Source organism: Prorops nasuta, unplaced genomic scaffold, assembly GCF_024137725.1.
Source record: "Prorops nasuta isolate Cenicafe-Biocafe unplaced genomic scaffold, Cenicafe_Pnas_1.2 PNAS00011, whole genome shotgun sequence".
Taxonomy (NCBI): Eukaryota; Metazoa; Arthropoda; class Insecta; order Hymenoptera; family Bethylidae; genus Prorops; species Prorops nasuta.
Genome location: NW_027116808.1, coordinates 7,608,447 through 7,680,535, shown reverse-complemented (window position 1 = coordinate 7,680,535; position 72,089 = coordinate 7,608,447). Strand labels below are relative to the sequence as shown.

Here is a 72,089-nt window from a genome sequence, read left to right as displayed (position 1 = left end):
CGTATCCTCATATACATATTTTTTTATAATATCTTTATATTTATAATATGGTGAAAAACCATCCATCCAATTTAAGCCATGATGATTGAAAAAGATTGAACTGAAAAAGAAATTCCTTATTCATTGAAAATAATAATTCGTTGTTTTTTATAAAATATACTTACTCTGTTTTCTTTCTCTCCTCTTCACTTAACCAAGTATGTGGAAAGGGGGGTGAAAATAAAATATGATGCACTTTTAGTTCTTGTAAAACTGCAAATTCTTTAACTATAAATGTCTTATCCATTAAATGGAATCCTTGAAAATCGACGAACGTTGGGATCATCATGTTAGCGTTTTTAATACTAAATTTATTACACTTTGCCGTTATTTTAAATATATTCTTTTTTTGTTTCTCTAAAGTTTTCCCCTTCTCTTCAAACCAAGTATTTCAATTCTCCCACTATCCTTAACTATTCACTCTTTGGACCAATGGTGTATCTAAGAGTGTCTGGTTAGTCACCTCCCACCACAGATCAAATTTTTCACATCCCTTACAGCATTTAAAAAATCTTGAGAAGCGTGTAGGGTAGTCTTCAGTTCAGTTTAAGCCACAGAATCTTCAGCTCAGTTTTAGTCACAGAATCTTCAGGTACTCTGACATTATGCATCATTTAAGAGATATCACGCACATAATAGATGTGGATGGATTTATCGTTAATAAGAAGATAGTGTACAAAGAAGTGGCTATTAAAAATATATACTCTAACTTAACACATTATGGTGCGTTTAAAGTTTGTGGATCAATGAACACTTTAAGTATTGCTGACCGGAAAACTGCATCTTTTGTGTTTAATAATGTGCACGGAATTGCATATGGAAATACGGGAAATGAAAGATATTCACAAAATGAAATATATGATTTTCTAAAAATCATTGAATGTGACAGTGTGCAACCAGTGGTTGCATATAAAGGTGGACACTTCGAACGTGACTTATTAAATATAATGAATATTAATAATGTCAATTTAGAAAATTTTAATTGTCCAAAATTCGATTGCTTAATTGAATATATAAAAACAGACATTATTCCTTGTGAGCTGCATAAAATTAAAATTACGCGAAAAACACAAAAGCCTATCCACTGTGTGAAACAGGAGGTAGATGTTTTCGCAAAGTGGGTGCGGAAACAAATAAAAGGTAAATATTAAAAATTAAGTTCGCAATTTACTTGATATTAATAAATTTTTTTATGTTTCAGAAGCTGTTATTAGCTGAATGGGCTAAATATTATTGTATATTCGTTTTTATATAAGTTTCAATTGTATTAGTTTTTTATATAAGTTTCATGTTCGTTTTTAATTATATGATAAATGTTATTTAATAGTCTCTTTCTTTTCCCCTACTCCTATTTCCCTTAATTTAATCCGTAAAAGAAAAAAGAAAAAAGAAAAAAATGAAAAAAGCACTTTATAATTGTTACTAACTCATAAAAGAAAAAAATCTACCTAGTGCTCATTGTTTAAGGAAAAATGTGAAATCAAGTTAAATGGCGGGTCTATAGTAGGAAAATAGTGGGAGGGTCTAAGATAAGTATGTGGGGGGAGAAAAGAGCCTCCGAGGGCAGGTCTAAGAAAAAAAATGGCAGTCCGTAAGATGCTGAGGACCCCCCTAGCGGTGTAGCTGTTCCCCGTAATTTTCGTGATCGCCACCTAGTGGAGAAAATTGGAACTTTTTCCTCCACTAACTAAAATACAAAAAAAAGTTATCTGGGTAACTGTCAGGATAACTAACCATCCGGGCCCTAGGGTGATGGGAGAGGGGTAACCCTTAGGGAACTAGTGGACCCGTAGGATAACTAACCATCCGGACCCTAGTGACATGGGAGAGGGGGTAAGCCTTAGAGAACTAGTGGACCCGTAGGATAATTAACCATCCGGGCCCTAGGCTGATGGGAGAGGGGCGAGAGACTCTAAGAGAGAAAGAGAGGGTGAGAGGGATCTCTCTCTCTCTCTCTCACTCCCCATAGCCAAAGCATTTCCTCCGCACACCCGCACCCTCCTCATCACCCAATAAACCCTAGCTCTTAAGAAGACACTTCCCCCCGCACACCCGCACTCCCCTCACCACCGTGTCACAGGAACCCAAGACACTTCCCCCGCACACCCGCACTCCCCTCACCACCGTGTCACAGGAAAACCCAAGACACTTCCCCCCGCACACCCGCACTCCCCTCACCACCGTGTCACAGGAACCCCCTAGCTACCACTACTTAGGAACGTTTTTATTCACCATGATGTGATCTACAAAAGTCTCTATTGGATCTATCGTCTATCTCGTAGCGATTCGAATATACATAGATGGATACCTGAAAATCGATTATGTCACCAGCTATGTATAATCGAATCGCGACGATATAACCATAGAGTCAATAGGCCCTTTTTTATTCACCATATTGTGATCTGTAAAAGTCTCCATTGGATCTATTGTCTATCTCGTCGCGATTCGATTATACATAGCTGATGTCATAATCGATTTTCAGGTATCCAGCTTTGTATAATCGAATTGCGACCAGATAACCATAGAGTCAATAGGAACGTTTTTATTCACCATGATGTGATCTACAAAAGTCTCTATTGGATCTATCGTCTATCTCGTAGCGATTCGATTATACATAGCTGATGACATAATCGATTTTCAGGTATCCAGCAGGGTATAATTGAATCGCGACAAGATATCCATAGAGTCAATAGGAACGTTTTTATTCACCATGATGTGATCTACAAAAGTCTCCATTGGATCTATCTTCTATCTCGTCGCGATTCGATTATACATAGCTGATGTCATAATCGTTTTTCAGGTATCCAGCTTTGTATAATCGAATTGCGACCAGATAACCATAGAGTCAATACGAACTTTTTTCTTCACCATGGTGTGATCTACAAAAGTCTCCATTGGATCTCGTCTATCTCGTCGCGATTCGATTATACACGGCTGGATACCTGAAAATCGATTATGTCACCAGCTATGTATAATCGAATCGCGACGATATAACCATAGAGTCAATAGGCCCTTTTTTATTCACCATATTGTGATCTGTAAAAATCTCCATTGGATCTATTGTCTATCTCGTCGCGATTCGATTATACATAGCTGATGACATAATCGATTTTCAGGTATCCAGCTTTGTATAATCGAATTGCGACCAGATAACCATAGAGTCAATAGGAACGTTTTTATTCACCATGATGTGATCTATAAAAGTCTCTATTGGATCTATCGTCTATCTCGTAGCGATTCGATTATACATAGCTGATGACATAATCGATTTTCAGGTATCCAGCAGGGTATAATTGAATCGCGACAAGATATCCATAGAGTCAATAGGAACGTTTTTATTCACCATGATGTGATCTACAAAAGTCTCCATTGGAAATATCGTTTATCTTGTCGCGATTCGATTATACATAGCTGGATACCTGAAAATCGATTATGTCTCCAGCTATGTAAAATCGAATCGCGACGATATAACCATAGAGTCAATAGGCCCTTTTTTATTCACCATATTGTGATCTACAAAAGTCTCCATTGGATCTATTGTCTATCTCGTCGCGATTCGATTATACATAGCTGATGACATAATCGATTTTCAGGTATCCAGCAGGGTATAATTGAATCGCGACAAGATATCCATAGAGTCAATAGGAACGTTTTTATTCACCATGATGTGATCTACAAAAGTCTCCATTGGATCTATCTTCTATCTCGTCGCGATTCGATTATACATAGCTGATGTCATATCGATTTTCAGGTATCCAGCTTTGTATAATCGAATTGCGACCAGATAACCATAGAGTCAATAGGAACGTTTTTATTCACCATGAAGTGATCTACAAAAGTCTCCATTGGAAATATCGTTTATCTTGTCGCGATTCGATTATACATAGCTGGATACCTGAAAATCGATTATGTCTCCAGCTATGTAAAATCGAATCGCGACGATATAACCATAGAGTCAATAGGCCCTTTTTTATTCACCATATTGTGATCTACAAAAGTCTCCATTGGATCTATTGTCTATCTCGTCGCGATTCGATTATACATAGCTGATGACATAATCGATTTTCAGGTATCCAGCAGGGTATAATTGAATCGCGACAAGATATCCATAGAGTCAATAGGAACGTTTTTATTCACCATGATGTGATCTACAAAAGTCTCCATTGGATCTATCTTCTATCTCGTCGCGATTCGATTATACATAGCTGATGTCATATCGATTTTCAGGTATCCAGCTTTGTATAATCGAATTGCGACCAGATAACCATAGAGTCAATAGGAACGTTTTTATTCACCATGAAGTGATCCACAAAAGTCTCCATTGGATATATCTTCTATCTCGTAGCGATTCGATTATACATAGATGGATACCTGAAAATCGATTATGTCATCAACTATGTATAATCGAATCGCGGCGAAATAGAGGATAGATCCAATGGAGACTTTTGTAGATCACCTAATGGTGAATAAAAAAGTTCCTATTGACTCTACGGCTATCTAGTCATGATTCGATTATACATAGCTGATGACATAATTGATTTTCAGGTATCCAGCTATGTATAATTGAATCGCGACGAGATAACTTTAGCGTCAATAGGAACTTTTTTATTCACCATGGTGAGATCTACAAAATTCTCCATAGGATCTATCGTTTATCTCGTCGCGATTCGATTATACATAGATGGATACCTGAAAATCGATTATGTCACCAGCTATGTATAATCGAATCGCGACGATATAACCATAGAGTCAATAGGCCTTTATTTATTCACCATATTGTGATCTGTAAAAGTCTCCATTGGATCTATTGTCTATCTCGTCGCGATTCGATTATACATAGCTGATGACATAATCGATTTTCAGGTATCCAGCTTTGTATAATCTAATTGCGACCAGGTAACCATAGAGTCAATAGGATCGTTTTTATTCACCATGATGTGATCTACAAAAGTCTCCATTGGATCTATCGTCTATCTCGTAGCGATTGGATTATACGTAGCTGATGACATAATCGATTTACAGGTATCCAGCTTTGTATAATCGAATCGCGACGAGATTACCATAGAGTCAATAGGAACTTTTTTATTCACCATGATGTGATCTACAAAAGTCTCCATTAGATCTATCGTTTATCTCGTCGCGATTCGATTATACACCGCTGGATACCTGAAAATCGATTATGTCACCAACTATGTATATACGAATCACGGCGATATAACCATAGAGTCAATAGGCCCTTTTTTATTCACCATATTGTGATCTACAAAAGTCTCCATTGGATCTATCGTCTATCTTGTCGCGATTGGATTATACATAGCTGATGACAAAATCGATTTTCAGGTATCCAGCTTTGTATAATCGAATTGCGACTAGATTACCATAAAGTCAATAGGAACGTTTTTATTCACCATGATGTGATCTATAAAAGTCTCCATTGGATAATCTTCTATCTCGTAGCGATTCGATTATACATAGATGGATACCTGAAAATCGATTATGTCACCAACTATGTATATACGAATCACGACGATATAACCATAGAGTCAATAGGCCCTTTTTATTCACCATATTGTGACCTACAAAAGTCTCCATTGGATTTATCGTCTATCACGTCGCGATTCGATTATACATAGCTGGATCCCTGAAAATCGATTATGTCACCAGCTATGTATAATCGAATCGCGACGATATAACCATAGAGTCAATAGACCCTTTTTTATTCACCATATTGTGATCTATAAAAGTCTCCATTGGATCTATCGTCTATCTCGTAGCGATTGGATTATACATAGCTGATGACATAATCGATTTTCAGGTATCCAGCTTTGTCTAATCGAATTGCGACCAGATAACCATAGAGTCAATAGGAACGTTTTTATTCACCATATTGTGATATACAAAAGTCTCCATTGGATCTATCGTCTATCTCGTCGCGATTCGATTATACATAGCTGATGACATAATCGATTTTCAGGTATCCAGCAGGGTATAATTGAATCGCGACAATATATCCATAGAGTCAATAGGAATGTTTTTATTCACCATGATGTGATCTACAAAAGTCTCCATTGGATCTATCGTCTACCTCGTCGCGATTCGATTATACATAGCTGATGACATAATCGATTTTCAGGTATCCAGCTTTGTATAATCGAATTGCGACCAGATAACCATAGAGTCAATAGGAACGTTTTTATTCACCATGATGTGATCTACAAAAGTCTCTATTGGATCTATCGTCTATCTCGTAGCGATTCAATTATACATAGCTGATGACATAATCGATTTTCAGGTATCCAGCAGGGTATAATTGAATCGCGACAAGATATCCATAGAGTCAATAGGAACGTTTTTATTCACCATGATGTGATCTACAAAAGTCTCCATTGGATCTATCTTCTATCTCGTCGCGATTCGATTATACATAGCTGATGTCATAATCGTTTTTCAGGTATCCAGCTTTGTATAATCGAATTGCGACCAGATAACCATAGAGTCAATACGAACTTTTTTCTTCACCATGGTGTGATCTACAAAAGTCTCCATTGGATCTCGTCTATCTCGTCGCGATTCGATTATACACGGCTGGATACCTGAAAATCGATTATGTCACCAGCTATGTATAATCGAATCGCGACGATATAACCATAGAGTCAATAGGCCCTTTTTTATTCACCATATTGTGATCTGTAAAAATCTCCATTGGATCTATTGTCTATCTCGTCGCGATTCGATTATACATAGCTGATGACATAATCGATTTTCAGGTATCCAGCTTTGTATAATCGAATTGCGACCAGATAACCATAGAGTCAATAGGAACGTTTTTATTCACCATGATGTGATCTATAAAAGTCTCCATTGGATAATCTTCTATCTCGTAGCGATTCGATTATACATAGATGGATACCTGAAAATCGATTATGTCACCAACTATGTATATACGAATCACGACGATATAACCATAGAGTCAATAGGCCCTTTTTATTCACCATATTGTGACCTACAAAAGTCTCCATTGGATATATCGTCTATCACGTCGCGATTCGATTATACATAGCTGGATCCCTGAAAATCGATTATGTCACCAGCTATGTATAATCGAATCGCGACGATATAACCATAGAGTCAATAGACCCTTTTTTATTCACCATATTGTGATCTATAAAAGTCTCCATTGGATCTATCGTCTATCTCGTAGCGATTGGATTATACATAGCTGATGACATAATCGATTTTCAGGTATCCAGCTTTGTCTAATCGAATTGCGACCAGATAACCATAGAGTCAATAGGAACGTTTTTATTCACCATATTGTGATATACAAAAGTCTCCATTGGATCTATCGTCTATCTCGTCGCGATTCGATTATACATAGCTGATGACATAATCGATTTTCAGGTATCCAGCAGGGTATAATTGAATCGCGACAATATATCCATAGAGTCAATAGGAATGTTTTTATTCACCATGATGTGATCTACAAAAGTCTCCATTGGATCTATCGTCTACCTCGTCGCGATTCGATTATACATAGCTGATGACATAATCGATTTTCAGGTATCCAGCTTTGTATAATCGAATTGCGACCAGATAACCATAGAGTCAATAGGAACGTTTTTATTCACCATGATGTGATCTACAAAAGTCTCTATTGGATCTATCGTCTATCTCGTAGCGATTCAATTATACATAGCTGATGACATAATCGATTTTCAGGTATCCAGCAGGGTATAATTGAATCGCGACAAGATATCCATAGAGTCAATAGGAACGTTTTTATTCACCATGATGTGATCTACAAAAGTCTCCATTGGATCTATCTTCTATCTCGTCGCGATTCGATTATACATAGCTGATGTCATAATCGTTTTTGAGGTATCCAGCTTTGTATAATCGAATTGCGACGATATAACCATAGAGTCAATAGGCCCTTTTTTATTCACCATATTGTGATCTGTAAAAATCTCCATTGGATCTATTGTTTATCTCGTCGCGATTCGATTATACATAGCTGATGACATAATCGATTTTCAGGTATCCAGCTTTGTATAATCGAATTGCGACCAGATAACCATAGAGTCAATAGGAACGTTTTTATTCACCATGATGTGATCTATAAAAGTCTCTATTGGATCTATCGTCTATCTCGTAGCGATTCGATTATACATAGCTGATGACATAATCGATTTTCAGGTATCCAGCAGGGTATAATTGAATCGCGACAAGATATCCATAGAGTCAATAGGAACGTTTTTATTCACCATGATGTGATCTACAAAAGTCTCCATTGGAAATATCAGTAGAGTAGCTAAGGGGATTCTATGACCGGGTGACGAGGGGGTCGGGGTCCCGCGGGGGCAAGGGAAGTAGGGGAATTGCCCCCTCTCCTCGAGCGGTTGTGCGCATGCGCATCCTCCTCCCCCGACGTTAAACTCGTAGGGTACACACGTGGGCCCACTCTTACGTTAAGCAGTGGACGCAGAGAAAGAGAGAAAGAGAGAAAGAGAGAGAGAGAGAGAGAGAGAGAGAGATTCCATCGATGATTGTCGGTATCGCTAACTACCGATAGTTGTCGCGTGTATCCCCCCTCTGACTCCTTTGGTGGGGGGGGGGGGGGGGGGTACAAATGTGGCCTCCCCCTTTTACCTTAAATTCCTTAAAGAGCGGTGCCCAAGCGAATCTTGACGCTCCTGGGATGAGAGTTGGGGGGGGTGCCCAACCGAGTCTTTACGCTCCTGGGTGCCCGCGCGACCGACTTCTTTTAAGGCGAATAGTGTAGACGCTTTGGAGAAAGAGAGAGAGAGAGAGAGAATACTCGTAGAGAGCGATCCAGTGATCGCTCCCCCATATTTTTTTTTTTTTTTTTTTTTTTTTTTCGTAAGTTAGAAAAAAGGGAATCTTTTTTTTTTTTTTTAATTATAATTTATTGAAGTATTAAGGAACGCAGAATATTATTTTGTAAAGTGGATGGATGGAAAGGTATTGAAGAAACACAAATTTAAGTAAAAATATATTTATTGGTTTTATTTACAATTTTTAAAAGTTTTTCATACATTCGATAGTATGATGAATGTATTGTTTACAAATGGAACACCACTCTGGAAGTGTACAATTAATTTTTAGGTGACCATACTTTTCACAATTAGTACACCAATAATGTGGTGTTAAATCCATTTCAGGTTCCATTTGTGTAGCCTCTGTTTTTGCGAAAATAGGTTCCGTCTGCGTGCTACTATTTTTCACCTAGGACATATTTGAAAACTTTTTTTAATATTGTAATAACTACTTTACAAATCAAGTATACTTACAAAAATCACCTCCTCCTCCTCCTCCTCCTCCTTCTCTAAATCAATAGCTGCTAAAAAATAAAAGGAAAAAAAATTAAATTTTTTTTTTTTTTTTTCGTATGTGTGTTGTAAGATTATTTCATGATTCTATGTATGGGTGGGTTTTCTTCTTTTAAAAATTAATAAAATAAGTACTTACAATGCATATTTCGCTGAAGCATCGCTTCATATTCTCGAAAATAGCGTTCATGAGAATCGTTAATTCTCCTAATATAATCCTGCATAGATTCTGCTGCAGTTTCCTCCTCTTCTGCACGATTTATCGTCACAGAACACTTTTCACTTTCCATTTTTAATATTTTGCTCTTTCAACGTGTACTGCTGTAGGTTCGAGGACTGAATGAATCCTCTGAAGAAATCCCGTCGAGAGAGAGAGAGAGAGAGAGAGAGAGAGAGAGAGAGTCTTTATCGTTTGTTTTCAATATGAAATTACATTAGAAGTCCATTCTTTCTTTCTTAAAGGATACACTATACCCTCCCCGTATATAGAGATATCCATAGATATTTTTCCCTATTGTGTTATACTGTGATAAACCTATAGGTCAATCACAATGGAAATTTATCGCAAGTAAGAAAGAAAAAAAACAAAAATTACCCCTTCCAAACATTGCATACGCTTAATATATGATAATATCGTTCATATAAAAAGTCAGTCTGTTAAACGAGAGCTGCATAGTCGTACCACGCGTGCTTGAACTATTCAGAAAAAATAAGTTTGTGTGTGTTTGAACGCATTAAAAATAAACTTGATTCTTACATAAATAAAAAAAAAGGTAAGGATTTTCTTTTTCATTCGATTAGTAAATGCATTATTTAATTGATTCTTTTTTTTACTCTAATGAGACTAATTTTTTCATAGAGATAAAAATGAACTTCAATAAGATCAATGAATTGGGAAGTGTCATTCCAAAAAAATTCGTTAAATTAGATAGCTTAACGGAAAATGACGAATACGAAATATCTGAAGTTGAAATAATTAAGACAAAATATGGCATAAAAATTATTGTAAAGCTGCCAACAGCCGATTGGGTATTCCTGCCAGGGAGAATGGCAAAATTGGCGGAGGATACGGAGCAGTTGCAGCAGCTGCAAAAGGCTGCAACAGCCAAAAATTTAATAATGCTATACAAAGGAGGAAAATACCACAACGTGGAATTTAAGTGTAAAGTTTGATAGATATTTTGTATTAAAAATAAAAAATTAATTGATGCTTATAATTATTAATATTTATTTATTCCCTACGTTTAATCTCCCATAATGTAGAATTTAGGAATAAAACATTAAGAACTTTAAGAAAGTATTTTATTTTTTTTTTATAAACTTATATTTCTAACAATAATTTTTTAACTTACATTTCTAACAATATTCGTAAGAGGATTATATTGTACAATTTTATCGTGTATGATTAAACAATAGGCTGTAGTATTATCCGGAATGATTTCCATACACTCGATCTCGAGTTTAACGTCGACCGTGCCGGTTTTTATGGACTCGTTCTGATGCGAGCAGTCGATGACGAAGAGCGGCCCGTACGTCAAAAAGTCCGTATAGTCGAGCATGGGTCTCCCGAGTTTCTCACCAGCGTAATAGGAGGTGAAAAACTTTACATACATGTCGTAGAGGACGGAGTAGCGGGATTTCGTGAAATCAGTGTCGAGACGATCGTACGGATAGGATTCGGAATTCAGATAGAGTTTGACATCGAGGACTTTGCAATGATTAAATCTCAGCACATCCTCGTGTTGATTACTCTTCTTGTTCGTTCTGAACGCCAGAATGACGTATCGCGGCTTCTCCAATTGCGTGGACGCTTTCACGGACCACGTGTGTCGCTGCGACTTGGGCAGAAGGGGATACTCGTAAAGTTCCCAGGCGCGAAAAGCGAGTGACAGACTCTTGTCCTGCTCGACGATACCGAGAAATTGGAGTTTCGTAATTTCGTTCAGGGTCACATGGGGTATTCTCCATTGCACTCGTAGCAGCTTGATCGACGAATCGGTGATTTTCACCGCCGAGTAAATGGCGTTTGTATCGTCGCGCGCGCGAATGAGAACGAGCTCGTGACGCGCGTTAACGACGACTCGCCGATAATCCTCGCAGAATCCCAACAGCATTTTCAGGGGCACGCAAAAGCTGAAATTCTTAACAGCCTCCTCCTTTTTGAGCCGGTCTCTGGCCGTAGCGACGAACCATCCGGAATGACGTAGACTGGCGCTCTCCTCGGTGCTCAGGGAAACGAGATTCTTCAGAGTGCTGGTAATACCGACGTTTCTGCATCGGTCGATCTCGATACCGTTCAATTCATAACGAATCTCGTCGAAGAGGAAAGCCGCGGAATTGCAGTCGAGCGTAACTGTATCATCGTTGGTGGCGCTCGCGTCACGCGTACCCTCCACCAGCTGGCCCTCGACGTAGAGATAACTCTCGCACGGCAGAAGTATCAAATCTTGCTGCTGTATGGGAATGCGAATCTCGTCGCTGTTCGCCAACGAGGCGTTCGCATACGGATTGTAGGCATGCATCTCCATTTTCGTGATGCGATTGTCGTAGGTCAGCGGTGCGGTGACGTTCAAGGGATCTGCCATTGTTCCACTATGTACTACCTTCGCCCAATCTCTTCACGGTGAATCCCAATGATTGTAAAAATTCGATATTTCTTCTCGTTAGCAGGAAGCTCCTCTTGTCGCGATTTTCACTCCGAGCCGGTGTATTCGACTCCACGTAGGACGAACGACTAGCGAACGTTTCATCCAGTTTCACCGCTTTATAATCCTCGCTACTACTACTTTTGTAAATTAACATTTCTTAATGTGTAATCTTATGGTAATTTCTTCACGTCCAAAGTCTACGAGACGATCGTCCTGATCGAGGATACGTAACGTGAGACGGTCGATTACTCTGACGATGACCGGTAGATAAATGACGGTTTTCGGTGCCTCCGAGATTTTATAGCCCGGTGGTACGCTGGGAAAGAACTCGTGAATAATGTGTCGTGGTCTACCGTTGGTGTACGCACCACCCGCAATGTTGCACTCGATGCGTAGAATATTTGTTTTCACAATGTCCACGGTATCGTCGGATTCAGCCTGGACGTTCGGCTCGATCACGCGATTCGACGAGAAGCCCAGTAGCGAGCCAATGTTATTCGGTTTTCCAAAGTCAATCGAATATTTGCAGAATATTTCACTCTTCAGTGTATTGTTATTCGCTCGTAGAAGAATAACGCTGTCAATGTCGTCTTGAATTTCGTGTCTCGCAGAAATTTGAGACTGCAAATACTCATTTATCGCACTCAATTCGTAACAGCCTCTGGGTATCGTCAGTACCTTATCGTTGTCGTAGTAGAACTTATTATTCGTCTCGTCCACATTGGCTATCGAGTTGTACGTTTGCATGTCCACGAGACCGATCTCGTACCGATCGTCTTGCAGATTGATGGGGGGAAAGAAATCTGAATTTAATACTGATTTACGATCCGATAATGTCACGGTGAAAGACATTTTTTTTTTTTCCAAAGTATCTGTTCTCGCAGGAATTTCACGCACAACTGACCGCAATTGCTTTTATCGTACGATTGATATCGATCATGATTGTAGTAGATTGTAACGTTAGGGCCAAAGTAACGCACACATTCTTTCGGCGGTTTCAAATTTCCGAAGGAATCAAAGTATAGGACGATGTCGTTACGCTTGACGTAGGCTACCCAGTGGGTACCAGGACCGCATTGATCGTCGAGATTCACGATCGCGCACTCGTTGCACCGCGGCCCGTCTAGCGGCAGAGATGTGCGCATAAAGACTCCACGGAAGTATGGTATGCGTCGGCAGATGAGTGCCAATTGTACGTTACTAGTAGGACCTGAATCCGGGAGAGCATCGCGACGACGACGACGAAATTTTCCCTCATTCATTTTCTTCCTCGACCGTTTTTTTGTTTTTTTTTCCACGGATACCCGCTCCGACGACTCGCTTGTACGGTTTCAGATAAAGACCTCGGCCTCTCTCGCGCGATGCTTCCATCGCGCGATTGTGACGTTGCATTTCCCGCAATCGTTCTCTCTCAGCTTTTGCACGGTTTACAGCACTCGCTATACCCGATGCTCCACCTGCCAATGCTCCGACTGCACCTAGTAGTGGAAGTATAGGTATTATACCACCCCGTTTCCTCGGCATTCGAATTCTTCTCTTCCTCGTAATACCAATTTTTTTCTTGTTGTTGTTCTTTTTTTTAGCCGCTACTGCTTTCTTCATCGCAACAATATCATTATTATTATTATGTAATCCCAAGCCAAGTTTACGCTTAGCATTCATCGATGCCCATACGGCTGCGGCGACCGCGCGTTCACCCAAGGTCGCGTCTCTTGCGTTAATACGTTCACGCGCTCTCCTCGCTAGCACTTTATCGGCCTGATGACGCTCCGGTAGATCCTCGTTGTGCCAATATGCTAAGTCGTGATCGAGGCAGGCCTCGTCCAGCGGATTTATACCACGATCGCCGCGCTCCAATCTTTCGCGAAGTCGAGTGCCGGGTCCGCAATAATTGTAACCGGGCACGTGCAGCTCAAATGGCAATTTTTTCAAGACTTTATTGAAGAACGATCCAGACATTTAGAGCAACTGCTTCTCTTGCTGACAAACGTAACAGTCTTTTATCCGTCTCGGTGGTCCGTCGTGGTGAGTGGTATCAGGTAGATTGTAGTGTTGCAAACAATATTGATATTGCTGCACATCCGAGTCCGCGCGAATGTGCCGAGGTAATCTTTCCCACACACTCGCGATACTGTCTGGAAAGTACTCGAGCAATACGATCTTCGGTATGTGTTCGAGCTGATGATTCGTCAAGTTATGCAGAGAATCGACGACGACTAGCATGAACGCCATCGTAATGGCAACTGACCGAATAGTTCCGTAATTCGCGAAATATAAATGAACGATACGGCTGTTCCCGAAGGTTAATAGCGAGGATGCATTTCGTGAAGCACGTGCCGACTATTCGCGTGACAAATTTGGATGCTCACAATGCTACCGCGCAAATAAAAAAAAAACGTCACGGATCGCTATTACCATCTACGATACGCTGCATAGTTTGCGGTCCGTCGAATTGCGGTAAGACAAACGTGCTGCTGAGCCTCATAGAGAGTCCGCACGGTGTGAGATTCGAGAACCTGTACGTCTATTCGAAATCGCTGCAGCAACCGAAGTATCGATATCTGGAGCAGCTTCTGCAGGAAACGGAGGAAATTGGTTACTTTCAATTTTCCAACAATTGCGAGGTTGTGAACGTCGCGGATGCAAAGCCGAATTCCATTTTCATATTCGACGATGTGGCCAACGACAAGCAGGACAATATAAGGGACTACTTTTGCATGGGTAGACATTCCAACATCGATTGTTTCTACCTCTGTCAGACTTATGCGAAAATACCGAAGCATCTGATACGAGATAACGCAAACTTGCTAATAATATTTAAGCAGGATGGAACTAATCTGAAGCATATTTTCAACGATCACGTCAACAGTGATATGTCGTATGAGAAATTTCTCACATTGTGTTCGACCTGTTGGAGTCGCGATTACGGTTTCTTAGTAATAGACAAGGATAGCTCTCTGAGGAACGGTCGTTATCGCAAAGGTTTCAACGAGTACGCCACGATCGAGTGAACGGTCTTGTCAGGCCGGTAAGGTTTCGACCTTGCCGGTAAGGTTTCGGCCTTGTGAATGTCGATAATCATGCCGGTAAAGTTTCACGATCACGGCCTTGAGTGTCAGTTTGATACTGGAGCGCAGGCTGTTCGGATCACCGTGTCAGGTCGGTTAAAACCCGTGTCGGTTCGGGGAGAATACAGCATCGCAACAGGTCGGTTAAAAACCGTTCAATTCGGGGGAAAGCTGTTTTATACAGCATCGCGATGGATGAAAAATCGCTTCTGAAGAGGATCGCCAAGACGAGCGAGGTCATTCGCGACAAGCATCGTGCCTTGAAATCGGAGAAGGCGATAATGGAGAGCAGTTTGAACGAGACATTCAAGCCGATAGTCGAACCATTGAAGAAACTCGTTTCGCAAACGGAGGATAACACAAATAATAATAATAGTTCGTTTGTCAAATACAACGATAAATTGAAGAGGGGAGCCTATTTCACAACGACACCGCATAAACGAGCAAAGAATCTTAGTAGTAGTAATATTAGTGAAACTATTACGAATCCATTGGATTTCATGACCGACGACGACGACGACGACGAGTCTTCTATAACCGATCAACCGTCGCCCGATTCAAAAAAAAGTTTGCTAGAAAAATTAAATGTTGATGAAAAACAGGAACCAGACTTGTTTCAACATGTCTTTCAACATATTCAATTACATCCGATCCCTGGCAAGTATATTAAATTACTTCTGACTGATAGGGATAACTTGATTGATCGTGCTTTTGGACCTCGTTATGAAGATGATCTACTGACGCTTGGTAAATGTAAATTTGAAATAAGTCATGAGGGAGATATTATTCTCGATAAGACGTTATACACCGGTACAATGGGTACTTATGAACTAATTTTCATGAGAGAACCCAATCGAGCCTTTATAAAACCCGACGATTTGGAACAATACAAGAGTATTCTCAATCAAACTAAAGCGCATAAACTGTTAAACGATAGTCTAAAACAAATCAAAGGTAATAGAGGTGCAAAATATACAGAAATTATGAAACCATTGCTATTGGGAAAACCTATTTTACCGCCTTATCGGTTACCATCAACATCACGCGCAAGAAAATCGTCAACTTCTGACGCGTCAACATCGGGCGCAAGTAAACCGTCGGGCGCAAGTAAACCGTTGAGCGCAAGTAAACCGTCATCAGCATCATCGAAAAAAAAGGGTAAAGGTCTTATGCGTGTCACCGAGGGACCAATCAACTACGTACATTGGAACGATCCGAATGAATTGATCGAACGTTTGAGACTTTTGATCGCGTCGGTGGCTGCCGGTAATACGAGTCATCACAACGAGATACAGTCGATAATCGAGGAGTTGCGCGACGAGGATCTCATCGTATAAAGAAAGTTGCACGTTACACTCTTACCTCAGTGTAATATCAACGTCTTTCGGTAGTACGAGGTAAATAAATGTCTGACTCCTGCTGCTGTGAAATTTGCATTTGTTTAACATACATCGTAGACTGTATACTCTCGACATTACGAGCCATCAAAAAGAGGAATAATAATAATAACGAGGAACAGGAGACTGATTTTTGAAATGTCGATAAATAAATTTGGAATTGGACTGGATGGTGAGAGTAGGAAACACGAACCAAATTTAGAGCATTTACTGCTTGAATTCAAGCAATATCTGACAATGGCATTGAATAAACATAATGAACAATTTGAGAAAAAGATGGACCAAATTTTTCAAACAATTTGTGAAAAATTGGATGATAAAGTGAGTAAAAGAGATCTGGAAAGAGCAATACTTAGCAACACTTTTCATTAGGAATTTCGAAGAATCTGTCTATTTTTGAAAAAATGAGCAAAGAAAAGATACAGTTGGTGGAGGAGCTCCACGCACCGGCGAGGATAAATTTTCCACGCAGAAGAGTCATCGTGCGCGGCTTCGACGATCTCTGGCAGGCCGATCTTGTTGATATGCGCAATTACGTCGATGCGGGTCACCAGTACATTCTCACTGTAATCGATACCCTCTCGAAATACGCTTGGGCGGTGGCATTGAAGACCAAGAGCGGCGGAGAAGTGACGACGGCAATGACGAGAATCCTACTGAAGAACGGCAGATGTCCGAAAAATTTACAGACCGACAACGGCAAGGAGTTTTACAACAGTGACTTTCGGGCGTTGATGAAGAAACGCGGGATAAATCACTACTCGACCTACAGCGTGATGAAAGCGTCGATAGTCGAGCGCTGGAATCGTACGTTGAAGACGGAAATGTGGAAACGATTTACGTTGAACGGTAATTACAAGTGGCGCGCTATGCTGCAAGAGTTGGTGGACGCGTACAATGCGCGAAAGCATCGTACCACGGGAATGCGTCCCGTGGATGTGAAACCCGAGCATGCAGATAAGCTACTCAAGACAGTATACAGCCACATCAAGGTCGCAGATCGTGCCAAGTTCAAAGTCGGTGATTTCGTACGAATCAGTAAATACAAGCAGATGTTCGCCAAAGGCTACACGCCTAATTGGACTACCGAAATATTCGAGGTGGCGAAAGTGCAGAGGACCAATCCCGCTACGTATCTCCTCAAGGATTCCAGGGGTACGGAACTGTTGGGTGGATTTTACGAATACGAGCTTTCGAAAACCATCAATCCCGATGTGTATCTGGTGGAGAGAGTATTGCGTAGAAAGGGCGATAAAGTGTTCGTTAAGTGGCTGGGATTCGACAGGACGCACAATTCCTGGATAAATAAGAGCAATGTTTTATAATAACTTTTATTAAGATGTATCAAAATATAGAATAAATAAATAAATAAATAAACAAATTATTTTAGACTATAATGTCCCCAGGGTAGAGTCGCCGCGGTGCCGGGTGTAACGAAACGCTTGTCGTCGTACGGACTGAGGGCGACCTTTCTCTGACTGATCGAGAAAACCTGGTGCAGCCTCGATCGAATCAAATTTTGACTGCGAGACTGTACGGTGAAATTATCCAAGCAATCCTTGTAGTCGTCAAATGTTATATTTCTATCGATAACGTAACCTTTGACACCTTTGGCTTTTTTGGTAATTCTCGCACAGTCCTGCACCTTGAAAGTATACATTTTTGCCCTCAGTCCTACGAACTCGGTCATGACACGACCATTGTTCTCGTCCTTCATCAGACCGGGTATCTTTTTGTTGACGCGTGGCAAGTCATACCGATTATCGTCAGGATAATCGCTGGTGTCGAATCGCGCGAGATCGCGTTTCATGACCGAGTAAACGTCGTCGCACTCGACACTGTATATCAGACTGTCCGTGTCGGTATACATCGCTCTACATTTACCGCCGAATGTAGGAAGCATATAGTCATAGTGGAATTCATACAAGCAAATTTTTGAAATATCTAAAATACTCATTCCCACGTAAATGGGTTTATCAAATTTCGCGGACAATTTCGACAATTGAATCGCGACCAAATTCTCGTTGAAAATCGCGAGACTGTGAAAATTCGGTTTGGAAATCAGGCTTTCCGCCCCGTATCTTCCCTCCCACTTGGTTGCGAGCCTCACGTCAACTCTATTCCTCACGTTCTCCATTGTTTTACCGAAAACCGCGTTGTTCATCAACTTGAAGAGATTCCTCTCAAATTCGTTGGTGGACGCGGTGCGCAAACGCGTGTTCAGCTCGATGTAATCGCGTAGCCAGGTGGACTGCTGAAACTTTAAACCGCGATGTATACGCTTCAGTACGAGTCCATTACGCATACATTGTTGCAGAGCGCGATAATGTATTACGTAACGGGTCTTATCGTTTAAAGTGGCCAGCAGCTTCTCCTGGCTCGCGCCCGGCGGCTTCTCGCGCACCATGCAGAACGGTAGGTCCGCGTGTTTGTCGTGAAGCTCGCGCGGATACTCCAAATCGACCTCCAAAATATAACCCTCGGGATGATCCGTGGGTATAGCGGAGACATCGAGATTGGCAGCGTCCTCGATCCTTTGGAATCCATGGGTGGGCAGCGGCTGACACATTGCCCACCCATACAGATTGTTTACGTCGTAATACATGAGATATTTCGACGGTTCCGCCGGATCGTAGTCCCGCATATACCGATTGTTGGCCCTCTCGTAACGATGGGAGCACTGACTCAAACCACCGCGTATACCGCGCTCCACGAACAGCAACATATCCACGTCCGTGAAAAGCTCCAGCCTGATTCCCGTATGCTTCAACATCGCGTCCCAGGTGAAGCCCGGTAGCGTATAATAATGGGCTGGATCCAACTCATAATTTAGCATGCAACTATCGCGAAAACTTTCGAAAACATCGGTCAACAATAGGACATCGGTCTTCAGGTACAGGTCACTGTACTCCCCAAGTGTGCGCATGTGGAATTTGGTCCATACCTCTACGGCATGATTGTATGCTTCCTCGCTGATATCGCTGTCGGTCAGTCTGTTGCGAAACGACTGTCGCGGTGGTAAAGCCGTCTCTTCCAATCTAGCCGCGCTATCTATATAGTCGTAAGGAAAAATACCTTTCCTCGTAAGCAAATTCAACTGTTCGACGCTCAATTCCGAAAATTGTGACCTCAAATTTGTCAGCTGAGATTCCGCCAAGTACGAGCTCAATTTGTCCAAACTGGAGGCCATGAATTTGAACGAATCGATAAATCTCAGCCGTATATTATAATTTCGCAGATATTTGGTGAATGAAATGTATTTTTCCTTATGCACAGGCAGCAGATATACCGATCCCTCGTACAAATTAGCGATCGTCTCGAAAATGAAATGTGAATCATAGCCGGAAAAATTGTGGAAAATGACTGGAATGACATGCGAATCTTTGAAATTTAAATTACAATTATTGTGAGCCGGTCCTCTGTATCTGCCGGTCAGATGATCGTGATCGCGAATTCGTAGTTGATTCGGAAGAAACGGCTTTTTGCATATATGACAATTGGGATCATTATAGTGACGCGATCGTTCGCTAATACTAAGATTATGCATGGGCACGACAGTCCCCAGTTTCTCGCTCGCGATGCGCGCAATGACCTCGAGCTCGCGTACGAACCATTCGATGCAGTCGGCACCCCGATGAGCATCGTATTTCGAGAGTGACGCATCGCGAGCACTTTTTAAATAATAGCCTACACTCATAGGTTCATGCTTCTGATAAATATCACTACTGTTCGATTGTTCAACTTTTGATAATATGCACTCCAGATCCGCGTATACGACGAATGGCACTCGTTCCCCATTTTTGATGTTCTTGAAGGAAACCCAGCGATCCTCGGACTCTCTCGGTAACATCAATCGGAGATTATCGTTGAGCTGCGAGCAATCCTGCTCATGCGACTCCAGCCTCTCCACTGTGCGAAAGTAGTGGAGACATCTAAAAAAAAAAAAAAAAAAAAAAAATAAATAAATAAATAAAACATATGCAGTTATATTTGTATCATTATTAATACATACCGATCGCATATATAATGCGCATTTTTGCTCTTGGTGAATTGACTTCGCACCAATCTCGACAGATTCCTTATGCACATGAAATGTCCTGCCCCCTGTTCATCGTTGACGAGAAGAAGATTAGCATGCCTCGATCTCTTCTTCTTCGTCACCTGAAGCGGTACGATTTTTGCGTCGATATTTGGCTCTTCATTCTCCAAGGTAAAGATGTTAACCGACACGTCATTATCCGTCTCGAATTTCGGAATCTGTTTTAGCGTAGTCGGAAAGGTTAGGCTACCGACGTCTAAAACCGTCCGAAAATGTGGATAAGAGGACGTGCGCTTTGGATTAGCCGTAGGTTTTGCCGGATAGAGTGCCGCCGTCACGGACCACGCGAAACATGCATTATCACTGGTTTCTAAATTTATCAGAGCTTTCCTACTCGTGATAGCGGATGGTATATTAATTCTACAACCCGCGTGCAACGGGTTAAAACGATTAATGTTAACTATTAAATAATGAATTTTGTGCAAAGCCCATCCACTATCACGCTCTTGAAATTCACTTAATTTTTTCATTATAACGTCTAAAATGTTTTTCCTATACCAATCACTAAAATTATCAGTCTTATACAATGTAGCATTAGTCGTACTAATGTTTTTATCATCACTCTGGTCCTTAGAGATGAATTGTCCGTTAAATACACAATTAACCTTAACACTATTTGCACTAACAAATACCTTATCTATACGCGTACGCACTAATACTTCCGCGTCTACTAAAAAATCCTTAGGCTCTATATAATTACTATTAACTACCATGCCGCTGCATATTCGACTTCGAAACGCCGAATCAAGCTCCTCCCAGGTAAGTCCTTGTACGTCATTGCTACAACCAGCCCCTGATTTAATATAATTCAATTCCCTCTGCGCTCGTAGCAACAGACACTTTATACACGCGATTTCGGCAAAATTCTTCTGACGCGTTCCAACGGGTAAAGCTCGATCCGCGTTGCTCAATCGTCGAATATGCTCGCGACATTCCAGTACCCACGCATCGTACTCATTCGCACTATTAATTGTAAAAAATTTTCTTCGCAATTCAGTCGACATTTTATGTTTTTTCTTAAAGAAATGACTCTGTCATACGGTGAACAACAACAACAATAAATTAATAATTGCGAATGCGTCTCTCCCGAAGAGTAACGCTTATATATATCGAATAGAGAATGGAAGTAGGGGTATCTACACATCCCATTGTTTCGTCCGAGATGCATACTGACATTGATATACATTGTTTTTTTTTTTCAGAAGTCTTTTATTCCTTTATATATTGATCATATACAGATTTCATAAAGTAAACATTTTGCAGTGAACATATACCATAATGATTCATACACTTGGGTAACGGTGGTTCGAAATTTTTACTCCATCCAAGACTAAATTTACCCCACTCACACTCCTTCGCATTGTATATATTTTCTAAGTTGCAAATTTTTCTCAACCAATCATATTTCTCCCGTCCTTTCACGAAAATCCAATCTTCATCGTACGACGTTACATACTTTCTTATTACATCTTTATGCTTGTAATAAGGTGAATGACCGTCGGTCCAATTGAATCCATGTCGATTAAAATAAAGCCAACTTTAAAAAAAAATAAAATTATATACAAAACAATACATTCAAAAAAAAAAAAAATACTTACTCATTCTGTTCTCTCTCGAGATCGCTCAACCAAGCTTCTTGAAATGGTGGTGAAAATACATTGTGATACACTTCATTATCACGCAACACCGCAAATTCTTTAACTATAAAACTCTTGTCGGTCAATACAAAACCTTGAAAATCAACGAATGTCGGTGTCATTATCGTCGTCGTCAGTCGCTCGATGCAATACTGAACGATCTTTTTTTTTTGTCGCATTTAAGAAAATATTAAAATTTAATGTTTTTTTTTAGGAGGGGATATTTTCTAAGAATTTTTTCCCATTGTTAGTTTCTTCGGAAAAAAAATATCTTCCAGAGATTAAGAAAGAATGGACTCCTTATCGAATGTAACTTTATATTTTTAAAAAATCTTTCTCTCTCTACGGAGATATTTCTTCGGAGATGCTTCATTTCAGTTTTTATCTTCGTCGAGAATAGCGCAACAATGCATAGAATAACTCACATAATGGATATAGAAGGTTTCTTAGTTTATAAAAAAGAACTTAAATATAAAGATATAGCTATAATTGATTTAAAAAGTAACCAAATTTCTTACGCATCTTTTCGTTTGCGTGACAGTATGAAAAACCTTAGTGAAAAAGACAAAAAAACTGTGTGGTTTTTGCTAAATATGGTGCATGGTATAAAATACAGTGATACGGGATTCGAGAAATACGAGCAGGAGGATGTGGAAGATTTTATTAGAGGTTGCCTAACGTGCGAGAATCCCGTAGTAGCCTACAAGGGAGGGAACATTGAAAAAAATCTATTGAATAGGATGAATGTGGATAATATTAATTTAGAAGTGTATGGTTGCCCTAAGTTTAAGGATTTAATTGAATTATATGATTTTGAAAAAACACCGTGCAATTTACACGTTCGAGAGAAGAACTTGAACAATGAACGTATCCACTGTCCGTACGAGGAGGTATCAGTTTTTGCCAAATGGATAAAAGCAAAAATGTGATTCTTTAAAAATCATAGAGAAATAAAGAGGGGAAAACAAGTCCTCGCAGCCTCATTCAATGTTACAACATCGTCGGTGACAGTAAGAAAAAATGAGCTGCGAAAAGTGTAAATTAATCATGATTCAAGAGGATATTGTTCCTCTTTCACCCACTCCTCCCAGAGAATTGACAGAGGAATACGTGAATCGAATTAACGATTTCTTCAATCGTTACTTCGAAGAGTATGAACGAAAACTGCATCATTATTTGCATAAAAACTGTAAGTATTTATTTTATAATATTTTTACATTTCCATAATTATTATTTGTTTGTAAAATTTTTTTCTTCAAAAAAATAAAGTGAAGAAAGACGAAGAGACTGAGGAAAAAGATATTGAGTCAAAGGAGACGAAGAAGGAAGAAGATAAAGAGGAGAAAAAAATAGAGGAGAAGGAGGAGGAGGAGGAGGAGGAGGAGAAAATAGAGGAGGAAGAATGTAAGTATTTACTTTATTTTTTTACCTTCTCATAATTATTACCTATTTGTATTTTTAAATTAAAGTGAAGAAAGACGAAGAGAAACAGACCGGGGAAGATATTGAGCCAAAGGAGATGAAGAAGGAAGAAGAAGAAGAGAAAAAAATAGAGGAGGGAGAGGAGGAGGAAAAAGATAATGCGTCAAAGCAGACTAAGAAGGAAGATGAATCACCACATTTCTTTTTCTTTTATTATTAAATTTTTATAGAATAGTTTAAAAATTATTGTAGAAATATTATTGTAAATATTCCCCTTCCTATTTCATCAGGGGTAAACGGAAAGAAATCTAATACGTTTTGATTAAGAGATGTAACTCAATCTAGAGTAGAGATAGATAAGGATTATTCGTACTGGAGAGCAATGTCGACTTCAGTAGTGTTTCTGACAGTAGACAAAATGAATTCGAACCAAAAAAAAATCAGTTTACCAGACAAAAAAATGACATTGTTGGATTATCAATAAACAGGAAAGCCTGTAGCTATAGTAAAGCCAACACCGCGGTTAGTAGTAGGACGAAATACATGGAGGCTTCTGCAGCAGCAGCATCAACCACTTCGAAGACCTGCACCGCTTCAGCCTAATGCTGCTGCTGCTGCTGCTGCTGCTGGTGCTGGTGATTCTGATAATGTCAATAATCAACCTATACCACGTCTTTAGCCACCAATCGGTAAGAAAAGTTTTAACTCTTCTAACATTAAGTACTTCATGAAATTAAAATTTAAGACTAATAATAATAATAATAAATCATTTTCAATTTTTTAATTGCAGATTCTGCTGCTGCTGCTGCTGCTGCTCCAGTTTAAGACCAATATTATCATTACTATTATTGTTATTGTGTGTATATAATATTATTATTAAAAATATATATTAAAAACTACAACGATTGTTCAACTAGCAAACCCCTGCTCCTCAACCTTGAATTCACGTGAAAAATGATAAAACGATATCATCCAAAGTATGGACGAGGTAGTAGAAGAGGAGGATAATAACCTGTTAATAGTTATTGTGAAGTGGAGAAATCTAATACGTATTGATAGAGAAAATAATAATAATTATACATTTCGTATTGAGCTTACATCTCTACCATTCTCAGTCTACCGAGTTTGCTTGACGTGATAGTTTCTACAAAAAAAAAATGGGTGTAATTAAATTGTACAGATTATCTACTGAACAAAATATTGAAAACATTCTAAATATGGATGAATTAGTGGAGGAAGAAGAAGAAGAAGTAGATTTGGAAGGAGATTGGGGTGAAATAGAAGACGTGAATAACAACGCGTTGACCGCGATTGTGAGAATGTTGAGGAAGAAGCTTCAGCGGCAACAATCCACATCAAATATCCAGTCTGATGGGGATAATGACGATGATGATGATGATGATGATGATGATGATGATGAGGTTCATCTATCAGATTTTAGTAGTGAAATGGAGTGGGAGGGTATTGATATGGAGCAAGAAATTTCTCCAGAAAATATAATACGGTTCGATGAGGATAATGACGTTCTCCAGCTACTGGAAACCATCAACAATCGGTAAGAATCAATGAAAAAAAAAAAAAAAAAAAAAAAAAAAAAAATTTATGAAGTGCTTGGATAAGTAGTATAATAAATATTTTTTCTCATAGATGATACCGCTCCTACTGCTACTCTCACTACCACTTCATTTTTATAATATTTTATTATTAAATTCAATTATAACTTTTTTTTTTATGTGTTGTTATTAAAAATATATTTATAAATTTTAATTAAAAAAACAAAAAAAAAATATCGTTCATTTCACAACCTCAAAATTCTATTTCTCCTTCTCCTTCTCTTTGACTGCGTTCCGCTTCTCGGATAGGAGGCTAATACGTTTTGATAAAGAGTAGACTAATATGTATGTATTGATAAAGAAGAAAGAAAGGTATCAGATTAACTACAAAATACGTGTCTAATCAGTAAGTTCATATTTCATTGGAAGATCGTTTTGCATCTGAGCGACTAGTGACGAAAAATCTTGAGATCATTTTAACGCTAGCAACGACAGTGACAATGTTCTGTGATACACCTAAAAAACGAGACATTTTTGAGAATAATCCTGATTTTGATGCCTTGATTGAAGACCTTGTGGGGATAATAAGTGAAATAGAGGAACAAATAGAGGAAGAGGACGAAGATTTGTTGAGGAATCCGGAGGATAATCCTGAATTTAGCACCTTGGTTAAAGAACTTGTGGAAATAATGGGTAAAATGGAGGAAGAAGTGCAAGAGGACGAAGATTTGTTGGGTGACGATCCTGATTTGATAGTACTAGTTGAAAAACTAGTGGAGCTCAGAAATCGAATAAAAGAAGGGCTACAGCAAGCGGAGCAAGAGCAGGTGGAATAAGAGGAAGAAGAAGAAGAAGAAGAGCATGAGGAGGAGGAGGAGGAGGAGGAGGAGGAGGAAAACGAAGGAGAAGCAGCGAAAGCCTAAAAATCTTTTTGTGATTTTTGTAAGTATATTTGCTTTGTTAAAATAGTTATTACAATATCAAAAAAAAAAAAAAAAAAAAAAAAAAAAATAACAAAATGTTTCTCAAATATGTCCCAGGTGAAAAATATGGCCACACAAACGGAGTCCATTGCTACAAGAACTGAGGCTACGCAAATGGAGCCTCAGATAGATCTCACACCACATTACTGGTGTACAAATTGTACAAAATATGGTCACCTACGCATCAATTGTTCACTACCAGAGTGGTGTAGCATTTGTCATAAATATATACATCATGCAATTGAATGTCAAAAAAAAAATTTCTAAAAAAAAGCATTGTAAATAAAACCTTTTTAATACTTCAATAAATTATAATTAAAAAAAAAAAAAAAAAAAAAAAAAAAAATATGGGGGAGCGATCACTGGATCGCTCTCTACGAGTATTCTCTCTCTCTCTCTCTCTCTCTTTCTCCAAAGCGTCTACACTATTCGCCTTAAAAGAAGTCGGTCGCGCGGGCACCCAGGAGCGTAAAGACTCGGTTGGGCACCCCCCAACTCTCATCCCAGGAGCGTCAAGATTCGCTTGGGCACCGCTCTTTAAGGAATTTAAGGTAAAAGGGGGAGGCCACATTTGTACCCCCCCCCCACCAAAGGAGTCAGAGGGGGGATACACGCGACAACTATCGGTAATTAGCGATACCGACAATCATCGATGGAATCTCTCTCTCTCTCTCTCTCTCTCTTTCTCTCTTTCTCTGCGTCCACTGCTTAACGTAAGAGTGGGCCCACGTGTGTACCCTACGAGTTTAACGTCGGGGGAGGAGGATGCGCATGCGCACAACCGCTCGAGGAGAGGGGGCAATTCCCCTACTTCCCTTGCCCCCGCGGGACCCCGACCCCCTCGTCACCCGGTCATAGAATCCCCTTAGCTACTCTACTAATATCGTTTATCTTGTCGCGATTCGATTATACATAGCTGGATACCTGAAAATCGATTATGTCTCCAGCTATGTATAATCGAATCGCGACGATATAACCATAGAGTCAATAGGCCCTTTTTTATTCACCATATTGTGATCTACAAAAGTCTCCATTGGATCTATTGTCTATCTCGTCGCGATTCGATTATACATAGCTGATGACATAATCGATTTTCAGGTATCCAGCAGGGTATAATTGAATCGCGACAAGATATCCATAGAGTCAATAGGAACGTTTTTATTCACCATGATGTGATCTACAAAAGTCTCCATTGGATCTATCTTCTATCTCGTCGCGATTCGATTATACATAGCTGATGTCATATCGATTTTCAGGTATCCAGCTTTGTATAATCGAATTGCGACCAGATAACCATAGAGTCAATAGGAACGTTTTTATTCACCATGAAGTGATCCACAAAAGTCTCCATTGGATATATCTTCTATCTCGTAGCAATTCGATTATACATAGATGGATACCTGAAAATCGATTATGTCATCAACTATGTATAATCGAATCGCGACGAAATAGAGGATAGATCCAATGGAGACTTTTGTAGATCACCTAATGGTGAATAAAAAAGTTCCTATTGACTCTACGGCTATCTAGTCATGATTCGATTATACATAGCTGATGACATAATTGATTTTCAGGTATCCAGCTATGTATAATTGAATCGCGACGAGATAACTTTAGCGTCAATAGGAACTTTTTTATTCACCATGGTGAGATCTACAAAATTCTCCATAGGATCTATCGTTTATCTCGTCTCGATTCGATTATACATAGATGGATACCTGAAAATCGATTATGTCACCAGCTATGTATAATCGAATCGCGACGATATAACCATAGAGTCAATAGGCCTTTATTTATTCACCATATTGTGATCTGTAAAAGTCTCCATTGGATCTATTGTCTATCTCGTCGCGATTCGATTATACATAGCTGATGACATAATCGATTTTCAGGTATCCAGCTTTGTATAATCTAATTGCGACCAGGTAACCATAGAGTCAATAGGATCGTTTTTATTCACCATGATGTGATCTACAAAAGTCTCCATTGGATCTATCGTCTATCTCGTAGCGATTGGATTATACATAGCTGATGACATAATCGATTTTCAGGTATCCAGCTTTGTATAATCGAATTGCGACCAGATAACCATAGAGTCAATAGGATCGTTTTTATTTACCATGATGTGATCTACAAAAGTCTCCATTAGATCTATCGTTTATCTCATCGCGATTCGATTATACACAGCTGGATACCTGAAAATCGATTATGTCACCAGCTATGTATATACGAATCACGACGGTATAACCATAGAGTCAATAGGCCCTTTTTTATTCACCATATTGTGATCTACAAAAGTCTCCATTGGATCTATCGTCTATCTCGTCGCGATTCGATTATACATAGCTGATGACATAATCGATTTTCAGGTATCAAGCAGGGTATAATTGAATCCCGACAAGATATCCATATAGTCAATAGGAACGTTTTTATTCACCATGATTTGATCTACAAAAGTCTCCATTGGATCTATCGTCTATCTCGTAGCGATTCGATTATACATAGCTGATGACATAATCGATTTTCAGGTATCCAGCTTTGTAAAATCGAATTGCGACCAGATAACCATAGAGTCAATAGGAACGTTTTTATTCACCATGAAGTGATCTACAAAAGTCTCCATTGGATATATCTTCTATCTCGTCGCGATTCGATTATACATAGATGGATACCTGAAAATCGATTATGTCTCCAGCTATGTATAATCGAATCGCGACGATATAACCATAGAGTCAATAGGCACTTTTTTATTCACCATATTGTGATCTACAAAAGTCTCCATTGGATCTATTGTCTATCTCGTCGCGATTCGATTATACATAGCTGATGACATAATCGATTTTCAGGTATCCAGCAGGGTATAATTGAATCGCGACAAGATATCTATAGAGTCAATAGGAACGTTTTTATTCACCATGATGTGATCTACAAAAGTCTCCATTGGATCTATCGTCTATCTCGTAGCGATTCGATTATACATAGCTGATGACATAATCGATTTTCAGGTATCCAGCTTTGTATAATCCAATTGCGACCAGATAACCATAGAGTCAATAGGAACGTTTTTATTCACCATGATGTGATCTACAAAAGTCTCTATTGGATCTATCGTCTATCTCGTAGCGATTCGATTATACATAGCTGATGACATAATCGATTTTCAGGTATCCAGCTTTGTATAATCGAATTGCGACCAGATAACCATAGAGTCAATAGGAACGTTTTTGTTCACCATGATGAGATCTACAAAAGTCTCCATTGTATTTATCGTCTATCTCGTAGCGATTCGATTATAAATAGATGGATACCTGAAAAACGATTGTCATCAGCTATGTATAATCGAATCGCTACGAAATAGAGGATAGATCCAATGGAGACTTTTGTAGATCACCTAATGGTGAATAAAAAGTTCCTATTGACTCTACGGCTATCTCGTCGCGATTCGATTATACATAGCTGATGACACAATTGATTTTAAGGTATCCAGCTATGTATAATTGAATCGCGACGAGATAACTTTAGCGTCAATAGGAACTTTTTTATTCACCATGGTGTGATCTACAAAATTCTCCATAGGATCTATCGTTTATCTCGTCGCGATTCGATTATACCTAGCTGGATACCTGAAAATCGATTAAGTCACCAGCTATGTATATACGAATCGCGACGATATAACCATGGAGTCAATAGGCCCTTTTTTATTCACGATATTGTGATCTACAAAAGTCTCCATTGGATCTATCGTCTATCTCGTCGCGATTCGATTATACATAGCTGATGACATAATCGATTTTCAGGTATCAAACAGGGTATAATTGAATCGCGACAAGATATCCATAGAGTCAATAGGAACGTTTTTATTCACCATGATGTGATCTACAAAAGTCTCCATTGGATCTATCGTCTATCTCGTAGCGATTCGATTATACATAGCTGGTGACATAATCGATTTTCAGGTATCCAGCTTTGTATAATCGAATTGCGACCAGATAACCATAGAGTCAATAGGAACGTTTTTATTCACCATGATGTGATCTACAAAAGCCTCCATTGTATCTATCGTCTATCTCGTAGCGATTCGATTATACACAGCTGGATACCTGAAAATCGATTATGTCACCAGCTATGTATATACGAATCACGACGGTATAACCATAGAGTCAATAGGCCCTTTTTTATTCACCATATTGTGATCTACAAAAGTCTCCATTGGATCTATCGTCTATCTCGTCGCGATTCGATTATACATAGCTGATGACATAATCGATTTTCAGGTATCAAGCAGGGTATAATTGAATCCCGACAAGATATCCATATAGTCAATAGGAACGTTTTTATTCACCATGATTTGATCTACAAAAGTCTCCATTGGATCTATCGTCTATCTCGTAGCGATTCGATTATACATAGCTGATGACATAATCGATTTTCAGGTATCCAGCTTTGTAAAATCGAATTGCGACCAGATAACCATAGAGTCAATAGGAACGTTTTTATTCACCATGAAGTGATCTACAAAAGTCTCCATTGGATATATCTTCTATCTCGTCGCGATTCGATTATACATAGATGGATACCTGAAAATCGATTATGTCTCCAGCTATGTATAATCGAATCGCGACGATATAACCATAGAGTCAATAGGCACTTTTTTATTCACCATATTGTGATCTACAAAAGTCTCCATTGGATCTATTGTCTATCTCGTCGCGATTCGATTATACATAGCTGATGACATAATCGATTTTCAGGTATCCAGCAGGGTATAATTGAATCGCGACAAGATATCTATAGAGTCAATAGGAACGTTTTTATTCACCATGATGTGATCTACAAAAGTCTCCATTGGATCTATCGTCTATCTCGTAGCGATTCGATTATACATAGCTGATGACATAATCGATTTTCAGGTATCCAGCTTTGTATAATCCAATTGCGACCAGATAACCATAGAGTCAATAGGAACGTTTTTATTCACCATGATGTGATCTACAAAAGTCTCTATTGGATCTATCGTCTATCTCGTAGCGATTCGATTATACATAGCTGATGACATAATCGATTTTCAGGTATCCAGCTTTGTATAATCGAATTGCGACCAGATAACCATAGAGTCAATAGGAACGTTTTTATTCACCATGATGAGATCTACAAAAGTCTCCATTGTATTTATCGTCTATCTCGTAGCGATTCGATTATAAATAGATGGATACCTGAAAAACGATTGTCATCAGCTATGTATAATCGAATCGCTACGAAATAGAGGATAGATCCAATGGAGACTTTTGTAGATCACCTAATGGTGAATAAAAAGTTCCTATTGACTCTACGGCTATCTCGTCGCGATTCGATTATACATAGCTGATGACACAATTGATTTTAAGGTATCCAGCTATGTATAATTGAATCGCGACGAGATAACTTTAGCGTCAATAGGAACTTTTTTATTCACCATGGTGTGATCTACAAAATTCTCCATAGGATCTATCGTTTATCTCGTCGCGATTCGATTATACCTAGCTGGATACCTGAAAATCGATTAAGTCACCAGCTATGTATATACGAATCGCGACGATATAACCATGGAGTCAATAGGCCCTTTTTTATTCACGATATTGTGATCTACAAAAGTCTCCATTGGATCTATCGTCTATCTCGTCGCGATTCGATTATACATAGCTGATGACATAATCGATTTTCAGGTATCAAACAGGGTATAATTGAATCGCGACAAGATATCCATAGAGTCAATAGGAACGTTTTTATTCACCATGATGTGATCTACAAAAGTCTCCATTGGATCTATCGTCTATCTCGTAGCGATTCGATTATACATAGCTGGTGACATAATCGATTTTCAGGTATCCAGCTTTGTATAATCGAATTGCGACCAGATAACCATAGAGTCAATAGGAACGTTTTTATTCACCATGATGTGATCTACAAAAGTCTCCATTGTATCTATCGTCTATCTCGTAGCGATTCGATTATAAATAGATGGATACCTGAAAAACGATTGTCATCAGCTATTGTTTAAAGTAAAGAGAGGGCTCTTGAGATCGGTACAGAGTTTTTCTTTAAAGTCTTAGAGGTGAATGCTTTTGGGGTCAAGGATTGTTTGTGTGATGGATTACTTCTGGGTTACGGTCGAATTGATGTTTGGATTGTTCTGCTGTTTGGCCATTTTGTTTTGAAGGCATAGTTAGGCCTTGTTATTAAGGATGCGACCTCAGGAATTGTGAAACCAACACATCCAAGGAGAGTGAGAGAGGGAGAGCGTGACCAACCAACAACAAGGATATCTCTAAGGACATTGAGAAGTACAGCAGTCAGTCAGTCTTCGGAAGGGAACCGAACAAGCAAGATTACTCTGTAATTTAAAGCTAAATAAAGTTTTGTTCAAAATTCATATTACCGAACGTTTTGTTAATTGAAGCCTACCCGCTGTTATACTCGAAATTAAATATTGGTCCTTCGAGCCGGATAGTCGCGGGTAGTGAAAGTTTATTAGAAGTGTCAGTGTGGAAATTTAAGAACAGTGCAATATGACGACAAAGAAGGCGTCGTTAGAGCGAGTAATAGCTGCGCTTGAAGAAAGATTAAGAGAAATTAAGCAGACATATGAAGAGATTTCGGAAGGAGACTCACAACATCTGCCTACGGATGAGGTGGAGCTAAGGATCCGAGATTTGGAAGCACTATGTAAGGTGTGCAATGAGGACTACATCTCTGCATGTGCAAGCTGGTCAACGGAAGTGCGGGATAAGTTGCCGCTTTTTGTCAATAATGAATTTAATACATATAGAAGGTTATATCGAGAAATTAGACTACATCTACAACGATTGCTTCCATCTACCTCCTATAATGTGGAAGGCTTAAATTTATCGCGCATAGACAATACGGAGGTTGTTCCCATGACTTCCGTTAGTCGTTTGAGTCGTATAGAACCACCCACTTTTGACGGAAAACGGGAGAATTGGTTAGGATTTCGCCATTCATTCGAATCTGTAGTTATTAATACATCCATGTCTAAGACTGATAAACTATACTACTTAAAGCAAGGTTTAGTAGGTAACGTAGCTGGTATATTCAAAAATCTCCCTGCTTCGGATGACAATTTCGAGCGCGCTTGGCAAGAATTATTAGATAGATACAACAATACACGTCTGTTAAGACAGGCGCACGTAATGGCATTAATTAGAATCGAATCGGTCACGCATCAAAACAATAGCGTTGAGTACGAGCGAGTGCTCAATGAAGTACAAGAACACTTGATGTCTTTAGAAGATTTGGGTATTCGTACGGAGCAATGGGGTGAGTTGTTGTTAGCCATAGTGACTCTGAAGTTTGATAATGCGTTAATTGAGGATTGGGAGCGATTCATCGCTGTGCAGGCGATAGATCCAAATTACTTAGCATTTAAGAAATTCGTTTGGAAACGTGTAGAGACTTGCGCGGCTCATAATCAGAGAGCCAAAACTACGAATTCCACTACGCATAAATCCTTTCCAGGCAAAGGGATAGTTACAGCACACTTGGCTGCTTCGGTTTCGTGTTCACTTTGCAAAGAGGAACATGGGTTATACAGTTGTTCACGATTTGTCGAGGCTTCAGTAGCCGAGCGTTACAATATTGTTAGAAAAACGCGAGTTTGTTTCAATTGTCTCCGTGAAGGTCATAGAGTTGGCGAATGTCCGTCTAGAAAGGGTTGTAAGTCTTGTGGTGGCCGTCATCACACTCTCCTTCATTTTAAGCCCAATCTTAAAAGAAGGTTGGATGAAATAGCTCCAGTAGAGGATAGGGAGGTGAGATTAGATGCAAGTCCTAGTAAGAGAGTTACGTCGTTACACGTACCCCAGATTACAAATGTGTCGCGTGTTTTATTAGCCACTGCTAGAATTCGCGTATCTTCTAGTGATCAACTAGAGAAGGAATTTAGAGCTTTGATTGATCAAGGCTCCGAAGCCTGCTTCATTTCGGAGGATGCAGCAAACAAATTAAGGGCCGTTAGAAAACGAGTAGATATCTGGGTTCAAGGAGTGGGAGCTGTAAATTCAACTAGAATATGCACTTCGGTCCAATTAAGAATACGCGGAAGAAAAGGGGATTCTCCACCTGTTTATGTTGAGGCCTTCGTTTTGAAAAAGGTGACTAATCATATGCCGGCGATAGGACTTAATCTCCAAGCCTTTCCTCATTTAGCACATTTAGATTATGCTGATGATTATGACGTAATAGATTCGCAAGTCGAAGTTCTCCTAGGTGTGGAGGTACTTAGCGCCATACTGCGACCAGGGGTAAGGAGGGGAATTGGTAACGAGCTTATAGCCCAGGAAACTTCGTGGGGCTGGATTTTATCCGGACGAATGGAAAGATTGGCGAACGATGAGAAAAGAAACTTATCATCGCACACCTTTCAAATCAAGTCCTGTGGTGGATTAGATGAGTGTTTACAATCGTTTTGGCAGACCGAAGAAGTGCCTCACAAGAATTTTATGTCGTCCGAAGATCAACGGTGTGAAGAGTTATTCAAAACTAATACTACGCGCAATACCAAGGGTCGTTATATAGTTAAACTTCCTTTTAAGAATAACAAGGTCGAACTTGGTCAGTCTCGAAATAACGCTTTCTCAGCCTATTTGAAGTTAGAAACCCGATTAAGAAGGGATAGGGAATTAGCCGGGCAATATAATCAATTCTTACAAGAATACTTAGACCTTGGGCATATGTCTTTGGTGAACAAAAGGGAAGAATCAAGATTAATCTATTTTTTACCGCATCACCCAGTCATCCGAAAATCCAATTCTTCCTCCAAAATACGTGTAGTTTTCAACGCTTCGGCACGGTCTACTAATGGGCGCGCACTCAATGATTGTATGCTATCCGGTCCAAAACTACACAATGATTTATCTGACGTTATTTTGTTATGGAGGTTTCATAAATATGTTATCACCGCGGATATTGAAAAAATGTTTCGACAAATCCTTCTGTCCTACCCCGACACCTTATATCAATGCATTTTTTGGAGACCATCTGAGTCATCAGAGATCAATGTTTATCGTCTTAAAACCGTGACGTATGGAACCGCCGCCGCTCCGTATCTCGCGATGCGCGTATTGTTACAGTTAGCTGAGGATGAGGCCATTAATTACCCAGAAGCTGTAGAGATAGTAAAACGTAATACTTATGTGAACGACATTTTGTTTGGTACAGATTCATTGGAGGAATGTTTCACCTATCGGAATCAATTAATAGATCTGTTCAAATCGGGTGGATTTAGCTTGCGTAAATGGGACTCAAATTCTAAGGAATTGTTGTCTGATTTGTCGGAAGATTTGTTAGTTAGATCGTCTATTAAATCATTTGACAATTATTCCAACAAGATTTTAGGAATAGATTGGTGTCCGACCGATGATTCTTTTTCTTTTGAAGTAAGTCCATGTGATGATCCCGTGATAACTAAAAGAGTAGTTTTGTCGAGAATAGCCAGTATATTTGATCCTCTAGGGTGGATCTCCCCGATTATCATAAAGGCCAAAATGTTTATTCAACAGTTATGGAAGGATAGATCAGAGTGGGATGAGGAATTATCTAATGAGTTAAGTCATTGGTGGAGAGAATTTTGTAAAGATCTAAGTGGAGCTTCCGTTCTTAAAATACCCCGTTGGGTTAATACAACTAAATCGGGTTGTATTTGGGAGCTTCACGGTTTCGCGGACGCATCCAATGTGGCATATGCTGCCGTTGTATATTTGAGAAATAGACATAACGAAAGAAACTACACCTCTTTGTTAATAAGTAAAACCAAAGTTTCTCCTCTTAAAGGAATGACAGTTCCACGCCTTGAACTATGTGCTGCGGTATTGTTGTCAAAGTTGTTAGTTCATTTAAAACAGGTGTTGAAAGTAGAAGACGATCGATGCACATGCTGGTCAGATTCTTCTATTGTTTTGACATGGATACAAACCTGCCCTAGTAAACTTAAATCTTTCGTTGCCAATAGAGTTTGGATGATTACTGAAAATCTACCTAATGTAACATGGAGACATGTACCGACACATTCTAATCCCGCAGATATTGCGTCCCGAGGAAGTTCAGTCGTTGAATTGAGTTCTAACAAACTTTGGTGGGCTGGACCACCTTGGCTCGATTTGGAATCAAACAGATGGCCTACATTAGATATTGTCTCTTCTGAAGACTTTATATTAGAAATGAAGTCTCAGGTTCTAACAGCTATAGTTGTGCCCAGACAGGGATATGTCGAATCTATAGCGGAACGCTTCTCCTCTTGGGCTCGTTTGCTTAGATTTACGGCCAGTGTGAAAAGATTAGTATCGACATTTAGGAAACTACCCGTTCTGACTTTAGTTCAATACATTCAAGAAGCAAAATATTTTTGGGTATCCTTTGTACAAAGAAGTTTATTTTCTATGGAATTAAGTAAATTAGGTCAGGGAATCGGTTTAACTAAAGGAAAATTATCATCTTTAGATCCGTTTATAGATGAAAAGGGACTTATCAGGGCGGGCGGTAGGCTGCGTCATGTTCATCTTACTTATTCGGTAAAGCATCCTTTAATCCTTGGGAGTCATCACCTCACTATGCTAATCATTCAGTCAGTGCACATTGGCACTCTTCATGGGGGAATACAATTGATGTTGCGTGTGTTAAGGGAGACCTATTGGATTCTCGGTGCTAGAAATTTAGTTAAACAATGCATACATAAGTGTATAATTTGCGTTAGGTACAGAGCAGCGTCAGTTAGTCAAAAAATGGGTGATCTCCCGGAAGAACGAGTCAATCCTGCTCCTCCCTTTTCCAGAGTAGGTTTGGATTATGCGGGACCTTTCATCCTTCGTGCTCAGGTGGGAAGGTCTAAACGGACTCATAAAGGATGGATTGCGTTATTCGTCTGTTTAGTTACTAGGGCTATTCATTTAGAATTAGTGACGGATTACTCTACAGCCACGTTTCTTGCTGCCTTTCGACGATTCGTGTCTAGATATGGCCTACCCAGTATAATATTTAGCGATAACGGTTCCAATTTTCAGGGAGCCAATAGGGAGCTAAGGAATCTAATTCATAAGGTACGAAACAGTAGCCCAGTTATTAATCAATTCGCGGTCGAAGGTATAGAGTGGAAGTTCATTCCACCGGGTTCTCCTCATTTCGGGGGAATATGGGAGGCAGGAGTGAAAAATGTAAAGTTTCATTTAAAACGTGTGATCAACAACCAAGTTCTAACGTTTGAAGAAATGTCGACCTTAATATTACAAATAGCAGCTTGTCTTAACTCTCGACCCATTGCTCCTCTTACTGATGATATTAGAGACTTCTCTTATTTGACGCCCAGCCATTTTTTGTCAAATGGTATGGTTATGAATCTTCCGGCACCTAGTTTGCTCAATGAAAAGGAGAACCGTCTAACTCGATGGCAAAGAATACAACAGATGCGTGACCAGTTCTGGCATATATGGCACCATGATTATCTGCTTCAGTTACAACAGAGGCGAATGTGGAGAGTAGAGTCTGAAAGCCTGAAAGAAGGCGATATAGTGTTGTTACGGCAAGATTCACTGCCGCCATGTAAATGGGAATTGGGACGGGTTCTCAAGTGTCATCCAGGCAGGGATGGTTTAGTGAGAGTAGTTAGAGTTTGTACAGCTAACTCAGAATTTAATCGTTCTGTAAATAAATTATGTCTTTTGCCATTAAGTCATACAGCATCTAACGAATTACACGAGTAATTCAGTAAAACTAGTCGATACATTCTATCATTTTAATAAATTCGGAGCTTTGCAACTTTAGTTAGTTAAAATACATTAATTTCGTTTTAGTTAAAAGCGAGGCGGGCGGGATGTTTAAAGTAAAGAGAGGGCTCTTGAGATCGGTACAGAGTTTTTCTTTAAAGTCTTAGAGGTGAATGCTTTTGGGGTCAAGGATTGTTTGTGTGATGGATTACTTCTGGGTTACGGTCGAATTGATGTTTGGATTGTTCTGCTGTTTGGCCATTTTGTTTTGAAGGCATAGTTAGGCCTTGTTATTAAGGATGCGACCTCAGGAATTGTGAAACCAACACATCCAAGGAGAGTGAGAGAGAGAGAGCGTGACCAACCAACAACAAGGATATCTCTAAGGACATTGAGAAGTACAGCAGTCAGTCAGTCTTCGGAAGGGAACCGAACAAGCAAGATTACTCTGTAATTTAAAGCTAAATAAAGTTTTGTTCAAAATTCATATTACCGAACGTTTTGTTAATTGAAGCCTACCCGCTGTTATACTCGAAATTAAATAGCTATGTATAATCGAATCGCGACGAAATAGAGGATAGATCCAATGGAGACTTTTATAGATCACCTAATGGTGAATAAAAACTTCCTAGTTACTCTATGGCTATCTCGTCGCGATTCGATTATACATAGCTGATGACATAATTGATTTTCAGGTATCCAGCTTTGTATAAACGAATCGCGACGAGATAACCATAGAGTCAATACGAACTTTTTTATTCACCATGGTGTGATCTACAAAAGTCTCCATTGGATCTCGTCTATCTCGTCGCGATTCGATTATACACGGCTGGATACCTGAAAATCGATTGTGTCACCAGCTATGTATATACGAATCGCGACGATATAACCATGGAGTCAATAGGCCCTTTTTTATTCACGATATTGTGATCTACAAAAGTCTCCATTGGATTTATTGTCTATCTCGTCGCGATTCGATTATACATAGCTGATGACATAATCGATTTTCAGGTATCCAGCTTTGTATAATCGAATTGCGACCAGATAACCATAGAGTCAATAGGAACGTTTTTATTCACCATGATGTGATCTACAAAAGTCTCCATTGGATCTATCGTCTATCTCGTAGCGATTCGATTATACATAGCTGATGACATAATCGATTTACAGGTATCCAGCTTTGTATAATCGAATCGCGACGATATAACCATAGAGTCAATAGGCCCTTTTTTATTCACCATATTGTGATCTGTAAAAGTCTCCATTGGATCTATTGTCTATCTCGTCGCGATTCGATTATACATAGCTGATGACAAAATCGATTTTCAGGTATCCAGCTTTGTATAATTGAATCGCGACAAGATATCCATAGAGTCAATAGGAACGTTTTTATTCACCATGATGTGATCTACAAAAGTCTCCATTCGATATATCTTCTATCTCGTCGCGATTCGATTATACATAGCTGGATACCTGAAAATCGATTATGTCTCTAGCTATGTATAATCGAATCGCGACGATATAACCATAGAGTCAATAGGCACTTTTTTATTCACCATATTGTGATCTACAAAAGTCTCCATTGTATCTATTGTCTATCTCGTCGTGATTCGATTATACATAGCTGATGACATAATCGATTTTCAGGTATCCAGCAGGGTATAATTGAATCGCGACAAGATATCTATAGAGTCAATAGGAACGTTTTTATTCACCATGATGTGATCTACAAAAGTCTCCATTGGATCTATCGTCTATCTCGTAGCGATTCGATTATACATAGCTGATGACATAATCGATTTTCAGGTATCCAGCTTTGTATAATCGAATTGCGACCAGATAACCATAGAGTCAATAGGAACGTTTTTATTCACCATGATGTGATCTACAAAAGTCTCTATTGGATCTATCGTCTATCTCGTAGCGATTCGATTATACATAGCTCATGACATAATCGATTTTCAGGTATCCAGCTTTGTATAATCGAATTGCGACCAGATAACCATAGAGTAAATAGGAACTTTTTTATTCACCATGATGTGATCTACAAAAGTCTCCATTAGATCTATCGTTTATCTCGTCGCGATTCGATTATACATAGCTGATGACAAAATCGATTTTCAGGTATCCAGCTTTGTATAATTGAATCGCGACAAGATATCCATAGAGTCAATAGGAACGTTTTTATTCACCATGATGTGATCTACAAAAGTCTCCATTGGATATATCTTCTATCTCGTCGCGATTCGATTATACATAGCTGATGACATAATTGATTTTCAGGTATCCAGCAGGGTATAATTGAATCGCGACAAGATATCCATAGAGTCAATAGGAACGTTTTTATTCACCATGATGTGATCTACAAAAGTCTCCATTCGATATATCTTCTATCTCGTCGCGATTCGATTATACATAGCTGGATACCTGAAAATCGATTATGTCTCCAGCTATGTATAATCGAATCGCGACGATATAACCATAGAGTCAATAGGCACTTTTTTATTCACCATATTGTGATCTACAAAAGTCTCCATTGTATCTATTGTCTATCTCGTCGTGATTCGATTATACATAGCTGATGACATAATCGATTTTCAGGTATCCAGCAGGGTATAATTGAATCGCGACAAGATATCTATAGAGTCAATAGGAACGTTTTTATTCACCATGATGTGATCTACAAAAGTCTCCATTGGATCTATCGTCTATCTCGTAGCGATTCGATTATACATAGCTGATGACATAATCGATTTTCAGGTATCCAGCTTTGTATAATCGAATTGCGACCAGATAACCATAGAGTCAATAGGAACGTTTTTATTCACCATGATGTGATCTACAAAAGTCTCTATTGGATCTATCGTCAATCTCGTAGCGATTCGATTATACATAGCACATGACATAATCGATTTTCAGGTATCCAGCTTTGTATAATCGAATTGCGACCAGATAACCATAGAGTCAATAGGAACGTTTTTATTCACCATGATGAGATCTACAAAAGTCTCCATTGGATCTATCGTCTATCTCGTAGCGATTCGATTATACATAGCTGATGACATAATCGATTTTCAGGTATCCAGCTTTGTATAATCGAATTGCGACCAGATAACCATAGAGTCAATAGGAACGTTTTTATTCACCATGATGTGATCTACAAAAGTCTCCATTGTATCTATCGTCTATCTCGTAGCGATTCGATTATAAATAGATGGATACCTGAGAAACGATTGTCATCAGCTATGTATAATCGAATCGCGACGAAATAGAGGATAGATCCAATGGAGACTTTTGTAGATCACCTAATGGTGAATAAAAAAGTTCCTATTGACTCTATGGCTATCTCGTCGCGATTCCATTATACATAGCTGATGACATAATCGATTTTCAGGTATCCAGCTTTGTATAATCGAATTGCGACCAGATAACCATAGTGTCAATAGGAACGTTTTTATTCACCATGATGTGATCTACAAAATTCTCCATTGGATATATCTTCTATCTCGTTGCGATTCGATTATACATAGATGGATACCTGAAAAACGATTGTCATCAGCTATGTATAATCGAATCGCGACGAAATAGAGGATAGATCCAATGGAGACCTTTGTAGATCACCTAATGGTGAATAAAAAGTTCCTATTGACTCTATGGCTATCTCGTCGCGATTCGATTATACATAGCTGATGACATAATTGATTTTCAGGTATCCAGCTTTGTATAATCGAATCGCGACGAGATAACCATAGAGTCAATACGAACTTTTTTATTCACCATGGTGTGATCTACAAAAGTCTCCATTGGATCTCGTCTCTCTCGTCGCGATTCGATTATACACGGCTGGATACCTGAAAATCGATTGTGTCACCAGCTATGTATATACGAATCGCGACGATATAACCATGGAGTCAATAGGCCCTTTTTTATTCACGATATTGTGATCTACAAAAGTCTCCATTGGATATATTGTCTATCTCGTCGCGATTCGATTATACATAGCTGATGACATAATCGATTTTCAGGTATCCAGCTTTGTATAATCGAATTGCGACCAGATAACCATAGAGTCAATAGGAACGTTTTTATTCACCATGATGTGATCTACAAAAGTCTCCATTGGATCTATCGTCTATCTCGTAGCGATTCGATTATACGTAGCTGATGACAAAATCGATTTTCAGGTATCCAGCTTTGTATAATCGAATTGCGACGAGATATCCATAGAGTCAATAGGAACGTTTTTATTCACCATGATGTGATCAAAAAGTCTCCATTGGATCTATCGTCTATCTCGTAGCGATTCGATTATACATAGCTGATGAAATAATTGATTTTCAGGTATCCAGCAGGGTATAATTGAATCGCGACAAGATATCCATAGAGTCAATAGGAACGTTTTTATTCACCATGATGTGATCTACAAAAGTCTCCATTGGATATATCTTCTATCTCGTAGCGATTCGATTATACATAGATGGATACCTGAAAATCGATTATGTCACCAGCTATGTATATACGAATCACGACGATATAACCATAGAGTCAATAGGCCATTTTTTATTCACCATATTGTGACCTACAAAAGTCTCCACTGGATCTATCGTCTATCTCGTCGCGATTCGATTATACATAGCTGATGACATAATCGATTTTCAGGTATACAGCAGGGTATAATTGACTCGCGACAAGATATCCATAGAGTCAATAGGAACGTTTTTATTCACCATGATGTGATCTACAAAAGTCTCCATTGGATATATCTTCTATCTCGTAGCGATTCGATTATACATAGATGGATACCTGAAAATCGATTATGTCATCAGCTATGTATAATCGAATCGCGACGAAATAGAGGATAAATCCAATGGAGACTTTTGTAGATCACCTAATGGTGAATAAAAAAGTTCCTATTGACTCTACGGCTATCTCGTCGCGATTCGATTATACATAGCTGATGACACAATTGATTTTCATGTATCCAGCTATGTATAATTGAATCGCGACGAGATAACTTTAGCGTCAATAGGAACTTTTTTATTCACCATGTTGTGATCTACAAAATTCCCCATAGGATCTATCGTTTATCTCGTCGCGATTCGATTATACATAGCTGGATACCTGAAAATCGATTATGTCACCAGCTATGTATATACGAATCGCGACGATATAACCATGGAGTCAATAGGCCCCTTTTTATTCACGATATTGTGATCTACAAAAGTCTCCATTGGATCTATCGTCTATCTCGTCGCGATTCGATTATACATAGCTGATGACATAATCGATTTTCAGGTATCAAACAGGGTATAATTGAATCGCGACAAGATATCTATAGAGTCAATAGGAACGTTTTTATTCACCATGATGTGATCTACAAAAGTCTCCATTGGATCTATCGTCTATCTCGTAGCGATTCGATTATACATAGCTGGTGACATAATCGATTTTCAGGTATCCAGCTTTGTATAATCGAATTGCGACCAGATAACCATAGAGTCAATAGGAACGTTTTTATTCACCATGATGTGATCTACAAAAGTCTCCATTGTATCTATCGTCTATCTCGTAGCGATTCGATTATAAATAGATGGATACCTGAGAAACGATTGTCATCAGCTATGTATAATCGAATCGCGACGAAATAGAGGATAGATCCAATGGAGACTTTTGTAGATCACCTAATGGTGAATAAAAAAGTTCCTATTGACTCTATGGCTATCTCGTCGCGATTCGATTATACATAGCTGATGACATAATCGATTTTCAGGTATCCAGCTTTGTATAATCGAATTGCGACCAGATAACCATAGTGTCAATAGGAACGTTTTTATTCACCATGATGTGATCTACAAAATTCTCCATTGGATATATCTTCTATCTCGTTGCGATTCGATTATACATAGATGGATACCTGAAAAACGATTGTCATCAGCTATGTATAATCGATTCGCGACGAAATAGAGGATAGATCCAATGGAGACTTTTGTAGATCACCTAATGGTGAATAAAAAGTTCCTATTGACTCTATGGCTATCTCGTCGCGATTCGATTATACATAGCTGATGACATAATTGATTTTCAGGTATCCAGCTTTGTATAATCGAATCGCGACGAGATAACCATAGAGTCAATACGAACTTTTTTATTCACCATGGTGTGATCTACAAAAGTCTCCATTGGATCTCGTCTATCTCGTCGCGATTCGATTATACACGGCTGGATACCTGAAAATCGATTGTGTCACCAGCTATGTATATACGAATCGCGACGATATAACCATGGAGTCAATAGGCCCTTTTTTATTCACAATATTGTGATCTACAAAAGTCTCCATTGGATATATTGTCTATCTCGTCGCCATTCGATTATACATAGCTGATGACATAATCGATTTTCAGGTATCCAGCTTTGTATAATCGAATTGCGACCAGATAACCATAGAGTCAATAGGAACGTTTTTATTCACCATGATGTGATCTACAAAAGTCTCCATTGGATCTATCGTCTATCTCGTAGCGATTCGATTATACGTAGCTGATGACATAATCGATTTACAGGTATCCAGCTTTGTATAATCGAATCGCGACGATATAACCATAGAGTCAATAGGCCCTTTTTTATTCACCATGATGTGATCTACAAAAGTCTCCATTGGATCTATCGTCTATCACGTAGCGATTCGATTATACGTAGCTGATGACATAATCGATTTACAGGTATCCAGCTTTGTATAATCGAATCGCGACGATATAACCATAGAGTCAATAGGCCCTTTTTTATTCACCATATTGTGATCTACAAAAGTCTCCATTGGATATATCTTCTATCCCGTAGCGATTCGATTATACATAGATGGATACCTGAAAATCGATTATGTCACCAGCTATGTATAATCGAATCGCGGCGATATAACCATAGAGTCAATAGGCCCTTTTTTATTCACCATATTGTGATCTGTAAAAGTCTCCATTGGATCTATTGTCTATCTCGTAGCGATTCGATTATACATAGATGGATACCTGAAAATCGATTATGTCACCAGCTATGTATATACGAATCACGACGATATAACCATAGAGTCAATAGGCCATTTTTTATTCACCATATTGTGATCTGTAAAAGTCTCCATTGGATCTATTGTCTATCTCGTCGCGATTCGATTATACATAGCTGATGACAAAATCGATTTTCAGGTATCCAGCTTTGTATAATCGAATTGCGACGAGATAACCATAGAGTCAATAGGAACTTTTTTATTCACCATGATGTGATCTACAAAAGTCTCCATTAGATCTATCGTTTATCTCGTCGCGATTCGATTATACATAGCTGATGACAAAATCGATTTTCAGGTATCCAGCTTTGTATAATCGAATTGCGACGAGATATCCATAGAGTCAATAGGAACGTTTTTATTCACCATGATGTGATCAAAAAGTCTCCATTGGATCTATCGTCTATCTCGTAGCGATTCGATTATACATAGCTGATGACATAATCGATTTTCAGGTATCCAGCAGGGTATAATTGACTCGCGACAAGATATCCATAGAGTCAATAGGAACGTTTTTATTCACCATGATGTGATCTACAAAAGTCTCCATTGGATATATCTTCTATCTCGTAGCGATTCGATTATACATAGATGGATACCTGAAAATCGATTATGTCATCAGCTATGTATAATCGAATCGCGACGAAATAGAGGATAGATCCAATGGAGACTTTTGTAGATCACCTAATGGTGAATAAAAAAGTTCTTATTGACTCTACGGCTATCTCGTCGCGATTCGATTATACATAGCTGATGACACAATTGATTTTCAGGTATCCAGCTATGTATAATTGAATCGCGACGAGATAACTTTAGCGTCAATAGGAACTTTTTTATTCACCATGGTGTGATCTACAATATTCTCCATAGGATCTATCGTTTATCTCGTCGCGATTCGATTATACATAGCTGATGACAAAATCGATTTTCAGGTATCCAGCTTTGTATAATCGAATTGCGACGAGATATCCATAGAGTCAATAGGAACGTTTTTATTCACCATGATGTGATCAAAAAGTCTCCATTGGATCTATCGTCTATCTCGTAGCGATTCGATTATACATAGCTGATGACATAATTGATTTTCAGGCATCAAGCTATGTATAATTGTATCGCGACGAGATAACTTTAGCGTCAATAGGAACTTTCTTATTCACCATGATGTGATCTACAAAAGTCTCCATTGGATCTATCGTCTATCTCGTAGCGATTCGATTATACGTAGCTGATGACATAATCGATTTACAGGTATCCAGCTTTGTATAATCGAATCGCGACGATATAATCATAGTGTCAATAGGCCCTTTTTTATTCACCATGATGTGATCTACAAAAGTCTCCTTTGGATCTATCGTCTATCTCGTAGCGATTCGATTATACGTAGCTGATGACATAATCGATTTACAGGTATCCAGCTTTGTATAATCGAATCGCGACGATATAACCATAGAGTCAATAGGCCCTTTTTTATTCACCATATTGTGATCTACAAAAGTCTCCATTGGATATATCTTCTATCTCGTAGCGATTCGATTATACATAGATGGATACCTGAAAATCGATTATGTCACCAGCTATGTATAATCGAATCGCGACGATATAACCATAGAGTCAATAGGCCCTTTTTTATTCACCATATTGTGATCTGTAAAAGTCTCCATTGGATCTATTGTCTATCTCGTAGCGATTCGATTATACATAGATGGATACCTGAAAATCGATTATGTCACCAGCTATGTATAATCGAATCGCGACGATATAACCATAGAGTCAATAGGCCATTTTTTATTCACCATATTGTGATCTGTAAAAGTCTCCATTGGATCTATTGTCTATCTCGTCGCGATTCGATTATACATAGCTGATGACCAAATCGATTTTCAGGTATCCAGCTTTGTATAATCGAATTGCGACGAGATAACCATAGAGTCAATAGGAACTTTTTTATTCACCATGATGTGATCTACAAAAGTCTCCATTAGATCTATCGTTTATCTCGTCGCGATTCGATTATACATAGCTGATGACAAAATCGATTTTCAGGTATCCAGCTTTGTATAATCGAATTGCGACGAGATATCCATAGAGTCAATAGGAACGTTTTTATTCACCATGATGTGATCAAAAAGTCTCCATTGGATCTATCTTCTATCTCGTAGCGATTCGATTATACATAGATGGATACCTGAAAATCGATTATGCCACCAGCTATGTATATACGAATCACGACGATATAACCATAGAGTCAATAGGCCATTTTTTATTCACCATATTGTGATCTGTAAAAGTCTCCATTGGATCTATTGTCTATCTCGTCGCGATTCGATTATACATAGCTGATGACAAAATCGATTTTCTGGTATCCAGCTTTGTATAATCGAATTGCGACGAGATAACCATAGAGTCAATAGGAACTTTTTTATTCACCATATTGTGATCTGTAAAAGTCTCCATTGGATCTATTGTCTATCTCGTCGCGATTCGATTATACATAGCTGATGACAAAATCGATTTTCAGGTATCCAGCTTTGTATAATCGAATTGCGACGAGATAACCATAGAGTCAATAGGAACTTTTTTATTCACCATGATGTGATCTACAAAAGTCTCCATTAGATCTATCGTCTATCTCGTAGCGATTCGATTATACATAGATGGATACCTGAAAATCGATTATGTCATCAGCTATGTATAATCGAATCGCGACGAAATAGAGGATAGATCCAATGGAGACTTTTGTAGATCACCTAATGGTGAATAAAAAAGTTCCTATTTACTCTACGGCTATCTCGTCGCGATTCGATTATACATAGCTGATGACACAATTGATTTTCAGGTATCCAGCTATGTATAATTGAATCGCGACGAGATAACTTTAGCGTCAATAGGAACTTTTTTATTCACCATGGTGTGATCTACAAAATTCTCCATAGGATCTATCGTTTATCTCGTCGCGATTCGATTATACATAGCTGGATACCTGAAAATCGATTATGTCACCAGCTATGTATAATCGAATCGCGACGATATAACTATAGAGTCAATAGGCCCTTTTTTATTCACCATATTGTGATCTGTAAAAGTCTCCATTGGATCTATTGTCTATCTCGTCGCGATTCGATTATACATAGCTGATGACATAATCGATTTTCAGGTATCCAGCTTTGTATAATCGAATTGCGACCAGATAACCATAGAGTCAATAGGAACGTTTTTATTCACCATGATGTGATCTACAAAAGTCTCCATTGGATATATCTTCTATCTCGTAGCGATTCGATTATACATAGATGGATACCTGAAAATCGATTATGTCATCAATTATGTATAATCGAATCGCGACGAAATAAAGGATAGATCCAATGGAGACTTTTGTAGATCACCTAATGGTGAATAAAAAAGTTCCTATTGACTCTACGGCTATCTCGTCGCGATTCGATTATACATAGCTGATGACATAATTGATTTTCAGGCATCAAGCTATGTATAATTGTATCGCGACGAGATAACTTTAGCGTCAATAGGAACTTTTTTATTCACCATGGTGTGATCTACAAAATTCTCTATAGGATCTATCGTTTATCTTGACGCGATTCGATTATACATAGCTGGATACCTGAAAATCGATTATGTCTCCAGCTATGTATAATCGAATCGCGACGATATAACCATAGAGTCAATAGGAACGTTTTTGTTTACCATGATGTGATCTACAAAAGTCTCCATTGGATCTATCGTCTATCTCGTAGCGATTGGATTATACGTAGCTGATGACATAATCGATTTACAGGTATCCAGCTTTGTATAATCGAATCGCGACGAGATAACCATAGAGTCAATAGGAACTTTTTTATTCACCATATTGTAATTTACAAAAGTCTCCATTGGATCTATCGTCTATCTCGTCGCGATTCGATTATACATAGCTGATGACATAATCGATTTTCAGGTATCCAGCAGGGTATAATTGAATCGCGACAAGATATCCATAGAGTCAATAGGAACGTTTTTATTCACCATGATGTGATCTACAAAAGTCTCCATTGGATATATCTTCTATCTCGTAGCGATTCGATTATACATAGATGGATACCTGAAAATCGATTATGTCACCAGCTATGTATAATCGAATCGCGACGATATAACCATAGAGTCAATAGGCCCTTTTTTATTCACCATATTGTGATCTGTAAAAGTCTCCATTGGATATATTGTCTATCTCGTAGCGATTCAATTATACATAGATGGATACCTGAAAATCGATTATGTCACCAGCTATGTATATACGAATCACGACGATATAACCATAGAGTCAATAGGCCATTTTTTATTCACCATATTGTGATCTGTAAAAGTCTCCATTGGATCTATTGTCTATCTCGTCGCGATTCGATAGCTGATGACCAAATCGATTTTCAGTTATCCAGCTTTGTATAATCGAATTGCGGCGAGATAACCATAGAGTCAATAGGAACTTTTTTATTCACCATGGTGTGATCTACAAAAGTCTCCATTGGATCTATCGTCTATCTCGTCGCGATTCGATTATACATAGCTGATGACAAAATCGATTTTCAGGTATCCAGCTTTGTATAATCGAATTGCGACGAGATATCCATAGAGTCAATAGGAACGTTTTTATTCACCATGATGTGATCAAAAAGTCTCCATTGGATCTATCTTCTATCTCGTAGCGATTCGATTATACATAGATGGATACCTGAAAATCGATTATGTCATCAGCTATGTATAATCGAATCGCGACGAAATAGAGGATAGATCCAATGGAGACTTTTGTAGATCACCTAATGGTGAATAAAAAGTTCCTATTGACTCTATGGCTATCTCGTCGCGATTCGATTATACATAGCTGATGACATAATTGATTTTCAGGTATCCAGCTTTGTATAATCGAATCGCGACGAGATAACCATAGAGTCAATACGAACTTTTTTATTCACCATGGTGTGATCTACAAAAGTCTCCATTGGATCTCGTCTCTCTCGTCGCGATTCGATTATACACGGCTGGATACCTGAAAATCGATTGTGTCACCAGCTATGTATATACGAATCGCGACGATATAACCATGGAGTCAATAGGCCCTTTTTTATTCACGATATTGTGATCTACAAAAGTCTCCATTGGATATATTGTCTATCTCGTCGCGATTCGATTATACATAGCTAATGACATAATCGATTTTCAGGTATCCAGCTTTGTATAATCGAATTGCGACCAGATAACCATAGAGTCAATAGGAACGTTTTTATTCACCATGATGTGATCTACAAAAGTCTCCATTGGATCTATCGTCTATCTCGTAGCGATTCGATTATACGTAGCTGATGACAAAATCGATTTTCAGGTATCCAGCTTTGTATAATCGAATTGCGACGAGATATCCATAGAGTCAATAGGAACGTTTTTATTCACCATGATGTGATCAAAAAGTCTCCATTGGATCTATCGTCTATCTCGTAGCGATTCGATTATACGTAGCTGATGACATAATCGATTTACAGGTATCCAGCTTTGTATAATCGAATCGCGACGATATAATCATAGTGTCAATAGGCCCTTTTTTATTCACCATGATGTGATCTACAAAAGTCTCCATTGGATCTATCGTCTATCTCGTAGCGATTCGATTATACGTAGCTGATGACATAATCGATTTACAGGTATCCAGCTTTGTATAATCGAATCGCGACGATTTAACCATAGAGTCAATAGGCCCTTTTTTATTCACCATATTGTGATCTACAAAAGTCTCCATTGGATATATCTTCTATCTCGTAGCGATTCGATTATACATAGATGGATACCTGAAAATCGATTATGTCACCAGCTATGTATAATCGAATCGCGACGATATAACCATAGAGTCAATAGGCCCTTTTTTATTCACCATATTGTGATCTGTAAAAGTCTCCATTGGATCTATTGTCTATCTCGTAGCGATTCGATTATACATAGATGGATACCTGAAAATCGATTATGTCACCAGCTATGTATAATCGAATCGCGACGATATAACCATAGAGTCAATAGGCCATTTTTTATTCACCATATTGTGATCTGTAAAAGTCTCCATTGGATCTATTGTCTATCTCGTCGCGATTCGATTATACATAGCTGATGACCAAATCGATTTTCAGGTATCCAGCTTTGTATAATCGAATTGCGACGAGATAACCATAGAGTCAATAGGAACTTTTTTATTCACCATGATGTGATCTACAAAAGTCTCCATTAGATCTATCGTTTATCTCGTCGCGATTCGATTATACATAGCTGATGACAAAATCGATTTTCAGGTATCCAGCTTTGTATAATCGAATTGCGACGAGATATCCATAGAGTCAATAGGAACGTTTTTATTCACCATGATGTGATCAAAAAGTCTCCATTGGATCTATCTTCTATCTCGTAGCGATTCGATTATACATAGATGGATACCTGAAAATCGATTATGCCACCAGCTATGTATATACGAATCACGACGATATAACCATAGAGTCAATAGGCCATTTTTTATTCACCATATTGTGATCTGTAAAAGTCTCCATTGGATCTATTGTCTATCTCGTCGCGATTCGATTATACATAGCTGATGACAAAATCGATTTTCTGGTATCCAGCTTTGTATAATCGAATTGCGACGAGATAACCATAGAGTCAATAGGAACTTTTTTATTCACCATATTGTGATCTGTAAAAGTCTCCATTGGATCTATTGTCTATCTCGTCGCGATTCGATTATACATAGCTGATGACAAAATCGATTTTCAGGTATCCAGCTTTGTATAATCGAATTGCGACGAGATAACCATAGAGTCAATAGGAACTTTTTTATTCACCATGATGTGATCTACAAAAGTCTCCATTAGATCTATCGTCTATCTCGTAGCGATTCGATTATACATAGATGGATACCTGAAAATCGATTATGTCATCAGCTATGTATAATCGAATCGCGACGAAATAGAGGATAGATCCAATGGAGACTTTTGTAGATCACCTAATGGTGAATAAAAAAGTTCCTATTTACTCTACGGCTATCTCGTCGCGATTCGATTATACATAGCTGATGACACAATTGATTTTCAGGTATCCAGCTATGTATAATTGAATCGCGACGAGATAACTTTAGCGTCAATAGGAACTTTTTTATTCACCATGGTGTGATCTACAAAATTCTCCATAGGATCTATCGTTTATCTCGTCGCGATTCGATTATACATAGCTGGATACCTGAAAATCGATTATGTCACCAGCTATGTATAATCGAATCGCGACGATATAACTATAGAGTCAATAGGCCCTTTTTTATTCACCATATTGTGATCTGTAAAAGTCTCCATTGGATCTATTGTCTATCTCGTCGCGATTCGATTATACATAGCTGATGACATAATCGATTTTCAGGTATCCAGCTTTGTATAATCGAATTGCGACCAGATAACCATAGAGTCAATAGGAACGTTTTTATTCACCATGATGTGATCTACAAAAGTCTCCATTGGATATATCTTCTATCTCGTAGCGATTCGATTATACATAGATGGATACCTGAAAATCGATTATGTCATCAATTATGTATAATCGAATCGCGACGAAATAAAGGATAGATCCAATGGAGACTTTTGTAGATCACCTAATGGTGAATAAAAAAGTTCCTATTGACTCTACGGCTATCTCGTCGCGATTCGATTATACATAGCTGATGACATAATTGATTTTCAGGCATCAAGCTATGTATAATTGTATCGCGACGAGATAACTTTAGCGTCAATAGGAACTTTTTTATTCACCATGGTGTGATCTACAAAATTCTCTATAGGATCTATCGTTTATCTTGACGCGATTCGATTATACATAGCTGGATACCTGAAAATCGATTATGTCTCCAGCTATGTATAATCGAATCGCGACGATATAACCATAGAGTCAATAGGAACGTTTTTGTTTACCATGATGTGATCTACAAAAGTCTCCATTGGATCTATCGTCTATCTCGTAGCGATTGGATTATACGTAGCTGATGACATAATCGATTTACAGGTATCCAGCTTTGTATAATCGAATCGCGACGAGATAACCATAGAGTCAATAGGAACTTTTTTATTCACCATATTGTAATTTACAAAAGTCTCCATTGGATCTATCGTCTATCTCGTCGCGATTCGATTATACATAGCTGATGACATAATCGATTTTCAGGTATCCAGCAGGGTATAATTGAATCGCGACAAGATATCCATAGAGTCAATAGGAACGTTTTTATTCACCATGATGTGATCTACAAAAGTCTCCATTGGATATATCTTCTATCTCGTAGCGATTCGATTATACATAGATGGATACCTGAAAATCGATTATGTCACCAGCTATGTATAATCGAATCGCGACGATATAACCATAGAGTCAATAGGCCCTTTTTTATTCACCATATTGTGATCTGTAAAAGTCTCCATTGGATATATTGTCTATCTCGTAGCGATTCAATTATACATAGATGGATACCTGAAAATCGATTATGTCACCAGCTATGTATATACGAATCACGACGATATAACCATAGAGTCAATAGGCCATTTTTTATTCACCATATTGTGATCTGTAAAAGTCTCCATTGGATCTATTGTCTATCTCGTCGCGATTCGATAGCTGATGACCAAATCGATTTTCAGTTATCCAGCTTTGTATAATCGAATTGCGGCGAGATAACCATAGAGTCAATAGGAACTTTTTTATTCACCATGGTGTGATCTACAAAAGTCTCCATTGGATCTATCGTCTATCTCGTCGCGATTCGATTATACATAGCTGATGACAAAATCGATTTTCAGGTATCCAGCTTTGTATAATCGAATTGCGACGAGATATCCATAGAGTCAATAGGAACGTTTTTATTCACCATGATGTGATCAAAAAGTCTCCATTGGATCTATCTTCTATCTCGTAGCGATTCGATTATACATAGATGGATACCTGAAAATCGATTATGTCATCAGCTATGTATAATCGAATCGCGACGAAATAGAGGATAGATCCAATGGAGACTTTTGTAGATCACCTAATGGTGAATAAAAAGTTCCTATTGACTCTATGGCTATCTCGTCGCGATTCGATTATACATAGCTGATGACATAATTGATTTTCAGGTATCCAGCTTTGTATAATCGAATCGCGACGAGATAACCATAGAGTCAATACGAACTTTTTTATTCACCATGGTGTGATCTACAAAAGTCTCCATTGGATCTCGTCTCTCTCGTCGCGATTCGATTATACACGGCTGGATACCTGAAAATCGATTGTGTCACCAGCTATGTATATACGAATCGCGACGATATAACCATGGAGTCAATAGGCCCTTTTTTATTCACGATATTGTGATCTACAAAAGTCTCCATTGGATATATTGTCTATCTCGTCGCGATTCGATTATACATAGCTAATGACATAATCGATTTTCAGGTATCCAGCTTTGTATAATCGAATTGCGACCAGATAACCATAGAGTCAATAGGAACGTTTTTATTCACCATGATGTGATCTACAAAAGTCTCCATTGGATCTATCGTCTATCTCGTAGCGATTCGATTATACGTAGCTGATGACAAAATCGATTTTCAGGTATCCAGCTTTGTATAATCGAATTGCGACGAGATATCCATAGAGTCAATAGGAACGTTTTTATTCACCATGATGTGATCAAAAAGTCTCCATTGGATCTATCGTCTATCTCGTAGCGATTCGATTATACGTAGCTGATGACATAATCGATTTACAGGTATCCAGCTTTGTATAATCGAATCGCGACGATATAATCATAGTGTCAATAGGCCCTTTTTTATTCACCATGATGTGATCTACAAAAGTCTCCATTGGATCTATCGTCTATCTCGTAGCGATTCGATTATACGTAGCTGATGACATAATCGATTTACAGGTATCCAGCTTTGTATAATCGAATCGCGACGATTTAACCATAGAGTCAATAGGCCCTTTTTTATTCACCATATTGTGATCTACAAAAGTCTCCATTGGATATATCTTCTATCTCGTAGCGATTCGATTATACATAGATGGATACCTAAAAATCGATTATGTCACCAGCTATGTATAATCGAATCGCGACGATATAACCATAGAGTCAATAGGCCCTTTTTTATTCACCATATTGTGATCTGTAAAAGTCTCCATTGGATCTATTGTCTATCTCGTAGCGATTCGATTATACATAGATGGATACCTGAAAATCGATTATGTCACCAGCTATGTATATACGAATCACGACGATATAACCATAGAGTCAATAGGCCATTTTTTATTCACCATATTCTGATCTGTAAAAGTCTCCATTGGATCTATTGTCTATCTCGTCGCGATTCGATTATACATAGCTGATGACAAAATCGATTTTCAGGTATCCAGCTTTGTATAATCGAATTGCGACGAGATAACCATAGAGTCAATAGGAACTTTTTTATTCACCATGATGTGATCTACAAAAGTCTCCATTAGATCTATCGTTTATCTCGTCGCGATTCGATTATACATAGCTGATGACAAAATCGATTTTCAGGTATCCAGCTTTGTATAATCGAATTGCGACGAGATATCCATAGAGTCAATAGGAACGTTTTTATTCACCATGATGTGATCAAAAAGTCTCCATTGGATCTATCGTCTATCTCGTAGCGATTCGATTATACATAGCTGTTGACATAATCGATTTTCAGGTATCCAGCAGGGTATAATTGACTCGCGAAAAGATATCCATAGAGTCAATAGGAACGTTTTTATTCACCATGATGTGATCTACAAAAGTCTCCGTTGGATATATCTTCTATCTCGTAGCGATTCGATTATACATAGATGGATACCTGAAAATCGATTATGTCATCAGCTATGTATAATCGAATCGCGACGAAATAGAGGATAGATCCAATGGAGACTTTTGTAGATCACCTAATGGTGAATAAAAAAGTTCCTATTGACTCTACGGCTATCTCGTCGCGATTCGATTATACATAGCTGATGACACAATTGATTTTCAGGTATCCAGCTATGTATAATTGAATCGCGACGAGATAACTTTAGCGTCAATAGGAACTTTTTTATTCACCATGGTGTGATCTACAAAATTCTCCATAGGATCTATCGTTTATCTCGTCGCGATTCGATTATACATAGCTGATGACAAAATCGATTTTCAGGTATCCAGCTATGTATAATCGAATCGCGACGATATAACTATAGAGTCAATAGGCCCTTTTTTATTCACCATATTGTGATCTGTAAAAGTCTCCATTGGATCTATTGTCTATCTCGTCGCGATTCGATTATACATAACTGATGACATAATCGATTTTCAGGTATCCAGCTTTGTATAATCGATTTGCGACGAGATATCCATAGAGTCAATAGGAACGTTTTTATTCACCATGATGTGATCTACAAAAGTCTCCATTGGAAATATCTTCTATCTCGTAGCGATTCGATTATACATAGATGGATACCTGAAAATCGATTATGTCATCAATTATGTATAATCGAATCGCGACGAAATAAAGGATAGATCCAATGGAGACTTTTGTAGATCACCTAATGGTGAATAAAAAAGTTCCTATTGACTCTACGGCTATCTCGTCGCGATTCTATTATACATAGCTGATGACATAATTGATTTTCAGGCATCAAGCTATGTATAATTGTATCGCGACGAGATAACTTTAGCGTCAATAGGAACTTTCTTATTCACCATGATGTGATCTACAAAAGTCTCCATTGGATCTATCGTCTATCTCGTAGCGATTCGATTATACGTAGCTGATGACATAATCGATTTACAGGTATCCAGCTTTGTATAATCGAATCGCGACGATATAATCATAGTGTCAATAGGCCCTTTTTTATTCACCATGATGTGATCTACAAAAGTCTCCATTGGATCTATCGTCTATCTCGTCGCGATTCGATTATACATAGCTGATGACATAATCGATTTTCAGGTATCCAGCAGGGTATAATTGAATCGCGACAAGATATCCATAGAGTCAATAGGAACGTTTTTATTCACCATGATGTGATCTACAAAAGTCTCCATTGGATATATCTTCTATCTCGTAGCGATTCGATTATACATAGATGGATACCTGAAAATCGATTATGTCACCAGCTATGTATAATCGAATCGCGACGATATAACCATAGAGTCAATAGGCCCTTTTTTATTCACCATATTGTGATCTGTAAAAGTCTCCATTGGATATATTGTCTATCTCGTAGCGATTCAATTATACATAGATGGATACCTGAAAATCGATTATGTCACCAGCTATGTATATACGAATCACGACGATATAACCATAGAGTCAATAGGCCATTTTTTATTCACCATATTGTGATCTGTAAAAGTCTCCATTGGATCTATTGTCTATCTCGTCGCGATTCGATTATACATAGCTGATGACATAATCGATTTTCAGGTATCCAGCTTTGTATAATCGAATCGCGACGAGATAACCATAGAGTCAATAGGAACTTTTTTATTCACCATATTGTAAATTACAAAAGTCTCCATTGGATCTATCGTCTATCTCGTCGCGATTCGATTATACATAGCTGATGACATAATCGATTTTCAGGTATCCAGCAGGGTATAATTGAATCGCGACAAGATATCCATAGAGTCAATAGGAACGTTTTTATTCACCATGATGTGATCTACAAAAGTCTCCATTGGATATATCTTCTATCTCGTAGCGATTCGATTATACATAGATGGATACCTGAAAATCGATTATGTCACCAGCTATGTATAATCGAATCGCGACGATATAACCATAGAGTCAATAGGCCCTTTTTTATTCACCATATTGTGATCTGTAAAAGTCTCCATTGGATCTATTGTCTATCTCGTAGCGATTCGATTATACATAGATGGATACCTGAAAATCGATTATGTCACCAGCTATGTATATACGAATCACGACGATATAACCATAGAGTCAATAGGCCATTTTTTATTCACCATATTGTGATCTGTAAAAGTCTCCATTTGATCTATTGTCTATCTCGTCGCGATTCGATTATACATAGCTGATGACAAAATCGATTTTCAGGTATCCAGCTTTGCATAATCGAATCGCGACGATATGACCATAGAGTCAATAGGCCCTTTTTTATTCACCATGATGTGATCTACAAAAGTCTCCATTAGATCTATCGTTTATCTCGTCGCGATTCGATTATACATAGCTGATGACAAAATCGATTTTCAGGTATCCAGCTTTGTATAATCGATTTGCGACGAGATATCCATAGAGTCAATAGGAACGTTTTTATTCACCATGATGTGATCAAAAAGTCTCCATTGGATCTATCGTCTATCTCGTAGCGATTCGATTATACGTAGCTGATGACATAATCGATTTACAGGTATCCAGCTTTGTATAATCGAATCGCGACGATTTAACCATAGAGTCAATAGGCCCTTTTTTATTCACCATATTGTGATCTACAAAAGTCTCCATTGGATATATCTTCTATCTCGTAGCGATTCGATTATACATAGATGCATACCTGAAAATCGATTATGTCATCAATTATGTATAATCGAATCGCGACGAAATAAAGGATAGATCCAATGGAGACTTTTGTAGATCACCTAATGGTGAATAAAAAAGTTCCTATTTACTCTACGGCTATCTCGTCGCGATTCGATTATACATAGCTGATGACACAATTGATTTTCAGGTATCCAGCTATGTATAATTGAATCGCGACGAGATAACTTTAGCGTCAATAGGAACTTTTTTATTCACCATGGTGTGATCTACAAAATTCTCCATAGGATCTATCGTTTATCTCGTCGCGATTCGATTATACATAGCTGGATACCTGAAAATCGATTATGTCACCAGCTATGTATAATCGAATCGCGACGATATAACTATAGAGTCAATAGGCCCTTTTTTATTCACCATATTGTGATCTGTAAAAGTCTCCATTGGATCTATTGTCTATCTCGTCGCGATTCGATTATACATAGCTGATGACATAATCGATTTTCAGGTATCCAGCTTTGTATAATCGAATTGCGACCAGATAACCATAGAGTCAATAGGAACGTTTTTATTCACCATGATGTGATCTACAAAAGTCTCCATTGGATATATCTTCTATCTCGTAGCGATTCGATTATACATAGATGGATACCTGAAAATCGATTATGTCATCAATTATGTATAATCGAATCGCGACGAAATAAAGGATAGATCCAATGGAGACTTTTGTAGATCACCTAATGGTGAATAAAAAAGTTCCTATTGACTCTACGGCTATCTCGTCGCGATTCGATTATACATAGCTGATGACATAATTGATTTTCAGGCATCAAGCTATGTATAATTGTATCGCGACGAGATAACTTTAGCGTCAATAGGAACTTTTTTATTCACCATGGTGTGATCTACAAAATTCTCTATAGGATCTATCGTTTATCTTGACGCGATTCGATTATACATAGCTGGATACCTGAAAATCGATTATGTCTCCAGCTATGTATAATCGAATCGCGACGATATAACCATAGAGTCAATAGGAACGTTTTTGTTTACCATGATGTGATCTACAAAAGTCTCCATTGGATCTATCGTCTATCTCGTAGCGATTGGATTATACGTAGCTGATGACATAATCGATTTACAGGTATCCAGCTTTGTATAATCGAATCGCGACGAGATAACCATAGAGTCAATAGGAACTTTTTTATTCACCATATTGTAATTTACAAAAGTCTCCATTGGATCTATCGTCTATCTCGTCGCGATTCGATTATACATAGCTGATGACATAATCGATTTTCAGGTATCCAGCAGGGTATAATTGAATCGCGACAAGATATCCATAGAGTCAATAGGAACGTTTTTATTCACCATGATGTGATCTACAAAAGTCTCCATTGGATATATCTTCTATCTCGTAGCGATTCGATTATACATAGATGGATACCTGAAAATCGATTATGTCACCAGCTATGTATAATCGAATCGCGACGATATAACCATAGAGTCAATAGGCCCTTTTTTATTCACCATATTGTGATCTGTAAAAGTCTCCATTGGATATATTGTCTATCTCGTAGCGATTCAATTATACATAGATGGATACCTGAAAATCGATTATGTCACCAGCTATGTATATACGAATCACGACGATATAACCATAGAGTCAATAGGCCATTTTTTATTCACCATATTGTGATCTGTAAAAGTCTCCATTGGATCTATTGTCTATCTCGTCGCGATTCGATTATACATAGCTGATGACCAAATCGATTTTCAGTTATCCAGCTTTGTATAATCGAATTGCGGCGAGATAACCATAGAGTCAATAGGAACTTTTTTATTCACCATGGTGTGATCTACAAAAGTCTCCATTGGATCTATCGTCTATCTCGTCGCGATTCGATTATACATAGCTGATGACAAAATCGATTTTCAGGTATCCAGCTTTGTATAATCGAATTGCGACGAGATATCCATAGAGTCAATAGGAACGTTTTTATTCACCATGATGTGATCAAAAAGTCTCCATTGGATCTATCTTCTATCTCGTAGCGATTCGATTATACATAGATGGATACCTGAAAATCGATTATGTCATCAGCTATGTATAATCGAATCGCGACGAAATAGAGGATAGATCCAATGGAGACTTTTGTAGATCACCTAATGGTGAATAAAAAGTTCCTATTGACTCTATGGCTATCTCGTCGCGATTCGATTATACGTAGCTGATGACATAATCGATTTACAGGTATCCAGCTTTGTATAATCGAATCGCGACGATATAATCATAGTGTCAATAGGCCCTTTTTTATTCACCATGATGTGATCTACAAAAGTCTCCATTGGATCTATCGTCTATCTCGTAGCGATTCGATTATACGTAGCTGATGACATAATCGATTTACAGGTATCCAGCTTTGTATAATCGAATCGCGACGATTTAACCATAGAGTCAATAGGCCCTTTTTTATTCACCATATTGTGATCTACAAAAGTCTCCATTGGATATATCTTCTATCTCGTAGCGATTCGATTATACATAGATGGATACCTGAAAATCGATTATGTCACCAGCTATGTATAATCGAATCGCGACGATATAACCATAGAGTCAATAGGCCCTTTTTTATTCACCATATTGTGATCTGTAAAAGTCTCCATTGGATCTATTGTCTATCTCGTAGCGATTCGATTATACATAGATGGATACCTGAAAATCGATTATGTCACCAGCTATGTATATACGAATCACGACGATATAACCATAGAGTCAATAGGCCATTTTTTATTCACCATATTCTGATCTGTAAAAGTCTCCATTGGATCTATTGTCTATCTCGTCGCGATTCGATTATACATAGCTGATGACAAAATCGATTTTCAGGTATCCAGCTTTGTATAATCGAATTGCGACGAGATAACCATAGAATCAATAGGAACTTTTTTATTCACCATGATGTGATCTACAAAAGTCTCCATTAGATCTATCGTTTATCTCGTCGCGATTCGATTATACATAGCTGACGACAAAATCGATTTTCAGGTATCCAGCTTTGTATAATCGAATTGCGACGAGATATCCATAGAGTCAATAGGAACGTTTTTATTCACCATGATGTGATCAAAAAGTCTCCATTGGATCTATCGTCTATCTCGTAGCGATTCGATTATACATAGCTGATGACATAATCGATTTTCAGGTATCCAGCAGGGTATAATTGACTCGCGACAAGATATCCATAGAGTCAATAGGAACGTTTTTATTCACCATGATGTGATCTACAAAAGTCTCCATTGGATATATCTTCTATCTCGTAGCGATTCGATTATACATAGATGGATACCTGAAAATCGATTATGTCATCAGCTATGTATAATCGAATCGCGACGAAATAGAGGATAGATCCAATGGAGACTTTTGTAGATCACCTAATGGTGAATAAAAAAGTTCCTATTGACTCTACGGCTATCTCGTCGCGATTCGATTATACATAGCTGATGACACAATTGATTTTCAGGTATCCAGCTATGTATAATTGAATCGCGACGAGATAACTTTAGCGTCAATAGGAACTTTTTTATTCACCATGGTGTGATCTACAAAATTCTCCATAGGATCTATCGTTTATCTCGTCGCGATTCGATTATACATAGCTGATGACAAAATCGATTTTCAGGTATCCAGCTATGTATAATCGAATCGCGACGATATAACTATAGAGTCAATAGGCCCTTTTTTATTCACCATATTGTGATCTGTAAAAGTCTCCATTGGATCTATTGTCTATCTCGTCGCGATTCGATTATACATAGCTGATGACATAATCGATTTTCAGGTATCCAGCTTTGTATAATCGATTTGCGACGAGATATCCATAGAGTCAATAGGAACGTTTTTATTCACCATGATGTGATCTACAAAAGTCTCCATTGGAAATATCTTCTATCTCGTAGCGATTCGATTATACATAGATGGATACCTGAAAATCGATTATGTCATCAATTATGTATAATCGAATCGCGACGAAATAAAGGATAGATCCAATGGAGACTTTTGTAGATCACCTAATGGTGAATAAAAAAGTTCCTATTGACTCTACGGCTATCTCGTCGCGATTCGATTATACATAGCTGATGACATAATTGATTTTCAGGCATCAAGCTATGTATAATTGTATCGCGACGAGATAACTTTAGCGTCAATAGGAACTTTCTTATTCACCATGATGTGATCTACAAAAGTCTCCATTGGATCTATCGTCTATCTCGTAGCGATTCGATTATACGTAGCTGATGACATAATCGATTTACAGGTATCCAGCTTTGTATAATCGAATCGCGACGATATAACCATAGAGTCAATAGGCCCTTTTTTATTCACCATATTGTGATCTACAAAAGTCTCCATTGGATATATCTTCTATCTCGTAGCGATTCGATTATACATAGATGGATACCTGAAAATCGATTATGTCACCAGCTATGTATAATCGAATCGCGACGATATAACCATAGAGTCAATAGGCCCTTTTTTATTCACCATATTGTGATCTGTAAAAGTCTCCATTGGATCTATTGTCTATCTCGTAGCGATTCGATTATACATAGATGGATACCTGAAAATCGATTATGTCACCAGCTATGTATATACGAATCACGACGATATAACCATAGAGTCAATAGGCCATTTTTTATTCACCATATTGTGATCTGTAAAAGTCTCCATTGGATCTATTGTCTATCTCGTCGCGATTCGATTATACATAGCTGATGACATAATCGATTTTCAGGTATCCAGCTTTGTATAATCGAATCGCGACGAGATAACCATAGAGTCAATAGGAACTTTTTTATTCACCATATTGTAAATTACAAAAGTCTCCATTGGATCTATCGTCTATCTCGTCGCGATTCGATTATACATAGCTGATGACATAATCGATTTTCAGGTATCCAGCAGGGTATAATTGAATCGCGACAAGATATCCATAGAGTCAATAGGAACGTTTTTATTCACCATGATGTGATCTACAAAAGTCTCCATTGGATATATCTTCTATCTCGTAGCGATTCGATTATACATAGATGGATACCTGAAAATCGATTATGTCACCAGCTATGTATAATCGAATCGCGACGATATAACCATAGAGTCAATAGGCCCTTTTTTATTCACCATATTGTGATCTGTAAAAGTCTCCATTGGATCTATTGTCTATCTCGTAGCGATTCGATTATACATAGCTGATGACACAATTGATTTTCAGGTATCCAGCTATGTATAATTGAATCGCGACGAGATAACTTTAGCGTCAATAGGAACTTTTTTATTCACCATGGTGTGATCTACAAAATTCCCCATAGGATCTATCGTTTATCTCGTCGCCATTCGATTATACATAGCTGGATACCTGAAAATCGATTATGTCACCAGCTATGTATAATCGAATCGCGACGATATAACCATAGAGTCAATAGGAACTTTTTTATTCACCATATTGTAATTTACAAAAGTCTCCATTGGATCTATCGTCTATCTCGTCGCGATTCGATTATACATAGCTGATGACATAATCGATTTTCAGGTATCCAGCAGGGTATAATTGAATCGCGACAAGATATCCGTAGAGTCAATAGGAACGTTTTTATTCACCATGATGTGATCTACAAAAGTCTCCATTGGATATATCTTCTATCTCGTAGCGATTCGATTATACATAGATGGATACCTGAAAATCGATTATGTCACCAGCTATGTATAATCGAATCGCGACGATATAACCATAGAGTCAATAGGCCATTTTTTATTCACCATATTGTGATCTGTAAAAGTCTCCATTGGATCTATTGTCTATCTCGTCGCGATTCGATTATACATAGCTGATGACATAATCGATTTTCAGGTATCCAGCTTTGTATAATCGAATTGCGACCAGATAACCATAGAGTCAATAGGAACTTTTTTATTCACCATATTGTAATTTACAAAAGTCTCCATTGGATCTATCGTCTATCTCGTCGCGATTCGATTATACATAGCTGATGACATAATCGATTTTCAGGTATCCAGCAGGGTATAATTGAATCGCGACAAGATATCCGTAGAGTCAATAGGAACGTTTTTATTCACCATGATGTGATCTACAAAAGTCTCCATTGGATATATCTTCTATCTCGTAGCGATTCGATTATACATAGATGGATACCTGAAAATCGATTATGTCACCAGCTATGTATAATCGAATCGCGACGATATAACCATAGAGTCAATAGGCCATTTTTTATTCACCATATTGTGATCTGTAAAAGTCTCCATTGGATCTATTGTCTATCTCGTCGCGATTCGATTATACATAGCTGATGACAAAATCGATTTTCAGGTATCCAGCTTTGTATAATCGATTTGCGACGAGATATCCATAGAGTCAATAGGAACGTTTTTATTCACCATGATGTGATCAAAAAGTCTCCATTGGATCTATCGTCTATCTCGTAGCGATTCGATTATACATAGCTGATGACATAATCGATTTTCAGGTATCCAGCAGGGTATAATTGAATTGCGACAAGATATCCATAGAGTCAATAGGAACGTTTTTATTCACCATGATGTGATCTACAAAAGTCTCCATTGGATATATCTTCTATCTCGTAGCGATTCGATTATACATAGATGGATACCTGAAAATCGATTATGTCATCATCTATGTATAATCGAATCGCGACGAAATAGAGGATAGATCCAATGGAGACTTTTGTAGATCACCTAATGGTGAATAAAAAAGTTCCTATTGACTCTACGGCTATCTCGTCGCGATTCGATTATACATAGCTGATGACACAATTGATTTTCAGGTATCCAGCTATGTATAATCGAATCGCGACGATATAACCATAGAGTCAATAGGCCCTTTTTTATTCACCATATTGTGATCTGTAAAAGTCTCCATTGGATCTATTGTCTATCTCGTCGCGATTCGATTATACATAGCTGATGACATAATCGATTTTCAGGTATCCAGCTTTGTATAATCGAATTGCGACCAGATAACCATAGAGTCAATAGGAACGTTTTTATTCACCATGATGTGATCTACAAAAGTCTCCATTCGATCTATCGTCTATCTCGTAGCGATTCGATTATACGTAGCTGATGACATAATCGATTTCCAGGTATCCAGCAGGGTATAATTGAATCGCGACAAGATATCCATAGAGTCAATAGGAACGTTTTTATTCACCATGATGTGATCTACAAAAGTCTCCATTGGATATATCTTCTATCTCGTAGCGATTCGATTATACATAGATGGATACCTGAAAATCGATTATGTCACCAGCTATGTATAATCGAATCGCGACGATATAACCATAGAGTCAATAGGCCCTTTTTTATTCACCATATTGTGATCTGTAAAAGTCTCCATTGGATCTATTGTCTATCTCGTCGCGATTCGATTATACATAGCTGATGACAAAATCGATTTTCAGGTATCCAGCTTTGTATAATCGAATTGCGACGAGATAACCATAGAGTCAATAGGAACTTTTTTATTCACCATGATGTGATCTACAAAAGTCTCCATTAGATCTATCGTTTATCTCGTCGCGATTCGATTATACATAGCTGATGACAAAATCGATTTTCACGTATCCAGCTTTGTATAATCGAATTGCGACGAGATATCCATAGAGTCAATAGGAACGTTTTTATTCACCATGATGTGATCAAAAAGTCTCCATTGGATCTATCGTCTATCTCGTAGCGATTCGATTATACATAGATGGATACCTGAAAATCGATTATGTCACCAGCTATGTATATACGAATCACGACGATATAACCATAGAGTCAATAGGCCATTTTTTATTCACCATATTGTGATATGTAAAAGTCTCCATTGGATCTATTGTCTATCTCGTCGCGATTCGATTATACATAGCTGATGACAAAATCGATTTTCAGGTATCCAGCTTTGTATAATCGAATTGCGACGAGATATCCATAGAGTCAATAGGAACGTTTTTATTCAACATGATGTGATCAAAAAGTCTCCATTGGATCTATCGTCTATCTCGTAGCGATTCGATTATACATAGCTGATGACATAATCGATTTTCAGGTATCCAGCAGGGTATATTTGACTCGCGACAAGATATCCATAGAGTCAATAGGAACGTTTTTATTCACCATGATGTGATCTACAAAAGTCTCCATTGGATATATCTTCTATCTCGTAGCGATTCGATTATACATAGATGGATACCTGAAAATCGATTATGTCATCAGCTATGTATAATCGAATCACGACGAAATAGAGGATAGATCCAATGGAGACTTTTGTAGATCACCTAATGGTGAATAAAAAAGTTCCTATAGACTCTACGGCTATCTCGTCGCGATTCGATTATACATAGCTGATGACACAATTGATTTTCAGGTATCCAGCTATGTATAATTGAATCGCGACGAGATAACTTTAGCGTCAATAAGAACTTTTTTATTCACCATGGTGTGATCTACAAAATTCCCCATAGGATCTATCGTTTATCTCGTCGCCATTCGATTATACATAGCTGGATACCTGAAAATCGATTATGTCACCAGCTATGTATAATCGAATCGCGACGATATAACCATAGAGTCAATAGGAACTTTTTTATTCACCATATTGTAATTTACAAAAGTCTCCATTGGATCTATCGTCTATCTCGTCGCGATTCGATTATACATAGCTGATGACATAATCGATTTTCAGGTATCCAGCAGGGTATAATTGAATCGCGACAAGATATCCGTAGAGTCAATAGGAACGTTTTTATTCACCATGATGTGATCTACAAAAGTCTCCATTGGATATATCTTCTATCTCGTAGCGATTCGATTATACATAGATGGATACCTGAAAATCGATTATGTCACCAGCTATGTATAATCGAATCGCGACGATATAACCATAGAGTCAATAGGCCATTTTTTATTCACCATATTGTGATCTGTAAAAGTCTCCATTGGATCTATTGTCTATCTCGTCGCGATTCGATTATACATAGCTGATGACATAATCGATTTTCAGGTATCCAGCTTTGTATAATCGAATTGCGACCAGATAACCATAGAGTCAATAGGAACTTTTTTATTCACCATATTGTAATTTACAAAAGTCTCCATTGGATCTATCGTCTATCTCGTCGCGATTCGATTATACATAGCTGATGACATAATCGATTTTCAGGTATCCAGCAGGGTATAATTGAATCGCGACAAGATATCCGTAGAGTCAATAGGAACGTTTTTATTCACCATGATGTGATCTACAAAAGTCTCCATTGGATATATCTTCTATCTCGTAGCGATTCGATTATACATAGATGGATACCTGAAAATCGATTATGTCACCAGCTATGTATAATCGAATCGCGACGATATAACCATAGAGTCAATAGGCCATTTTTTATTCACCATATTGTGATCTGTAAAAGTCTCCATTGGATCTATTGTCTATCTCGTCGCGATTCGATTATACATAGCTGATGACATAATCGATTTTCAGGTATCCAGCTTTGTATAATCGAATTGCGACCAGATAACCATAGAGTCAATAGGAACGTTTTTATTCACCATGATGTGATCTACAAAAGTCTCTATTGGATCTATCGTAGTAGAGTAGCTAAGGGGATTCTATGACCGGGTGACGAGGGGATCGGGGTCCCGCGGGGGCAAGGGAAGTAGGGGAATTGCCCCCTCTCCTCGTGTGGTTGTGCGCATGCGGTTGCGCGCATTATCGCGTTCCCCCGACGTTAAACTCGTAGGGTACACAAGTGGCCTCCCCCCTCTTACGGTAAGCAGTGAACGCAGAGAAGGAGAGAAAGAGAAAGAGAAAGAGAAGGAGAAATAGAATTTTGAGGTTATAAAATGAACGATATTTGGAATTTTTAATAAAAATTTATAAATATATTTTTAATAATATACACATAAAAATTATAATAATTATATATTAAAAAAATTAATAATATATTTCTCGCTCCTAATTGGGGGCCACCCTTCCTCATCATCAGGGTCTTCGTGTTGGAGGTTGGGTGACCCCCAAACTCCTTCCTGCATCCAACGGATTCCGTAGAAATCGAAATCCTCCTGGAAATTTAAATTCCGTGTCACCTCTTCTTCCCATTGAGCATTCCTGAATTTATTTCCCTCACGTATATATTTTTTGTGCTCCTTCTCAATAATTTTATCCCTTAAAACTGTAAGCGGATAATTCAAAAATAAATATATATATATATATATATATATTATTTTTTTATAACCAAAAAAAAAAAATATTATTTAATTTGTTGTAACTTACGGTCTCTAATTTGCTCCAAAAGTTTCTTATCCGGATTTATCCGTTTAAGATACCAAATAAAATCGTACATATGTGCGTAAATATCTTCGTACATTTTGTTGTTTTTTTAAAAATAATAGTAAGAATCCTTGATAGTTTTCGGTTCAAATGCACAAACTAGAATGAACGCACCCATCCGCAGATCCACTACAGGAATTTCATGTAAGAGGGGAGATGTCACATGGGTACACAAGTGGCCTCCCCCCTCTTACGTTAAGCAGTGAACGCCTTAGAGAGAGAAGGAGAGAAACCGCCATGCGCGAGCCAAGAGAAGCAGTTGGTTACTTAATACATTATCGCGCTCTGCAACAATGTATGCGAAATGGACTCGTACTGGAAAGAGAAAGAGAGAAAGAACATTCGTAGAGAGCGATGCAGTGATCGCTCCCCCTTATTTATGTTACAGTATCTTTGACGATCGTCATATTCATTTGTATATCTATCGTCGCAGATACTTACCATCCGCTCTGTAATAAGAGCGGAGCCTACGTGACCTTAACTTCAGAAAAGTGGTTGGGACGTATGTGAAAAACACGACAACATTCAGAACAGTTTTCAAGCTGTAGATCCCCCTGGAATATTTCAGTCGAAGCATCGTCCGATGTCGGTTGAATGGAAATCTTCAAGGGTTTTATGTTATGATTTACATTTTTTTTTTTTTTTTTTCTTTTTTATTTGCAATACTTATATATTACAGGGTACAGTGGATTGGTGGAGAGGTAATTGAAGAAACACCAATGTAAGGGAAAAAGCCTTTCGGCATAAAAAACCCTCTTTATTGAAATACAAATTTACTTATAAAAATATATAAATAAACCAGGAATTGTACGTCCTGTAGAATTCCAATAAAAACAGCAACAGCAACAGCAACAGCATCTATAATTAAAAAAAATTATTTAAGTAGCTTCTATACTACATTAAAAGCACTCTTTGTCGAACAAAAGTAGTACTACGATTTAATAAATCGCTGCGAGAGAAAAAGTGAATGCGAGATTCCTTCGCTATTAAGCCATTTTTTTTTTTTTTTTTTTATATTTTATTAGTCTTTGACTTTTATTAACTCTTACCGATTTGGTGGTGGTGACTGTCTGTCATACAACCCACAAGCTCACATAGGCTGCATATTACCTAACCGTAATAACAATTGCCTCCTACGCGAGACTGCAGGTTGCTCCCCTGCAGGTTGCTCCGCTGCAGGTTGGTCCGCTGCAGGTTGGTCCGCTGCAGGTTGCACCGCTGCGGGCGGCATCTGCAGGGCTACGGGCAGCGAATGTGGTCGCCGCAGTGGCTGCTGGTGCTGCTGCTGTTCAAGTATCAAGCGATACCCTCTTAGAACTGATTGCTGCTGCTGCTGCTGCTGCGGCTGCTGCTGCTGTTCTTCATTATGCCGAAATGGCCTTACTATTGCAACTGGTTTGCAATATTTTTTTTCTAAATCCTTTAATGTTAGTTTCTTGTCAGGTAAGCTTATTGGTCGTGTGGAACTCATGATGTCTCACTGAAGACTGAAGTGAAGAGTGCTCTCCTCTACGTATTCCAGATGAAGTTTACATATCTTTATCAATACATATTAGCTTTCTCTCTCCACTTCGGATGAAGTTTACATCTCATTATCAATGCGGAGAGAAGTTTATATCCATTTCTCAATACGTATTAGGTTTCTTTCCGTTAACTCCAGATGAATTAGTAAAAGGTATATTTACAATAATATTTTTCAATTTATTTGATAAAAGAAATAGTAGAGGTTAATTTACAATGATATTTTTTCAATTTGTTAGATAAAATAATTTAATAGTAAAAGAAAAAGAAATGTGGTGGTTCCTCTTCTTCTTCTCTCTTAGTCTGCTTTGAAGCAATATCTTTTTCCTCCTCCTCCTTCTCCACTACTTTTTTCTCCTCTTCCTTCTTCGTTTGCTTTGACTCAATATCTTTCTCCTCCTCCTCCTCCATTTTTTTCTCCTCTTCTTCTTCCTTCTTCATATCCTTTGACTCAATATCTTCCCTAGTCTCTTTCTCTTCGTCTTTCTTCACTTTATTTTAAAAATACAAACAGGTAATAATAATAATAATTATGAAAAGGTAAAAAAAAAGATAAAATAAATACTTACATTCTTCCTCCTCTACTTTTTTCTCCTCTTCCTTCTTCGTCTGCTTTGACTCAATATCTTTTTCCTCCTCCTCTTCCTTCTTCGTCTCCTTTAACTCAATATCTTTTTCCTCAGCCTGTTTTTCTTCGTCTTTCTTCACTTTATTTAAAAAAAAAAAAACAAAGAAACAAACAATAATTATGAAAAAAATGTAAAAATAAATACTTACAGTTTTTATGCAAATAAAGATGCAGTTTCCGTTCATACTCTTCGAAGTAACGATTGAAAAAATCGTTAATTCGATTGACGTATTCCTCTGTCAATTCTCTGGGAAGAGTGGGTGAAAGAGGAACAATATCCTCTTGAATCATGATTAATTTACACTTTTCACAGCTCATTTTTTTTTCCTGTGTGCAGCACCGACAACGGTATAAGATTGAATGAAGAATTGAGGACTTGTGTTCTCCTCTTTATTTCTCTAAATACTTTTTAAAGAATCACATATTTGCTTTTATCCACTTGGCAAAAACTGACACCTCCTCGTAAGGACAGTGGATACGTTCATTGTCCAAGTTCTTCTCTCGAACGTGTAAATTGCACGGAGTTTTTTCAAAATCATATAATTTAATTAAATCCTTAAACTTAGGACAACCATACACTTCTAAATTAATATTATCCACATTCATCCTATTCAATAGATTTTTTTCAATGTTCCCTCCCTTGTAGGCTACTACGGGATTCTCGCACGTTAGGCAACCTCTAATAAAATCTTCCACATCCTCCTGCTCGTATTTCTCGAATCCCGTATCACTATATTTTATACCATGAACCATATTGAGCAAATACCACACAGTTTTTTTGTCTTTCTCACTAAGATTTTTCATACTGTCATGCAAACGAAACGATGCGTAAGAAATTTGGTTACTTTTTAAATCAATTATAGCTATATCTTTATATTTAAGTTCTTTTTTATAAACTAAGAAACCTTCTACATCCATTATGTGAGTTATTCTATACATTGTTGC

At 38.1% G+C, this 72,089-nt stretch overlaps 1 protein-coding gene across 1 annotated transcript; it reads left to right on the top strand.

The window, feature by feature from the left end:
• Positions 1-32,741: 32,741 nt before the first annotated feature.
• Positions 32,742-38,491, top strand: LOC136777322 (uncharacterized). The gene is made up of 4 exons (XM_066733490.1): positions 32,742-37,939; positions 38,064-38,115; positions 38,227-38,396; positions 38,461-38,491. Exons 1-4 carry the CDS (start codon positions 32,742-32,744, stop codon positions 38,489-38,491), a joined length of 5,451 nt encoding a protein of 1,816 aa, XP_066589587.1.
• Positions 38,492-72,089: the final 33,598 nt, after the last annotated feature.

Bases quoted from the DNA above. Each gene is read 5' to 3' on its own strand.
- LOC136777322 (XM_066733490.1), top strand. From the start codon at position 32,742: ATGACGACAAAGAAGGCGTCGTTAGAGCGAGTAATAGCTGCGCTTGAA. The intron at 37,940-38,063 runs GTAATTCAGTAA...GGATGTTTAAAG, and splicing joins GCATCTAACGAATTACACGA to TAAAGAGAGGGCTCTTGAGA. The intron at 38,116-38,226 runs GTGAATGCTTTT...TTGAAGGCATAG, and splicing joins TTTTCTTTAAAGTCTTAGAG to TTAGGCCTTGTTATTAAGGA.